The 60647-nt window shown below is 37.3% G+C and overlaps 1 protein-coding gene across 2 annotated transcripts; it reads right to left on the reverse strand.

Moving 5' to 3' along the window:
* Positions 1-3555: 3555 nt before the first annotated feature.
* LOC125240342 (homeobox protein DBX1-like) lies at positions 3556-51404 on the reverse strand. 2 transcript variants are annotated; one of them, XM_048148235.1, is made up of 6 exons: positions 51289-51404; positions 31571-31693; positions 28203-28274; positions 27197-27342; positions 4831-5044; positions 3556-3919 (listed from the first exon to the last, which is right to left on the reverse strand). In XM_048148235.1, the coding sequence occupies exons 1-6, from the start codon at positions 51371-51373 to the stop codon at positions 3807-3809; spliced, it is 753 nt and encodes a 250-aa protein (XP_048004192.1). In that variant the 5' UTR covers positions 51374-51404; the 3' UTR covers positions 3556-3806. The 2 variants fall into 2 exon arrangements, with proteins under 2 accessions (XP_048004192.1, XP_048004193.1); XM_048148236.1 differs by lacking the exon at positions 51289-51404 and adding an exon at positions 35691-35703.
* Between the last annotated feature and the right edge of the window lie 9243 nt (positions 51405-60647).

Below are 60647 nucleotides of genomic sequence, written 5' to 3' on the forward strand. Positions count from 1 at the left end.
TATTATGTAATTGAATTGTTTTAAATGTCATTTAATTGTAATTGTTTCACTTATTATATCAATTGATTATTTTATTTTATTACCATATAAATTATCATAAATTAGTACGTAAGGTTTAACTGTTAGTGCTAATTATTGTAATAAATAAATAAATAAATAATTAAATGTTGTGATCCGGTACGCCCGTCTGTTACAACTTATAGAAAAAACTGAGTAACCACGAGGGGCCAATTCTGATTAACAGATTTGAATTAAAAGTATTTGAAATGGTTTCTATCTTGTGTTGATACTAAATATCAAGATGAGTAGGAAAACAGACAATTACAAATATTTGCTGTGTGAACAAGGCTTGAATAAAAAATTGCCATTTAGGATTGGGACCAGAAATATATGACTACGCGCCATCTTGCGGAATTTCATTAGAACTATTTTCTTCATACTAAACTGAACTGTCACCCCATCCATCAGATTAACAGCGCCCTCCTGACAATAGTCATATATTTCTGGTCAGGCTTTACGGCTCAGCCACGACATTGGTCTAAGCGCGACAGCGGTGAGCGCCGGCCATAGATTGGAGCAAGACGGGTTACCCTCATCTGGCAGAATAATTTTAGTCCGAAACACACTTCGCATAACATGTTTCGCAGAAACACTTTGGATCGAATGGTAATTTTGCAGAAAACTTAGTTGGCATTATTACTACCACGCATAAGATACATTTGGCAGAATATTGTTTTACAGAACATTACTTTGGTCGACTTTGGTTTAGCATAATTGTATGTACCATAATAACCTTATAGCATATTTACATTAGCAGAATTATTACTCGCTATCAGAAAATAAAAACTGCCCCAGAGTCACCGTTAGGTACGACGACGAGCGAAGCGAGGAGGAGGGTTAGGTATCTTGCATCCCCAACACATCCAACTCGCTATCAAATAGCAAATTACAACTTTATGCCGCCTAAATACACAAACACACAAATCTGCAAACGTATTGTTTGACTAGAAGACTATTATGCTCATCAACATTATGACAACAGACGATTCGGTATTACAAAAATCTGCGAAATGATTTGTGCCAAAGCATATTCTGCGTAAGGTGTTTCTGCCAAACTTGACTTCTGCTAAAAACTATTATACGAATCAAATATATGCGTAAAAATTTTCTGCCAGATAATAGTGAACCGAGCGAGACACAGCGATGGGACTTTTCATTCGCACGTATGGCTGCCGCTCACCGCTGTCGCGCTTAGACCAATGTCGTGGCTGAGCCGTTAACTATATTTTTAGTAGGGGGAAATTAGCTAAAATTACCGCATAATTAATGGAAGGTTTTTTTTAATTGAAATATGTACGTTATAGACCGAAGTTATTTTTCATCAACCCTCCCCACTCCTCCCTCCTCTGCGTCACCCCTCTACCCTCCCTTAAAGTGCCGAAAATGCGGTTTTTCTCGATTTCTGACAAAACTGTTGAAGATACAGAAAAAGCGCGTAGGAACGAAGTAATCCTTAATAAATTTACTACAAATCATTCATTAACACTTTGGTTCTAGCACTTATAGTTTACGCGTGATCCGTCACGAAAGTTGGTCCTTTGCTGCAATTTTCTTTAGTGAATGTTAAGTTTTCGCCTAAAATGCATACGAAATCGTCGAAATTTGTTTGATATAACTAAAATATTGTAACTCATGACTAAAATAAAATTAAGGGGGAAAAATCACTACCATGGGTGGAATTTCCAATATGTCTTGGAATTCCAGTAACTATTTAAGACGTAATATTTTCCAGGTAGTAGTCGCTAGGAGTACCATTGATCTATATAGTATATCTATGACTGGGGATGAGCTTTTTGTAGCTGTTGGTAGAGCCCTGGAGTATCAATCCAGTAGCCGTGAGTTCAAGTCCCACCCATGGTAGTGATTTTTCCCCCTGAAATTCATTTTCAGTTTATAATATTTTAGTAATATCAAACAGATTTCGTAAGCAATTTGGGAGAAAACTTAACATTAACTAAAGAAAATTGCAGCAAAGGACCAACTTTCGTGATGGATCACGCGAAACCTATAAGTGCTAGAACCAAAGTGTCAATGAACGATTTGTAGTAAATTTATCAAGGATTACTTTTTTCCTACACGCTTTTTCTGTATCTACAACGGTTTTGTCAGAAATCGCGAAAAACCGCATTTTCGGCTATTTAAGGGGGGGAAGAGGGGTGACGCAGAGGGGGGAGGGATGGGGAGGGTTAATGAAAAATTACTTCGGCCTATAATGTACATATCCCAATCAAAAAAAATCTTCCATTAATTATGCCAACATTTTCATACATAACTTTCCAGAAGCAACGGACTATTTACCATTATTTAAAGTTTGTCAACTTTATAATCTGAGGTGCTCACATTTTACTATTTACCAAGGGCCCTATCTTTGCATTTATTTGTGATTGTACAATGTATTATATTTCGTGCATAATTTAAGTTATTAAATGACAAAGTTCTAAATTACGTCTACAATACTTACATCTGCTTAAAACTATTAAAGTCAATATAATATTACATTAATGTGATTGTTTGAAAGGGCCTGAGCGTGATGGTAACAATATGTACTGTGAAATTTTTTTGTGTAAAAAAATAATCAGTAGGTATTATTATTTCATGACGAAGATAAACCAACCAGGAATTGTTTATTGTTTCTTACTAATGTTTATCACTATACATTGAGCTAAGTAAGTAGATAATTATATGTTCAGTAAGATTTTCTTTGACTTAATTGTAGGCAAATATCAAATCACATCGTAAATTATTTCGAAAAGCTTATGAAATGTAAATCCGCTCTACTATCGGATAGAAAATCCATACTAATATTATAAATGGGAAAGTGTGTGTGTCTGTTTGTTTGTCCGTCCTTCACGGCAAAACGGAGCGAAGAATTGCCGTGATTTTTTAAGTGGAGATAGTTGAAGGGATGGAGAGTGACATAGGCTACTTTTTGTCTCTTTCTAACGCGAGCGAAGCCAGGACAAAAGCTAGTAGATAATAAAACTATAAGCGCTGTAACTATTCGGGAATTTACTTAAAAATATAATTTGAAATGGTATTGTGTTTAATATTGTCTTCGGTTACCGCGATAGTTACTCATGAAATAAAACTATGGAAACGGATTATATCGCGTATCACAAACCTCAGGAATTGTGACATCTTCTTTATAGGCTTGAAATAAGTTTTAATAGAAGACCGTTTCAAGATAACTTAAATAAAGAAGATGGCTTTACCGGCTTGGGATCCAGTAGTAGTACATCTGATAACGGAACAAGCACGACGAAGGCTGTAAAGCATTTGTGTTGTATGGTGTTGGACATTGCAGTTTGTTTGTGTCAATTTTGTGTAGATTTTTAACATAGTAATTGTAATTTCTTTGAAAATTGTATACCTAGCTTATTAACAGTGTGTGAACCTGCCTTAAAAATCTATATTACTTATGGTCATGGTTCATACCTTTTGCACATTGTAATTTTTCATCACTCATCAGTCACATGCTGTAAAGTGTTCGAAACGTCGGGATGAATTGCAAATTCATTATATGCGATAAAATCCGTTTCCATAGTTTTATTTCATTGTATTGTGTTCTTTGACAATTTAATAGCACGATACCATGAATATTTGAATAAGTAGATGTAAGAGAAAAAGATGAGATTTTTTTTAAATGAAATTCAACTATCATTCACATGCAATCAACCGAGATGATCCCTTTAAACAATCACAGTAACGCATCTAGCCTATCCTATATACAGCTACGTGTAAACACGTCATGTCACGTTGATTTCCTCGTCACTGGCGCTGTCACTGTCAAAGTCCTCGCCTTCGTCCATTGGCTGGAAAGGCTCGCGGTAAAACGGGGCGGCCATTTTGTCTTCGTAACCTGCAGAGAAAGATCGTTTTAAAGAACGGAAATATTTCATCTCTAAACTTCACCTTTTCCCATTATGAGTTTTCACATTACCCTATCCGGTATTGGATTTAGGACCGATATCTCATACATTCAAGCCACCATCTTGGATTTTTGCCTTTGAAATCTTGTCCTTTGAAATCGCCATGTGAAATTTCATTAGAACTATTTTTCTTCATACTATACTGAACAGTCACCGTATATGTACATCAGAATAACAGAGCCCTCTTGACAAATCATAATAATAATAAATAATAGTGGCTTAACAGCCACTGGGCAGAAAGCGGTGTACACCTCTCGACACCCTTGAGTTCTCACACCGGTGTTGCCCTTGAGCCATCTTGGATGTCGCTTTTTGTGGGGGCCCATCTTGTGGGGACGAGTCACCGTCTGCCGGAAATAAAATTGGATACCGTTTTATTAGGCAGGCGTCCGGTTTTTTATCCATAGCCCAGTATTTAGTCCATCACTTTCATCAAACTAGACCAGTTCATTTTAGATTCCATTAACTCTCAAATAGTCCTTACACCCTGGCGGGTGTTGCCTCTGCGTGTGTCCCATGATACGGGCAAGGGCAACATCCGCTCGGTGTACCCCTTACATTTCATTAAAGTGTCGAAAGGGCCTCTACGTGTTGGCTTCGGCCCCGCGCACGCCTCCCAAAGGTCCGGAATACCATTGTTCCGAGATGGGAAAGACATACAAATAAATAATAAGACTATATACCTCTAAACATTGGAGACATCTCCTGTTTATCGGTCGATGCAGATTATTCTTCCTCTTTTACTTCAAGTAAGAATAAGAGTGCCTTAAAGATACCATCAATTTGCTACCTTCGTCGTCTTTGAGAACTGTCAAAGCCATAAAAACAAAAGACAAATTACCTCTAAATTCCCCAGAAGTGCTGGCAAACATCTTCTTCTCCTCATCTTCAGGAACCGGAGACATTTTCTGCTTATCCGCCTCAGCATCAGACAAGTCCGGGTGAGGGTTGTTCTTGTTCGGCAGAGTCTGCTCTCGGGATCCACCGGACGCGAGTAACTCCCGTTCTTTCGAGTTGCGCCACTTCATGCGACGATTTTGGAACCAGATTTTGACCTGAGGAAAGAAAAAAAAAATAAAGTTGGTCATGGACATTGAATGGCCTTCAATAATTTTTGTATTATTAGGTATTTGAGATATTTTATAGACAATATTTGTTCGAAGATTATGGATTTACTTAATATTAGAAGAGACTACACGAGAAAAACTAAGAATAAAGTCAAGTTTATTTGTGTGTATAACCTAGAAATAGGCAATAAAATCAAAACACAGAACAGAAGAACGAGGTAAGTTTAAAATACCGTTATCGTTACATAGCTTCTATCTCTATCGTTCTTAAGAATTGGCGCTATAGAGTCCAGACTGAACTTTCGATTGGCGTCTAGCGTTGCATTGTCATTTTGGCTAGGCTGGCAGAAGTAATTGAGTAGGTTCGTGAGCTGCAAAAGGCATGGAGAATTTATCAATACTGAGGAGTGACGTCACGGTCAATTCATTTACTTTATATCTTTCTTTTTGACTTATTAAATAGAAATTATGTTAAAACATAACTACTGTCCATATTTTCTTTTAATTATGTGGTGTTTCGTGCACTGCATAAAATATTTATTTTATTTTAAGTATATGAAACTAGCCTATTTCGTAGCTCACTGTACCTATACCTAAGTATTACTTACTCTTAAATGTTTTTATTTACTAAACTTGTACCTAAATTCTATACGGGACGTTAAGAGATAAAAATCATGAACTATTTTTTTTTTCAAACCAAGACCGTTACTCATCACAACCAATCCATCTTTTCGGAAGTACGTATAACATGTCTTTTTAACGTCTTTATCAAAAACGCTAATGATATCCGGAAATCGATTATAAACGCGATTTCACGATCGTTCCAAATTTAAAACTGACAAATGGCGCAAAATGCGCAAATTTCAAATATCGAACATCTATCAATAACTGATTGGCTACGCCAATCGGCGTGCACTATTCGTCATTCGGAAATCAAATTTGTTTTTTTAACGATTTCGCGCCGTTTTCGATGAAAAAAGTTTGTCTATGGCGAAAGTGACGTGTGATTTAATAGTGTGCAGTGATGAATCATTGCGCGCGGGCGTGAAAGCATCTGCCCATGAATGAACCGCATTTCGACAATATCGCGATGATAGGGAGCGAACGACGATTGTCTATAAAATGATAATTGTCATTATTGAACATTGGAAGTGTGGAACGGTTACAAATAATAGATTTTTTTAATTTTTCTGTTTCCAGTGTGATGATAGAAATATCAAGCATGCTGTAGTTATGCTATAGTCCTTTGAAGTCAGAATAAGCTAACTTTGCAGCGATTATTAATGTCAGTGCATAGCGTCCCAGTATTATTTTAAACGTTAAACTTCTTTTAAATTAGTAGTAGTAGTAGTAGTAAACTCTTTATTGTACAATTAATAACAAAAAACACAGTAATTACAGTAAAGAACAGTACAAAGGCGAACTTATCCCTTTGAGGGATATCTTCCAAAAAATTATGAATTAATTTATGACTTTAAATTATGACGTTTACTTAACCTTTGATTAATACGACTATCTGGAGTAAGTACATTTTGTAAAACAATAAATATCAAAACTACAATACTAATTTAGCACAATACCTCAAATAAATAACATCTAACCCTAACAATATATTTTCCATTAAACTCGTATTTTTTTCTAAAAAACAACGACAATCCCGCCAAAACGTATTTCTTTTTCGGGGCACAGGCGACCACGCCTCTCAGCCATCAATAAACGCGCCGTCAAAAACACAATGCGTGGACACGGTGTTGTTCCAAAAAACTGTTAGAATTTTGCCATAGATTCGAATTTGGAAATGGGAATTCGATTTGCGTTAATGTGATTTTTTTAGCGGATTTTCGATAATGCGCACAGATGTCATTGATGGTGATTCTTGATTAATATATTTAGGTAAGTAGCTGTTTTTGAACGGGATTGTTATATCGATCGCAAGAAACGATTCAAGGATAGCCAAGGATTTTTTAAGAGGCTGTTCTAGTCATCTACAATAACGATGTTATAACAAGGTCATGAGTAAATTTTGAAATACTCTTTTCAGTACAGATGGTGTTTTTTTTACGCACTAGTGCGAGAAGTGGTTCATTATATAACAGGTCGAAACTTCGGAAGCTCATCTGTACTGAAAAACGTCGTACGATACACGTGCGAAAAGGAAATTCGCAACTCGTGTCGATTTAAAACACTCCCTTCGGTCGTGTTTTAATTTATCGCCACTCGTTTCGAACTTCCTTTTTTACGCACTTATATCGTAATGTACTATTTTTAACACTGAACACTTAACTTCACAGAAAACCCTCTAAGCCAGACCAGCCAAAATATATGAAGACTTTTATACAGATTTATAAGTGTTAACCTATTAGTGGAAAGTTCATTTAATTATGATCCACCTAAATGTACGATTTTTATAAATGAAATAAAACTGTTTGTTTTTGTTTTAATAGAAATAAAATATTCGCGGCTAATTTTTTTTTTAATTTGTCGCCTTTTCTACTGGCAGGATCGCTGTGGCAGAGTATACTAACTACTATAAATAGGTGTGTATTTTCATTAATGGAAGGGGTTATAATCAAATAACAACATTTTACACAATCCCAGCGCAATCCATCGAAAGTAGCCAGCGGCGACGAACAATTACTGAGCTGTCAGTAACACGCTTCTGTCAAATTGCAGTCAGTCCGACCCTTCACTGCCGATTTGTGTTCCTCCTTAGCCCCAATGTCCATTTAAAGGGACAGTTTGGAACATTCCGCACTAGTTACAAAATGTACTAAAAGTTTTTGCATTTCGATCAAGTCTCCGATTTTGATAAAAATTGGTAGGCTGATAGATCCATGATGTTGAGCAAGATCTACTAGGTTTCCCAAAATGTCATATGTTTATCATAGAAATATGATCATAAGCCTTTATTTATTTATTTATTTAAATAAATAAATAAATATTGGGGACACCTTACACAGATCAACTTAGCCCCAAACTAAGCAAAGCTTGTACTGTGGGTGCTAAGCGACGATATACATACTTAAATATTGTAGATAAATACATACTTATATATATATACATAGAAAACATCCATGACTCAGGAAAAAATATCAGTGCTCATCACACAAATAAATGCCCTTACCGGCATTCGAACCCAGGACCGCGGCTTAGCAGGCAGGGTCACTACCGACTGAGCCAGACCGGTCGGTAGTGACCGGTCGGTATTTATTTATTTGAAAACATATTTCAATGACATTACAGATAAATCCAATGCGTCATGAAATTTAAATAAAAAAAAACAGTAAATAAGAACATGAAAATAAAACAAACAATAAAAGTTTACAACTAAACAATTGATTTGGGCGATGACGTAACAGCGTGGCTCCGTTGCGTCGTTTGCCCCGGTGTAGGATTCGGCTTTTTTCTCAAGGTGAAGAAAAAGGACGGCATGTTGTCTATGATCATATTTCTATGATAAACATAAATTATAGTGGACTATCGGCCTTAGTATAGTTTCATTCAAGCTGAAATTTTCTACTGTTTTATATCCAATAAAATGTTTGCCTCCTTATGCATCTTACATATTAATGAGCTAAACTTTGGCAATATTTTGCGAGCTCAAGTTCTTTCATCGTTAGAACTTTTAGTTTCGCAGCTTATTTCAATATTCAATGAGTTCGACATTATAATAATTATAACATTTTAAGTTTTAGTTCCGAAATAAAAAATCATTATAAATATCAAACCCTCCAGTTATGTCAATAAATAAATTGATATTTTTGTTAAAACTACGGCGGTGGCACACAAGCATGCGCTCGTCATATCTGTAAGCAGTCTCCGTATCCCATGGACGTCTACAACTCTAGAGATGCGCGTTGCCGATCTTCAAAAAACCTGTCAATTATTTTTCGAAGACCCCTTTTATACTATAGATCGAGATAATTTCTAAACTCTTAAAGTTTTTATTTACATATATGGGAGTCATGTTTTATTTATTTAAACTTTGCACAATATAAAAAACCGGCCAAGTGCGAGTCGGACTCGCGCACCGAGGGTTCCGTACAAACCTGCAAGGTTTACAAAGTTCGTTCATTACGACAATCGAGTCATAATATATATTTTGTAATGTAACTAAAAATTTAAGGTTTTCTGAATTTTTCCTTTATGTGTGCTATAAAACGTTGCTTCATGCCAAATTTCAAGATTCTAGGTCGACTGGAAGTACCCTTTAGGTTTTGATTCCCTTGCGAGTACTTGCGAGTTTCAAAATATGCAGCTTAAATTGCTGTTTCTTTTGATTGCGTTGACATAGAAGTTTGATTTTGTTACAGCTTAAAGGTATTATAGACCTGAGTATTTGGTATGAATTTCAATTTAATACCTCTACGCGTTTATGAGGAAATGGGTAGTAAGGTTAAAATTATTAAAAAAAAATATATTATGTGATGTAACTAAAAATTTATGGTTTTCGTAATTTTTCCTTTATCTATGCTATAAGACGTTGCTTCGTACCAAATTTCAAGATTCTGAGTTCACGGGAAGCACCCTGTAGGTTTTGATTCCCTTGCAAGTGTCGAAAATTTGCGGCATAAACGGCTCTATCTTTTGATTGCGTTGGCTTAGAAGTTTGATTTTTTCACAGCTTCAAGGGACAGTAGACCTGAGTAATTGATATAAATTTCAGCTTCATACCTCCACGCGTTCCTGAGAAAAAGGGTCTTGACAGACGGACGGACGGACAGACGGACAACAAAGTGATCCTATAAGGGTTCCGTTTTTTCCTTTTGAGGTACGGAACCCTAAAAAGTACAAATGGCGGACTTAATGCCAGATGGCATTCTCTACCAGTCATGTTTTGATTACTTAGACACAATTAAAATGACAAATAAACAAGAGTATAATTGTCTTTTAGGCAATAACAATACGTAAGCTAAATGTTAGATAAAAAATGTGTAACTGTGTTTGCAAGTCGTCTCAATGGCAAATATTACCATTTGAATAAAAGTCAACCCTAATCACCGAAGGGTTACGCAAATAAAACTATTTAAATTTAAACGATTGTACACATACAATTACACCACGAATTTGAATGCCAAAATTAAAAAAAATAAACTATTTGTCTATGGAACGCAAACAAAACATGGCCGACTGTCAATCACGATGCAAAAACGCCAAAAAACCGCGGCAAAATAAATAAATTCAACATTCGAAATTGGAACGCCGTGAATGTAAACAGGCCCCGTTTGAATATTCATTCCAAATATGAATATTTCAAATTTCGAACAGACCGTCCGAAAATTAGATTCATTGGTTACGTGGACTGTGACGGAATCTCGTGTTTATTGGCATGAATTTAATGCCTATTTTGCAGTGCGTATTTCGCAGCATAGATTATAGGAAGTGCCCACAGATGGCGTAATTCTATACAGGTAGAGATAACCCGTTATAGATGAAAACTTGCGCTATTGAGGACAAAAGTCTGAAGTAAAGACGGAATTATTTAAATTAATTAAAATTAATCAGGATCATAGTGTTGTGTTCCTGCCGGTGAGTAAGGCTGCCAGAGCTCAACGAGGGTGCGGTGTGCTGATGACGGGAGGACTTACGGAACTAACTTGTTCCGTCTATTGTCCGTCGTCCGTCGGCAACCCGAACCCTCCTTAGAACTTGTACACTCCTTTTTGCTGTGTACTTAACACAGCAAAAGGGAGTGTACAAGTTTCTAATGGGGTGGCAACGCGCATGTGACACTATTTGAGTTGCATGCGTCCATAGGTTACGGTGACCGCTTTACATCAGGCGGGCCGTATGCTTGTTTGCCACCGACGTAGTATTAAAAAAAAAAAGGATTAGGTAAAGTTAAGAATGACTAATATCTACAAAAATAAATAGTGTTATTGTTGGAGTTTCCGTCAAGCTCTAATTTTCGTCCACGTGACGAAATTTGAATTCACTTTCTTTGCCGTACTTTTTCTATGTAGGTAAATGCCGTTAGGGATATAGATATTTTAGGGAATTTTGCACCCTTTCAAAAACGTTAATTTTTAACCCCCGACGACGGGGTGTTATAAGTTTGACGTGTCTCTTTATCTGTCTGTGACGTCGTAGCTTTTAAACGAATGGACCGATTAAGATTTCGTTTTTTTTTGTTTGAAAGCTGACTTAGTTGGGAGTGTTCTTAAGCTATGTTTCATGAAAATCGGTCCAATATGTAGGGTTTTTTTTCAAAATCTTAATTTTTAATTGTTAAATGTGCTTGTATTGCTACGTTTACCATGAATAGATGATTTGTTTTGTATTGTATCAAAGATAGTTGCGGATAGACATTTTTGTACCGTTGATCGTAGACCGAGCGTAGACCCGTCGACTTATAATCAATTACATCTGACCGCGCGACAACGCACGCTGCAGCTGACGCGAGCCCTTTTTGGGGTCCCGAGGGTCCCACACAACTATTAGTGTATGTTTAGTATACTTGAGAGTAGTTATAGTTAATATAGTGTTAATTGCAAGATAAGTGCGTCATTTTGAAAAATCGCGTTAAGTTACACGAACAAAATATCTGAACAGTATGTACTATACACCCTGTTTTTATTGAATTCAATTTAATTTTTTTTTTGCTAATTTTACTAAAAGTGATATACAAGTTAGGTTAAGTTACCTAACGACGTGTCGAATTTAATGGAAAACAAAAAAAACACGTATTAAGCACGTATTATTAGAGTCGTGTTCAAATATTTTTCACCACACCGACTGGTAAATTCTCTCTTTGCTATTCGAAAACAGATAGCAAAATTGCATTTTATCCACAAGAGCGCAAAGTAATGTCATACAAATTTTAACTTGATGTCTTAAGCTGGCTGGTAGATTTTACCTATAAATGATGATTTTGAATCACAAATATTGAAAAAAATTGATGGAATTGAGTTAGTTTGATGTTTTATAGTCAGTATTTTGTTCGTGTTGGTGTGGTGAAAAATTTTGTGTTTCACTCGGTGACAAAGTCTGTTTAACCTTCGTATCTTGAAATCCTCGCAACGCTCAAGATTCCACTTTTTGAAATACCAAAGAATATCCTTTTCCGATAAATACATTACAAAGTCAATATTTTGGTTGTACCCGATATCGGTGAATTCTCGATACGTCCCCTCTCTAAAAGGGGACGTTTGGAATTAGTCATTGATGCAATACAGCTTTTGTCTCAATTTCTATCAAATTATCGCCTTTAGAACATACATACATACATACATTCATACAATCACGCCTGCCTCCCATGAAGGGGTAGTAACTAAAGTTTCAGTGCCACTCTTGGCAAATAAGGGGTAGAAAGAAAACGAAACTGTGACATTGCAGTGACAGGTTGCCAGCCTCTCGCCTACGCCACAATTTAACCCATATCCCACAGTCGCCTTCTACGACACCCACGGGAAGAAAGGGGGTGGTGAAATTCTTAACCCGTCACCGCACGGGTCAGCTTTTAGAAGCGGAATGAAAAAAGGTTTTTTTGCTTGTTTTAACTAAAAGCAAATGTATATTTATCTACTTAATACTTTTAGAATAATGTGACTTTCGTATGGTATTCAAACAATACTTCTAAGATGTGAGTAGGATGTCACTGCAATATGATTCATATAATACCGATCTGACAGAATCACAAGTCAAGAAAAGCTATTTTTATATGATATAAATGATATAATATATCCAATGCATATCGCGTCTAGATCTAATATTTGACGTATAGTACAGTTCGAATTGGACCAGAATTCTTAACAACATAAACGAACCTAAGAAGATCCGTCAATATTTATTTTGTATCAGATATCGATGAAATGTCGTTGTGCCTTTCCATCAGAAAAGGATCTATACGGTTCGTGAACGAAACTGCTATAAATAAATATTATAAGACATTCTTACACGCATTGGCTGAGTCCCACGGTAAGCTCAAGAAGGCTTGTGTTGTGGGTACTCAGACAACGATATATATAATATATAAATACTTATATACATAGGAAACATCCATGACTCAGGAACAAATATCTGTGCTCATCACACAAATAAATGCCCTTACCGGGATTCGAACCCGGGACCGCGGCGTAGCAGGCAGGGTCACTACGCTCTAGACCAGACTGGTCGTCAAACCTCTTTATCGGAATTTCTGTTTTTCTGAATTTCAGATGGAATGGACCCTAGGACCCTACACGGTCAATGGTCCATAATGTTATTACTTTTTCCCCTCACTAGCTCGGAAACACGTGTTTTGTCCTTTAATACCAGCGGGTAAAAACGCATTTTATCCACTAGTGGGTAAAGTAATTTGACCTTGATAAAGTCAAATTAACTGCTTTAAAATTGATAAAAGTAGGTGAATCTAGTAATAAAGATGATTTACCACCTGTGGAACTACTGGAAGCAGTGATAAACACCTTTTTTTTTGCGTTTTAGTTTCCTCGCTACAGTGAAGGGAAAAGTTTTGTGTTCCACTCGGGTGCAAATGTATTTTACTTCTCGTGTGTTAAAAAACTCGCAAGTTCAGGATTCTATTCTCGAACCACTCGCTTCGCTCGTGGTTCAACTATAAAATCCTTTCACTTGCTCGTTTTTCAATTCCACACTCGGCGTTAAAATACAACTTTGCCCCCTTGTATAACAAATAACTATTATTCCTTGTTAATAACTATTTGTGAGTGTACACGGGAAAACGTCCCACTTTGTCGATTGCTATAAAGCCGCTTTGTCAGTTTACATACATACATACAATCACGCCTGTATCCCATGAAGGGGTAGGCAGAGCACATGAAACTACTCAAGTTTCAGTGCCACTCGTGGCAAATAAGGGATTGAAAGAAAACGAAACTGTGACATTGCAGTGACAGGTTGCCAGCCTCTCGCCTACGCCACAATTTAACCCATATCCCACAGTCGCCTTCTACGACACCAACGGGAAGAAAGGGGGTGGTGAAATTCTTAACCCGTCACCACACGGGCACACCTCGGACACTGGCGATCAAATATATGAAAGAGGCGTGTTCCTGACACACATTCTAAGCTGTGTAGGTGAACGCGTACCATGCTTGTATGAGTGAGATATGACAGGTCGACTGTTCGCGTTTTTGACAGGCGGTAACTGTGAGGTAACCGAGAGGGGGTGGGCGGCGCTTCCAGCGGGGAGCGGGAGTGGCCATACTGTACGATAGTACTCTTTATTATACTGTGACACGGGTCAGCCTTTAGAAGCGGAATGAAAAAAGGTTTTTTTGCTTGTTTTAACTAAAAGCAAATGTATATTTATCTACTTAATAGTTTTAGCATAATGTGACTTTCGTATGGTATTCGAACAATACTTCTAAGATGTGAGTAGGATGTCACTGCAATATGATTCATATAATACCGATCTGACAGAATCACAAGTCAAGAAAAGCTATTTTTATATGATATAAATGATATAATATATCCAATGCATATCGCGTCTAGATCTAATATTCGACGTATGGCACAGTTCGAATTGGAACATAATTCTTAGCAACATAAACGAACCTAAGAAGATCCGTCAATATTTATTTTGTATCAGATATCGATGAAATGTTGTTGTGCCTTTCCATCAGAGAAAAGGATCTATACGGTTCGTGAACGAACCTGTTATAAATAAATACATATTATAGGACATTCTTACACAGATTGACTGAGGCCCACGGTAAGCTCAAGAAGGCTTGTATTGTGGGTACTCAGACAACGATATATATAATATACAAATATATAATATAATATGCATAGAAAACATCCATGACTCGGGAACAAATATTTGTGCTCATCACACAAATAAATGCCCTTACCGGGATTCGAACCCGGGACCGCGGCGTAGCAGGCAGGGTCACTACGCTCTAGGCCAGACTGGTCGTCAAACCTCTTTATCGGAATTTCTGTTTTTCTGAATTTCAGATGGAATGGACCCTAGGACCCGGTCAATGGTCCATAATGTTATTACTTTTATTTCTTGTAAATAACTATTTGTGAGTGTACACGGTAAAACGTCCCACTTTGTCGATTGCTATAAAGCCGCTTTGTCAGTTTATTCATATAAATATATAAGTAAATCTCACCTTAATCGTAACCGACGTTTTACTAAACGCACTCACTTGTATCTAGAGAAAGAAGAAAGTTACTGAATTCATAATTTTAGAACAAAACGGGACTTAATCGCTTTACGCGATTAAGTCCCGTTTTGTTCTAAAATTATGAGTGCAAATCGTGTTAGTCTAAATCAATAAGTTACTGAATTGTCTAAATGAGCCTTTATTGCAAATGGATCATGGGGACCCTTCTGTGATTGAACGCCACATGTCCCCTAGCAGGGGAGACGCTTATTAATTACCGATGTGATACGGCTTTTGTCGTCAATCTGTATCAAATTATCGCCTTAGAGGGGATAACGGGATATATTGTTTTAATCAAGGGCAAAAACGGGAAAATATCATACGAAAACTACTAAATAAATATGTGTTTACAACATTGCCCATTCAATATACCTTTGCTTCTCGCGTTACACTTCAAAATAACTCACATTAATCGTACAAATTGCAGATTAAACTAAAACGTATCTGTAACAATTTATTTTTAATATTTAGCAAATTACTAAACTTTGACAAAGGCTAAGTTGTAAAATTTTACGGTAAGGTGAGCTGGATCCAACTTTTACCGCATTTCGCCACTACTTTTAAAAAACTTGTATCTTCGTCTGTCAATGAAAAGAAAATTGTAGTAAGTATGTATGGAATACATATAGACTTACTGCGTTTTAACTTTGAGGAGAAGCATGAGATACGAGATTTTTTTAAAGTAGTGACGATTTATTATGTTATAAGGAGCAAAACCTTTTATGTGATCTTAATAAAAAAAAATAAGTGTCTCTATTTTCAACATCTGTAACAATTTATTTAGAAAAAAAAACAGAAAAATCTTTTTTTTCAGTATATCACTCCGTTTAAGAGTAGAAAATCCTCAAGTCCTTCCGTCCCATAATGAATATTCCTGCACACTTCCCCTTAAGGGTCGCAGCCACAACTCCCCTCACCGATTAGGGCTAATCTGGAGGCATGAAGTAAAAATCACCCTTCAGGGTCCCGAGCAGAGTTAGAGAGGGACAGAATTGCCAAAATAATATTAAAATTATTACAATGGAATACTCTTTGTATTATTTTAGTATTTGTACTATCAGATGCAAAAGTTAATGGCGAATTTATCAATGAATTTATTCATAATTTCTCCATGTACTGTTGCAGCTGATAGTACCTACCCTAATATCAGGACATTGCAAAGAAGATTCTTTAAGAGCACACTAATTTAAGTGATATTTAAATAAGCCTACTTTGCTCCAATGGGTCAGGGTAGTTAGACCACAAGAGTTTCTATACAAGAACAGTATAAAATTAACTCATTTAAGTGAATGTTATGAATTGCTACATTACGGTATTTATTTCAATCAAATTGAAAACGTTATAAATACTACAGTAGGTAAATATTGACAATTTACCTGATTAAAAATTTTTGGTGACTATATTACTGAAGGTGTGAAGTAAAATATTGTAGTCAAATATAAAAAAAAACTATAGATCTATGAAAAATAAGAAATGGGCCCACGTTGGGCGCCACTGTACGATAGACGTTTTAAGTAACTAACATAACCATAATATTTAAATTTTGAAAAATGGCGGAGGACATAGTGGATCGATTTCCAAACATGGCTAATAATGCTCCCGACTAATTCAGCTTTCAAAAACAACTAAATCTAAATTGGTTCATCCGTTTGAAAGCTATGATGCCACAGACAGATACCTACATATACATACACACACAAACAGACAGATAGACTGACACGTAACTTATAACACCCCGTCGTTTTAAAAAGCAGACGTAGTGAAATATAAACTATAGGTTAATAAAACCAGGGATCCATATTATGGCCCCACGTTGGGCGCCAAATATATGTTTATTTTTTTTATTAAAAAAACTATGAAATACAGAGTCACCATATAAATATATATTTAATTTTACTCATTTAACCTCGAAACTTAAACACACGACTCCATATAAAAACACAATATATTACCGGCCTGTCTGCCCGTCGCGAGCGCTCCCTATAATTATTTCACGTCAAATGCAACCGGCAAGACGGTTCCCTCGCACGATTGCGATCGCGTAGCGAATACTGGCGAATTCTACAAACCAGAACGTCAATTTTAATTGAAATGTTTTGTATGTTTTGAAGTGGTTTTGATATCTTGACGATTTTCGACTTTTCTTGATTTTGCACATGGGTTAAATTGTGGCGTAAGCGAGAGGCGGGCCTGTCACTGCAATGTCACAATTTGGATTTCTTTCAACCCCTTTTTGCCAAGAGTGGCACTGAAACTTAGTATTCATGTGGACCCCTTTATGGGATACAGTCGTGATTATATATATGTATGTATGTATGTAGATTTCGCATTCATCTGTGGATTATTTCAGAATAGTGTTTTTTTTATATAAATGGGCTTACTCTTGGCCACAGACTAGCCAAAGGCAAAGACGTGGCCTACGATGGAGTGAGCTCGCCCAGAAGATGCCTGTTCACTCTTGATTTGAAGGTTGCCGGGTTATATGAGCTCGGAAATATAGCCGCCGGCAAGGAATTCCACTCCTTGGCAGTGCGTATAAGAAAAGAAGAAGCAAAGCGCCCGACAGTGACACATCGCCATTCATCTCTGCTCAACAAGGAAATATTGACGCTGAGTAACAATGTTACTTATCAACCCAGAAATAAGCATATAATTGTCAGTGTCAATTGTCAATGTCACTGTGGTGTAATAGTCCACGGGATCTCTGTCACTGTCAGCGTGGTGACACAATATTCTAACAGATGGCGTTAACAGGTTAAAAACTACATCGCGCTTGGGGTACGCTCCAGGGTACAGTTACCATCAGATATATCTAAGCGGCCGGGGCGTGCAAAAATATCTGAACACGCCTTATCGCCTTGACAATAGAGGTGTGTTCAGATATTTGTGAGCACCTTGACCGCTCCGATATTTCTGATGGCGACTGTACATAGCCAAGTGCACAAACGCTTATTAAATACTAATGGGCCTTTTTTTCAAATTTGTCCACCCCAATTTTTTTTAGATTTGGAAATTTTTATGTGTTTTCCACTCAGAATCGCGAGCTCTTTCAATGCTAATAGGAGAAAAAAAGTTTTTTTAAAATTTTATTATAAATGGGCTTACTCTTGACCACAGACTAGCCAAAGGCAAAGACGTGGCCTATGATGGAGTGAGCTCGCCCAGAAGATGCCTGTTCACTCTTGATTTGTTCACTCTTGAGTGGCCCTAAATATCGCTTTTCAAAGGTAAGCTATCTCTATCGTTCTTCCGTACCTATTAGCATGACAGAGCCCGCATTTCGATCGGCGTCTAAGTAGCGTCAACCGATTGTCATTTCGGCTAGAGGACACATACCACCATTTTAAGGATTAAGTACCTAGCATTTATTTATATTACATTTTTTTTATAATGAAATGAAATGAAATGATTGAAATGAAATGAAATGATTTATTTATGCATGTGGAGAATGGGTTACATATTAGGTTATATTTGCTACTCAAGTAGTCTCACCAAACTCTACCTTTACAGGCGTACTATACATTTTAAGACGATACACACAATTCACACTATAATTATAATACCAATTTATATAACAAGTCAAAACTAAAACTAACCTTAATAAATAGAATCTAAACTGAAACTAATGAAGACATGCGTCTTAACAGGTAGCTTGAATTTAAGGAATTTTTACACGACGCGTACCTAAGCGAGTCTTATGTCGCGTAAGCAAGGTGAACGCGCGCCCTCGTTCGATTTACAAATTAAACTGAGATAATCTGTAATGTTGGCCAAACTGTGGGGGAATTTAATATGGCGCCTGAATCCGGATTTTATTTTTAAACGATTGCTTTTGAGTGCTTATTAGGGGATATCATTGGTTAAGGATATTATTTTATTAAATTATGCTTATAAAGCTTAGATTTTTTTTACATTTTCCTTCAAAATTCTTTTTTTTTTCGATAACAAAAAATATAAAAAAAATTGAGTTCTTTCTAACGATACGCCACTTGACCTAGTAACGAAATTTACTATTTGCTCTCCTTTTCATGTTGGCCATTTTCTACAGTTCATTAATAAATAAAAAAATAATGCTTTCAATAACAACTATTCCAAATTTCAAATCGATAGCATAATTGGACGTAGTTACGCAGAAACGTTCCAATCGTTCCAATCCATCTGAAATTGTCATTGAAATGAAAGACTTTTGTTTTTCATACAAGGTCTAAAACTAAATAGAATAGAATAGAAATCAAATCTAAATGAAAATTTCATGTGGAACGGAACGTTTCTGCGTAACTACGTCCAATTAGTTCTCGATATATTTACTCTTAATATGACAGACAGACCAGAGACGGACAGAGTCCCAACATAAGGGTTCCTTTTGTACCTTTTTGGTACGGAACCCTAAAAATGTTCTATTTCTACGCTTTTTCGCCAATCTGTCATCCTCCTGCGTTATCCCGGCATTTGCCACGGCTCATGGGAGCCTGGGGTCCGCTTTGACAACTAATCCCAAGATTTGGCGTAGGCACTAGTTTTACGAAAGCGACTGCTATCTGACCTTCCAACCCGAAGGGTAACTGGGTCTTATTGGGATTAGTCCGGTTTCCTCACGATGTTTCCCTTCACCGTAAAGCGACTGGCAAATATCAAATGACATTTCTCACATAAGTCCCGAAAAACTCATTGGTACGAGCCGGGGATCGAACCCGCGACCTCCGGATTGAAGGTCGCACGCTTACCGCTAGGCCACCAGCGCTTCTTCCACCACAAACCACATATCGAGATTTTACTGGTGAAACCCGATAAGTTGAGCAAACTGGTTTTTGAAATTCCAACTATGTGCAAATTCTACAATGTTCTTATTTAAAAGAATAACCTAACCACAAAATTAAAATTTTGTAAAAACCTCCGACTTCGGCATAGTAGACCGATTTTTATGAAACATGGCTAAGAACACTCCCGACTAACTTAGCTTTCAGACAAAAAAAAACTAAATCTAAATCGGTTCATCCGTCCGGAGCTACATGCCACAGACAGACACACACAGACAGACAGACAAACACGTCAAACTTATAACAGCCCGTCGTTTTGGCGTCGGGAGTTAAAAATGTTCTCAATTTATCGGGTTTCATATATGTGATATGTTCTAATGAACACAAGTTAAATTATAATCTATTGAAAATCAACTTGTGCTGTCTTAAAGTAGTCACACTACTATGTATATAAATTAAAACCGAAATAAATTACACATATGAAAGAAAAAGTGACCAAGTCCTCTGGTGCCTGAGGCTGGAATCGAACCAGCGTACTCTCCAATCGCGGGAGATGCCTCTTTATCCGCTCGGCCACCCAGGTCACAGCTGTCGAGGTCGAAATTATCTCTCATATGAGTAATCTATACAAGGACTCGTAGCGCCCTCTGTTCATCCCTAGGATAGAACGGTATGGTTCTTGCAGAGGACTTGGTCACTTTTTAGGGTTCCGTAGTCAACTAAGGAACCCTTATAGTTTCGACATGTCTGTCTGTCCGTCCGTCCGTCCGTCCGTCCGTCCGTCCGTCCGTCCGCGGATAATCTCAGTAACCGTAAGCACTAGAAAGCTGAAATTTGGTACCAATATGTATATAAATCACGCCAACAAAGTGCAAAAATAAAAAGTGGAAAAAGATGTTTTATTAGGGTACCCCCGCTACATGTAAAGTGGGGGCTGATATTTTTTTTCATTCCAACCCCAACGTGTGATATATTGTTGGATAGGTATTAAAAAATGAATAAGGGTTTACTAAGATCGTTTTTTGATAATATTAATATTTTCGGAAATAATCGCTCCTAAAGGAAAAAAAAGTCCGTCCCCCCCGCTCTAACTTTTGAACCATATGTTTAAAAAATGTGAAAAAAATCACAAAAGTAGAACTTTATAAAGAATTTCTAGGAAAATTGTTTTGAACTTGATAGGTTCAGTACTTTTTGAGAAAAATACGAAAAACTACGGAACCCTACACTGAGCGTGGCCCGACACGCTCTTGGCCGGTTTTTTAATTTCCAAACACAGATAATTGTGACATAACATCCAGGTATTTAGCCAATTAAAAAAAAACTATAAGGGGCTTTATAGACGTGCCGACTGCAACTGGTACGGGCCCTAGACAATATTTGATTTTGGGTGCGTTTGAATTTTTTTTTAACTTTTTGTTTTTTTATAAGCGTATACGGGGCATCAAAGGGGAACGAAAATTCGATTATTTTTGCGCTACGACGCACCGTTTAGGAGACACAGCCATCCAAAGTTACTATTTTCAGTAGACTTTATTTATTTCATACCATGTTTGAGAAAAGCACTATACATACCTCGGCGGGAAATGGGGTTGCCCGCCTCAGACCTATCCGGCCTCTGTAGTAATGTACTATTGTACACTAATAGAACTTCCATTTTAGCTTTGAGCACGTTCATTAAACCCCGAGCGAACTAGGGTTTTATGAGGAGCATTAAACTCGAACACACTGCGCCTTTGCTTTGTCTCTTTGAAGTGCCGATTAATTTGCGAACCAATTAAGATTATTCGAGAACAGAACGACGTATTTATACACCGTGTTTCTGTGGAACTACCATAACTTTTATATTCAGAGTTTAATGCTGATTCTATTGATCTACTCTTCTATATCTATATAAATGTAAGTAGGTATCTGATTAAATTTTGAATGTGTTACTATGTAATCTTCTAATAACCTAACCACAAAATTAAAATTAAAAAAAAAAAACCCCGACCGCGACATAGTGGACTGATTTTCATAAAACATGGCTAAGAACACTCCCGACTAACTCAGTTTTCAAACAAAAACTAAATCGAAAGCGGTTCATCCGTTCGGGAGCTACGATGCCACAGACAGACACACAGATAGACAGACACATACACAGACAGACATGTCAAACCACGTCAAACTTATAACACCCCGTCGTTTTTGCGTCGGGGGTTAAAAATGGATAACACTACGACATTTCCATTTCTTTTATGTCTACTATTTTCACGAGTTTAGTTGATATCTAAAATCCGATTAAATGAATTTGTTGATCACTTACAAATATTTCATATATTGATGATTTTAAGACATGTAACCGGTCGGTCGTGCATGTGTTAGCTACTCCATAAGGAATGCAGTTACTTAGGTATCTGCGGATCCCTTTCTTTGACATAATGATCAAAAGTCATAATGTTGCCAGAAAAATTGCCAGTCATAATTCTGAAACGGTTAACTCCTCATTTTTTCATTAAGGTCATCTACAGATTTGTTAGGTTAGGTTTGCTTTATGACAATCCTGAAAAGTTACGCGTTTCTGGGAAAAATCAAATTATGACTAACGAAAACGTGAACATAATGATACATTATGGCTTAAGAGTTTATGAGAACAATAGAGGCCCAGGTATCTAACCTATGAGGCGTATCTTTTCAAATTCTTAAGTGTCTAAGGTGTGTTCAAAATTTTTATTACCTTGGAGTTATTAATACACCAATAAAACACGCTGTATATCAGTACCTTACGCCATTTTGACTGTGTTTCTCAGAATTCGTCGCTTATGAGCTTAATTAATAGGTTTGTTTGAGGTTCGTTCGTGTGTTCACGGTTATAACAATAATACAAACTTACATTATTATTATTATAAATGTGAAAGTGTGTGTGTCTGTTTGTTTGTCCGTCTTTCACGGCAAAACGGAGCGACGAATTGTCGTGATTTTAAAGGGAAGATGGTTCAAGGGATGGAGAGTGACATAGGCACTTTTTGCCTCTTCCTTGGGTTTGACTCATATGCTCTGAGTTATCGGATTTTGACATAAACACGGCGTATATCACAATTCGTCGCTTATGAGCTAAATTAATAGGTTTATTTTGAGGTTTACTCGCGTGTTCGCGGTTATAACAATACATTATATTAGATTATATTGACAGAGAAGATATATTTGACAATTAAATGATGTTTTTGGTTATAAAATTCTAGGTAAATGGCACAAGAAAATAATTGAATATGAAATAATACCTAATTTGATTAAACAATATTCACTTAATGATAATCTACAAATTTTATCATGATGTTTTCATGAAAAAAAAAATGTTTTTAGCTTAGATAGAAATAAACATTGAAATTTATTTTACATGAAAAACCTAGAATCCGGCTATCAAGTTCTCCATTCTCTTCCGTTACTAAATGTATTTGCCTAGGCATATCACTAGCCATTTGCGGTAGCCAACTATAAAAAAAAAACTTTCATGTCAATAAAACGTATTATGTAAATGTGTAACCGCCCTAACCTCAACTTAATCTAAAACGGACCAAACGAATCCAAACAGGCAACTTAATAACTCGAAAACATTCAATAAACCGAAAACCTGCTTACGATCGCTCCATAACCATCAGAAATCGTAAAAAAAACACGCGGCCATGAAAAAAAACTCAAACGGGCGCGCGCCAATAGAAAAGCGGGAACATTTTATTCGATACAAATCGGCCAATAGAAACGGGGTGTAAGACGTCGTTCTAACGTTATAGCGGTCTCGTTCTAACTTGGGATACTTGTGTATATTGTTCTCTTTCGTAGAGGGTAAAGGCGTATTTTTGTCTTAAGAACGTTTGTATATTTTATTGTTATGTCACCGTTGGCGAGTTTTTTTTTATTATGTTGGGAATGCTTTTGGCGGGTGATTTTCCCGATTTGCCGTCAGATTTTGTTAATGCTCGGTTGGTGGAAAAAGAATGGAGTATTTTATTTGGGATTTCGATACGATGCGATTTTATTTGGCGTTTTGCGATGTTCAATATTGGACGTAATGTAAGATGGGAATATTATGTTAAGGTTATTGATAAGATAAAATTTTATTATTGATACTATAGAGACTTTTAGGATACTATAGAGAGATAAGTTTGTAATTGTACGATTTAAATAAATACTTACCTAATTTCTTAATTTAATTTAAACATTATGTTAAATACATCTTTTTGAGGTGGGCCTATTAATAGGTCAAAGTTTTTTTTAAATAGTTTATATGAGGCATATGAGTAGAGTAGACTATTAAACTTGATGAAAGCTAAGCAATCACTGTCGTCCATGGAAGCCTGAAATAACAAGGGCGTATCTGGCGTTCAAAGAAGGGCTATATGCTATTTCTAGAAGTTTTGAAAGAAGAAGAAATTAAAAACCGTAAAAATACTTATCGTTATGAACATTTACAGTTTTTACATTTTTGGAAAGTTTTTTTCGTGCTAAAAATAATATAGAATTGAATAGCGTGTAAAAACGCAGTCATAAAAATATCCAACGAATTTTAAAACGGAAATGAAAAGTGAAAACCGGTGACGGGCGGAAATAAACAACCCCCAGTCTTTTGTTTTTAATAGATACGTCAAAGGGGGGAAATCTCTGAGGTTATTTGGAGAAAAATCAAATTTTTAAATGATACCTTATTATGGAGTTGTTTTTGATTATATGTAGTTGATTTATTTCATTTAGGATTTAAAAATATATACAGAATGAGTTAGGATGCCTGCGACTTTCGATCTGGAGGTCGCGGGTTCGAACCCTGGCTTGTACCAATGAGTTTTTCGGAACTTATGTGCGAAATGTCATTTGATATTTGCCAGTCGCTTTTCGGTGGAGGAAAACATCGTGAGGAAACCGGACTAATTCCAACAGGGCCCAGTTACCCTTCGGGTTGGAAGGTCAGATGGCAGTCGCTATCGTAAAACTAGTGCCTACGCCAAACCTTGGGATTAGTTGTCAAAGCGGGCCCCAGGCTTCCATGAGCCGTGGCAAATGCCGGGATAACGCAAGGAATGATTTAGGAGAACAGAATCACCAAAGTGCATTAAAAAAGTGCTAAGAAAAAAGTTTTGTTGTAATATTAGCGAGATTAGAGTATTTTTCTTATATATAGTTATTTTTCACATTTCCAAATGTAATGTCGTATCGTTGTGAAACAGCCTAATTCGAACTTGTCAAAAATTAGCTCTTCAAATAAAACAGTCGATATATATCGTAACTAGATCTAATTTTAGACTTATGTGATATTCGAATCGGTCAGAAAGCCATTGTTACGGCGGCAGGTCTACGATTTGTATGTTTTTATTTGTGATTAAAGTAGTTTGTGTGTTTTTTTTGTAATTAACAAAGTAGAATGTTTTAACACACTTTTGAGCCTGTATTTATAGAGGCAAGGGGGGGAGCTGTTTTCCTACAAATCCATACTAATATTATAAATGGAAAAGTGTGTGTCTGTTTGTTTGTCCTTCTTTCTTTTTAGGTGGAGATAGTTGAAAGAATGCAGGGGGACATAGGTCACTTTTTATTTCTTTCTAACCCCCCTCTTCTCTAAAATGGGGGGAGGGAATTTGTATGGAAAATTCCGAATTTTTCGGAGTTAACGCGAGTGAAACTGCGGGTAAAAGCTAGTTGGACAATATTTGACATACATTTCACGACTCTGGACTTTCCGAACAGACTCTAATTTGACGTCAGACATGTTAAATATTGCTTAAATAGTAGGGAAATAGCTCACCCCCCCCCCCCCCCCCCCGACCTTTGATAAGCAGGTTGATGTTTTAGAATACCCTACCCGATAGCATCACGGAAAATGACATTCATTGTATAGAGAAAGTGAGATCACACAGCTAAAAACAAATAAAAACTTTTACGTGTGCTGGTAAAATTCTAAGACGACAAAAATTAGTGAACTTCAAACTTAGGGTGAACAGGCATCTTCTGGGCGAGCTCACTCCATCGTAGGCCATGTCTTTGCCTTTGGCTAGTCTGTGGTCAAGAGTAAGCCTATTTATAATTTAAAAAAAAAACTTGAAGTTAGCTACAAGGATAACTGTGTCTACGGGAAATAATACCAACAAATTTTATTTCACCTCTGCACTGATGCAAATGCACAAAATTCTAACCCGTCTTCGCCTGACTCTATTAAAAAGTTAAAAACAGCACGACACTCGATTGCTTTTAACGCCCCAAAAACGCCTCTGAAAAGGCCCAATAAGCCTTAATCAAACCTGGATCTAAATATCGCTCTCGGTAATTGTTTTAAACCTTTCGCCCCCATGGTGTGTACTTGACAGCCACCTCGAGGGTGCTTTTTTGTAACACCCTCCCCCTTATGGGGGTGAAATAACTGTATTTTTTGAAGGAGCGTTTTCACGGCGGTAAGTTGGTTGGTGTTTGAGTAATTGTTGTGTTTGAGTTTTGTGTTTTAATAGAGGCAAAGCGATTATGAGGGCAAGGTAGTTATTTAATTTAATATATACCTAACTTCGGATCCCTTGTTAATTATAATGATCGAAAGTCATAATTTAACGTTTGCTAGATTATCATTAGTCATAATTCTGAAACGGTTAACTTTTCAGGGTTTTCATTAAGGACATCTATAGTTAGGTTTATAGTTTATAAGTTAGGTTTGTTTTATGGCGATCCTGAAAAGTTACGCGTTTCTGAAAAAAAAAAAACAAATTATGACTAACGAAAATGTGGAAAATCGATACATTATGACTTAAGACTTTATCCTGGGAATCAATAGAGACCCACCTCTTTATTCTTTTGAGCTTTGACAAATAACTGTATTTTTTTAAGAAGCGTTTTGCAGCGTTAAGTTGGATGGTGTTTCTGTGTGTGTTTCAATTTTAAGTACCTATTGTATTATTTTACCATACCCCATATTTAATGACCATTCTAAATTATTTAGATTTTCTTTTCTTTAGTTTCAGTTCATTCATACGAGCACAGATGTAACAATATTGTGGTATGTTGACAGTGACATAAGAAATGCCAAACAGTGGTCTAGTTCATCACAGTGACATTTCTGTGATTTCTATGCCTATTTCTGGTTTGATAAGAAACATTATTTAGCGTTAATATTTCCTTATTGTAGTGTCACTGTCGGGTGACAAATGTCACTTTGGTGAAACATGCCATAGCTCACATCATTTTCAGCCAAGGTGTTCCTAATAGAATCCATTTTTTAAACCTAATATAAAAGTTACCTGGCTATCCTTAAGTCCCAGTTTCTCAGCTAATTTCTTCCTGTCCGGCTTGGAGATGTACTTCTGCACCTGGAACCTCTTCTCCAGCCCTTTGCGTTGCAGATCTGAGAAAACGGCGCGCCTCATCATCCCTCGTCGAGGTTTACCTGGGTGAGAATAATTTCAATTTCAATTTATTTAAACATAAGTTTAAACACACTCGTTTAGCTTTGGCTTCTAATAGACAATGCCTGTCACGTAGGTTACCAAATCATAAAAATGTTTCCACGATGATACGTGAAAAGTTTTAGGTAATTGTATTTCTAAGTTACTTAGCTTTTGAAGTACTTCTCTTGACCATGTGGCGCAATTATTTAACAGTTTAGATCAATATATTGATTTAAACTAACACAATTTTCGCTCCTATTATCAAATTGAAATGGGACTTAATCGCGTAAGACTTACGGTCAATTATAAAAGTAATTGTTTCGCGATTAAGTCCCGTTTCAATTGGAATAATATGAGTTTTGATTAAGTTAAGAAGGCATTAGAACGTTTGATGACATAACTTTTAATATTGAATTACTTATTTCTTTCCTCTTTTTTAACAAGTGTATCTGTCTGAAAACAGATAACTAAGCAAAACCTGCAGAACGCCAAACGTGGCCGAAACTGCAGCATATAAAACATTGTATTCTTATGGCTTTATGCATTAAACTCTTATAAACCTGAATTAGCTAATAAACGTTTGTCATTATCTGTCATGTTGAAGTGAGAAAGGTACAAAACACTTTAACTAACTTTCAGTAACTTTTTTATAAGGGCTTCTTGCACCACCCGTTTTTTTTTTTTTGCTTTGGCTTTTACTCCCTGCCACTTGCACAGGGTGAATTTGCCATCACCACCCGTTTAAACCAAGGTTAGTGGGCTGTCAACTGTCAAATTCCATATAAAATGAAGGCCTAACCTCGGGTTAAGTCTCCATTTTCGGTGTTGCAAGTGACCCTAACGGGGTTAGTATTCTTACCTCTCGAACTATGGGCCCAAGGGAAGGCTCCAGGCAGCGGGAAAACTTGTGTGTGCGCTTGCGACGGTCTCACTGTAACAAATATGGCGTCACTTGCAGTTGTAATTATTCAAATGTACGAGTAGCATTTAGGGCTGGCCAGCTACTTAGGTTTAATAGTTATTTGTTATACAAGAGTGCAAAGTTGTATTTTAACGCCGAGTGTGGAATTGAAATGAAATTGAATTAATTAAACAAGAGTATAACAAAAAACTTTTCCTCTCGCTATAGCGAGGAAACTACAACGGAAAAAATGCGTTTATCACTGCTTCCAGTAGTTCCATACATGGTAAATCATCTTTATTACTAGATTCACCTGCTTTTATCAATTTTATAGCAATTAATTTAACTTTATTCAAGGTCAAGTTACTTTACCCACTAGTGGATAAAATGCGTTTTTACCCACTGGTATTAAAGGACAAAACACGTGTTTCCGAGCTAGTGAGGGGAAATAGTTATTTGTTATACAAGGGGGCAAAGTTGTATTTTAACGCCGAGTGTGGAATTGAAAAACGAGCAAGTGAAAGGATTCTATAGTTGAACCACGAGCGAAGCGAGTGGTTCGAGAATAGAATCCTGAACTTGCGAGTTTTTTAACACACGAGAAGTAAAATACATTTGCACCCGAGTGTAACACAAAACTTTTCCCCTCACTATAGCGAGGAAACTACAACGCAAAAGATGCGTTTATCACCGCTTCCAGTAGTTCCACAGGTGGTAAATCATCTTTATTACTAGATTCACCTACTTTAACCAATTTTAAAGCAGTTAATTTGACTTTATTCAAGGTCAAATTACTTTACCCACTAGTGGATAAAATGCGTTTTTACCCGTTGCCATTAAAGGACAAAACACGTGTTTCCGAGCTAGTGAGGGGAAAAATAAATATCAGGGAGGCAAGCACGTTACCGTTAGGTATTGCTTTGCCCAAATGTATATTACTTAATTAGAAACTAGACATTCACTCAGAATTAAAATTAGACCACATAACAGGCTTTAGCTCTCCATAGTCTCCATACATCATACTTAATTCGGTATTAACTAATAACATAGATTTACATAGATACTTGCGCCTCTCAATTCTAAATTTGGCCAGCCGCATTCTAACAATACATTTAAAATTTGGCAGCGGCTGGCTGCCCAAACCCACCATTTTCGTTAATGCAAGTGGCCCTTAGAAGCATAGTTTGGATTGAGACACCTGCTGTCATCAGTTACCTACTGAATCAAAGGCGTGTGAAACGCGCCTAGTGTGGTTGATCATAGCTAAAAAAATCGAATACCCACACATTTTGCCAAAGTAGCATTTTTTATAGATACGCCACTACAAGTTAACAGACAGATAGCGTTATCCCTCTTTTTGCGATACAATTAAAAAGACCACCGCGTCGCGGTTTAAAAAAGTAATTCTTTCCTATTTGCCATTGTTGGCGTAACAAAAGGGCATTATTTGCCCAATTTGATACATAAACATACGTTTAGTTTATCTATAAAGTAAACATGGGCATCTGGGGGTTATAAGTTGTATTTAAATATATATTTGGAGTTCATTGCGTTTATTTTAATTACAGCATTTTCTAATGCCTACTGTATTCTTCTTGTTTCATTGACCAGTTTTGTAACAATTAGAACACTAGAGTCATTTATTTTTTTATTCGACGACTTTGACGAGTATTATTTAGTTTTAATGTTCGCCACAGGCAGCCTGAAAAATTCATAATCTGAATTTGGATTTGTATTGCATGCAATTTTTTTTTAAGATTATGAATTTTTCAAACTGTCTGTGGCGTCCCTAAATCTTTCTTGCTTCTCTTTCTTTTTTCTTTAGCCTAGTAAGAGATTCACGATGTATGAGATATAAACTACTTTGATCGCGAATGAAACATTATAAAATGTAGAATGAAAAAAAAATCTACTTAATCTTTACATTTATAATTTTAACAACGTATTATAGAGTAATAACTCTTAAAACCTGACAATCTGTGTCTATGAGCTTCATGATCGAACCATAGATTTAGAATTATTAAACTAGATTGTGGAATCGCATTTTTTGCCACACTAAATTGAACCTTATCACTGAGATAGAAAGGTGATCGTATCAGACTAGCGAAAACGGTCCACATGAGAGGGCATTGTTTGGGCTGGTGTCCCTCTCGCACGGGTGGCCAGTGTTAATGAGGTTACCATAGTAGTAGTATTTTTATCTGCATATTATCTGACTTTATAACTTCTTATATTATTTTAGTGTTATATTCAAACTAGGGTTTCGATATATTTCAAAGAATTGGAAAATAATTATAATGTAACTATTTTGATGCCAATAAATCAAAGATTTGTATAATTAAAAAATATGTTCAAATGGGTATTAGTAGATTTGGTAGTAACTTTGAAAATTGACTGGTATCCCCAATGTATGACAGTGATGACGTCACTGAATAATGTTGACATTGTCAGTAAGTGCGAGAGGGACACCAGCCCAAACAATGACCTCTCATGTGGACACACATTTTGACCTAACTACTCATTCTGGTTTAACTGTAATTCTGTGGATCGAACTTTTTTTTTACCATAGACCAACACAATTTGCTTTTTATGATAATCTAATAACATAAACGGAGGCAAAATGGCCAACGGTCCTTTCATAGCCGTTTTTTTGCAAACCGTGTTTATGACCTAGCATTGTGTTGCATTGTATAGCAATAAAAATATTGGCAGATCAATAAAAGTTATTGCCTTTTTTTGTGTTGATCTTGGTGTAAAAAACATGGATTTATTTGTGTTAAAATTGGTTTTTAAAGGTTAGTTCGTTATGACATTTTGAGACATGTTGACAGTTTTGCGTGATATAGGCACTTCCGCTTATCTTTGTCACGATGTTTAGTTTATGAGAAAAAAGATGAGAACTGCATATGATGAGAAAAAAGTGAATTTTAAACTACTTTAAGCTTTAATTGAGCGTGAGAGATGTCTCTATTTTACGAATGGTGGCAGCGCACCAATAGATAATGTAAATGCTAGAACCATTGGTTGCTCGTTGTCCCATATATGGTACACTTACTGGCTAAGTACGGATGGCGGCCTGCTGTTTCATATATGGTACGTACACTCACCAGCTAAGTGGTGGCAGTGCGCAAGTAGATGTAAATGCTGACGCTGGACGGGAATAGCTGAAAACCACTGGTTGCCTGCTGTTCCACATATGGTACACTCACCAGCAAAGTACAGGTGGTGGCAGTGGGCTAGTAGATGTTATTAATGCTGGCGGTGGCGGTGGAGTGGAATTGGAGCAAACCTCTAGTTGCCTGTTGTTCCATAAATGGTACACTCACCAGCTAAATACGGATGGTGGCAGTGTGCCAGTAGATGTTGTAAATGCTGATGCTGCACTGGGATTGGTCGGCTGGCTATGGGTTTCGCGATGGGCCAGGGAGCCATCATTGGTTGCCGGTAATCTGTGGAATAGACAAACTGATTTAGGACTGAAAATTGCCGAACAAATGGTACTACATTATTTTGAATTTTTTTTTACTGGGTAGGTATGTTGTCATTTAAGAGTCCGGCTAAGAGAACACAGCAAATTTTTTAATGAAGTGTTATCATCATCCTCCTAGCGTTATCCTGGCATTTGCCACGTCTGGGGTCCGCTTTGACAACTAATCCCAAGATTTAGCGTAGGCACTAGTTTTACGAAAACGACTGCCATTTGACGACCGGTCCGGACTAGCGCGTAGTGACCCTGCCTGCTACGCCGCGGTCCCGGGTTCGAATCCCGGTAAGGGCATTTATTTGTGTGATGAGCACAGATATTTGTTCCTGATGGATGTTTTCTATGTATATAGAGGTAAGTATTTGTATATTATATATTATATCGTTGTCTGAGTACCTGCACCACAAGCCGTCTTGAGCTTACCGTGGGACTCAGTCGATCTGTGTAAGAATATCCTCACGATGTATTTTTTTTTTAATTTTTAATGAAGTGTTATAATAAGAGAAAATCTGTCACTATAGCTCAAGTCCGTCTAAGATAACTCTGCACAGATTTCACCAGAGCGCATCAAAGTGTGAGAGTGTCAGTAATGTAAAAAAAAAAAGTTTATTTGCCAAAAAGTGTTACAAAAGCTTTTTACCTTCGACCACCACACTAGGCTAGGCCTGTCTCGTGGAGTCAGCACAAACATTACCATTTACATATTACATTTACTTTTCCTACGCTGAAGAACAATTCTAAAGACTATGCCTCCCCACAGACGAGTCTTAATTTTCATAATCTTAAAAAAAATTTGTATGCAAACTGACACGGACAGATCTGTCAGTGTCAGTTTGAACTGTCAATTTGCATACAAGTTTTTTTTAAGATTATGAAAATTAAGACTCGTCTGTGGGGAGGCTATGACTAATGTCAGTATGAAATCCGTGACGTAGTTAAGTGTATAATTCATTTATTTACATGAACAAGTTTACATATAGAAACTAAGACAAAGCATAAAAATTAACAGCTATCTTACTCTTAAATTCAAATAAAATTCCCGTTAGGCATTGTACCAATGTTCGCGGCATTTTTTCCTTGTATTGCTTATAAGTTTATTTTAGAAAATAACGCATCGTCATTCTCCATGCGTTATCCTGGCATTTGCCACGACTCATGGCCCTCATGGGAGCCTGGGTCCGCTTTGACAACTATTCCCAAGATTTATCGTTGTTTCTAGTACGAAAGCGACTGCCATCTGACCAAAATAACGTCTCTCCACGGTTACTACATACTTTAGACTATAGTTTTTTTTTTATTCCCGAGATTAAAATGCTTTAAAAATTAAAAATGAGCCTTGTTTGCGATTATGAAATAATGTAGTGCACAAACATAATAATGTCAGCGACACACGCGACCGCGACCGACGGAATTAGCTCCGAATTATCTGCATTTTCATTGCGAGCTTCATTTTGGAACGTGTGTGTGCGGCTTTATTTTTTGCTCTTGTATTTTTTTTAATATAATAGATACCTGTTATTTAGAACTTAGCTAGCGGTACAAGCCTAGGATCGAACCCACAGTCCCAAAATAATCAAGGTGCAACAATTTAGCAACTTTTATGGATTTAATTTTTTTTATGCGATAAGAGGGAAACGAGTAGACAGGTCGCCTGATGGTAAGCGATCACTGCAGCCCATGGACATCAGAAACACCAGAAGGGTCGGTGCGTTGCCAGCCTTTAAGATAGGTGTACGCTCTTTTCTTAAAAGTTTGAAGGTCGTATCGGTTCGGAAACGGAAACGGTTTAACCCCTGGAACGCCGTTGTCAAAACTTTGTTACTGAATTAATAACCTTCAATCCGTTAATTACAGTTTAAATTGTCTGGGACAGATCTGGAACAAGGCGTTTGAGGGGTTAATCCGTAGTTTAGCTCTGCGCTGCAGGAATTTTCCGGAAATTGCACAGTTGAGGACTGCCAGCCATCTTTGCAAATATTCCTGGATAAAGTGGCGACAACATGGACGCAATAAAGTAACTTCAGGAAAAGCAAAGCTCTCACTAAACAGTGCACTGACTAAACTAATTTGAACTTACAAAACATAATTACATACATACATACAATCACGCCTGTATCCCATGAAGGGGTAGGCAGAGCACATGAAACTACTCAAGTTTCAGTGCCACTCTTGGCAAATAAGGGGTTGACAGAAAACGAAACTGTGACATTACAGTGACAGGTTGCCAGCCTCTCGCCTACTACGCCACAATTTAACCCATATCCCACAGTCGCCTTCTACGACACCCACGGGAAGAAAGGGGGTGGTGAAATTCTTAACCCGTCACCACACGGGAACATAATTATTAAAAGAAAATCTCATTTATCAACTCAATTAAAAATACACCCTATAAAATACCCAAGTTCAATTAACGCGAATCAAAAGAACATAACTCCTAAAAATAACCTCAAATCTAAAAACAATTTCACAACCAATTCCATTCTTACTTCAATACAATAAAGCTCAAACTCATTCAATAATTACGTTCTAATACGAGCTTGTGAAAGTGATTCTCGATGTCGCCACAGATTCGATATTTAATTAAGTCCGTTATAGATTTGGCGCCAATTTTTGCACGCCGCGCGCAAAGGTTATTTATACGGGGGACCGTTTGTTCTTTATGTTGGCACTTGTGGAGTTGTAGATGTTTTTCAATGAAATTAATTTGCAACAATGATGTACAAAAGGTTTCGCATATATGCAAGATTTTTTTGGCAATGTTATAAAACGAGTGGAAAAATGAAGGTGGATGGATACAATGGTAGTGGAAGGCCTAAGAAAAGATGGATGGAATGTGTGAACAATGATATCAGAGTGAAAGGTATTAGTATGGAAATGACGACTGATAGAGAGGAATGGAGGAAGATCATCTGCTACGCCGACCCCCGATAATGGGAAAAGGGCAAAGGAAAGATGAAGATTTGAAATAGTGTCGAGTTTTTCTTACTCCATTTTTAATAACCGTAAACTATAATTCAAAATTGTAGAAATGAAATAGTTGCAACATTGCAGTGTCGTCTCGTTTTCTTTTATATGATTTAAAGAGAAGCCGAAAGATACAACAGCAACGTAGGTACAAGAAGCGTACAAGTGTGTCACGCACATAACAATTGAAATCCTTAATACCAAACACAGATCAGAACACAAACAATTAAATCAATACCGTGCGCCAAACGGCAGGCAAATCGCTTCTTAACCGCCATCGGATCGCGATCGCCTTTCAAAAACATATAGCGGTGATTAATGTGACAAAGGTACGATATATAACGCCAGCGTGCAAGTGACAGCCAAGACGGGTGTTGAGTTAAATTCTAAAACCGTCCGAGGGGGCGCTGCGAGCGATGGAGAAACAGCGTATCTTATTCTGGTATCTTATTTGGATACGCTGTTCTGTAGTAGTGTGCGGCCTGGTGCGAGTAATTAGGAGTGCTGTGGGCCAAAATATGCTGACGTATTCTTAGAAACCTTTTAAAATGTTATTAAATTAAAACTACAGTTAGTTTCAAACAGTAATGTAGACTTAATGTTATAAAGTGAAACAATAAGTCAAATAAAATATTGATTAGGTACACAAATACTGTGCTGGTAAGTACCTACCATTTTTGTTGCCACGAACAGGTGACCTTGGTCGGAATTCAACCTAGATCTGTAGCTTCATAGTTAGGTTTAGAGATGGGCCGAATATGGACTTTGCTGAATACGAATATTCGGCCGAATATTCGGTTCAGCTTTACCGAACCGAACATCCGGCCGAATATTCGGTTACGCCATTATAAAGAGGATGTTAAGATTAAAACTATTAATTGATTGATAATGGTTACATATGTTACTACAACTATTTTTTTATGATTTAGTGGATAACTAAAACTTAGTTAAAATGACTCTGCCGGGGTATCATGCTGCCAATTTTATCACTTATCCACGTGGATAAGACATCTGTCACTCTCACACTGACATACTTGCTAAAGCGTGACGGATGCTTTATCCACGTGGATAAGTGATAAAATTGGAAGCATGATACGCCGGCTGAACTCTTCTCAACTCTTAAACTACGGTTTTTTTACAAAAAAATTATAGCTAGGGTAGATCGCGCGCTGTCTATACAACTTTAACATCCACCCGCCTTCGTCAGTTTTCCGTGATCATGATGCATGCAACTGCGTCGAAATATCGGGAGCTCGACAAAAATCAAAAAGGTAATCACGGTCTATATCCCGGTCAATATAAGTCTAATGAAAATTATAGCTATTTATATTTCGATGTATAGGTAATTATCTCGTTTTAGTAGTTCCTTAAAAAGCTACTAAAATAGGAGCTTATTATCCAATGGAATACGTATGATCTTCATTAGTTATTTACTTTGTTTATTTGGTAAATATTCGGCAAGGCAACCGAATTATTCGGCCGAATACGAACATTGAAAAACTTGCCGAATATGCCGAATACCGAATATTTATCGGCCCATCTCTAGTTAGGATCTCTACTGACTACTTAGAATTGAAATTTGAAAACCTGGGATCCTCTCGTTAACTAGACTCAACATTTGGCATAGGCACTGATTTTTCATTCTCACGAAGACCAAAAATAAATCGTTTTTGCATTGAAGGTCGATAAATGCGACTGTCATTTTTATCACAGTAGGCGTCAACATTCCATTTATTTCTGTCTACTTAAATCCCAGTTCATAAAACATAATAAAATATTGCTAATATTATTTTAATATAATCCCCTACAAAGTGGGGTAAGTAAAAAACACATAAAAAAGGCATTGTGCCGGATAAACGTAACTCCCATTTTTAACATTATCTGTGGCAGGATTATCTATTGTTGTGGCACCATTGTAAAAGAGGCAAGTAAGGATTTCGTGTTTTTGTTTTCTCAAGTGTTCGTTATAATTGTGTGCGAATTTATTAAAAATGCACTTGGGTCTTTTGTGGTATGTGGTACGCATTTTTTGTAGTTGTAAGAGATTCGTCTTACTAATATTTGTACTTATTAAATTATTGTTGTACTGTAGGTAGGTATTTAACTAATAAAATGCGAGTATTTTTTTAACCCCCGACGCAAAACCGACGGGGTGTTATAAGTTTGACGTGTCTGTCTGTCTGTTTGTCTGTCTGTCTGTTTGTGTGTGTCTGTCTGTGGCATCGTAACTTCCGAACGGATGAACCGATTTAGTTTTTAGGGTTTTTTTAGCTGAATTAGTCGGGAGTGTTCTTAGCCATGTTTCACGAAAATCGGTCCACTATGTCGGGGATTGCTCATAATTTTAATTTTTACAAATAATTACTTACTTATTTTATTGAGTTCAATAATCCTAAATCTGCACCGAAATACATCATACATCGGTACCAAATTTCAGCTTTCTAAGCGCATAACTGAGATTATCCGCGGACGGACGGACAGACGGACATGACAACACTAAGGGTTCCTAGTCGACTACGAAACTATAAACACTCTAAGCGACATAAATATATCCTTATAAAAGTAAGCAAAATCAACGAAACCTTTCTTACCATACCTAGTGTACAAATCTTCACTAAAATAAACAATCTAACCACAAAATTAAAATTTGAAAAAAACCCCGACCGCGACATAGTGGACCGATTTTCATGAAACATGGCTAAGAACACTCCCGACTAACTCAGCTTTCAAACAAAAAAAAAACTAAATCTAAATAGGTTCCTCCGTTCGGGAGCTACGATGTCACACACAAACAGACAGACAGACAGATAAGTTAAACTTATAACACCCCGTCGTTTTTGCGTCGAGGTTAACAAATGAACAGTCAAAATCAATTCCATGAAATCAAATCAAAAATCAAAGCAATAAAAATTCAACTTTTCTAATATAAAAATTCACTATTAAGACAATTCCCTCCCGGGGGCGTTACCCTGGAACTTCCCCTTCTCTTCCCCTAATTGTTTTAAGCGTTTTATCCAGGAGCAATTAATATATTCTTAAGATTTGAGAAGTCACGTGGGGTGAGATGGGAATGGGGGCGGTGAGATTCGGTGTTGTACTCATAAGTCTTCGCTTAAATGTTTATTGTTAATAATAAAGGTATGTTATCTTATCTTATTTTAAATCCCCCCTCCCCCCATCCGTGTTGTGACGGGTTAACAATTTCACCACCCCCTTTCTTCCTTGGGTATCGGTTGACTGTGGGATATCCGGGTTAAATGGTAGCGTAGGCGAGAGGCTGGCAACCTGTCACTGCAATGTCAAAATTTGGATTTCTTTCAACCCCTTTTTGCCAAGAGTGGCACTGGAACTTAGTAGTTCATGTGCTCTGCCTACACCTTTATGGGATGCAGGCGTGATTATATGTATGTATGTAAATTTGTATTTTAAATCTGCGGAGGCCCTTACGGATGATCTTCGAGCCAATGGGATTTTTTGTGCAAATAGGTATAGTGGGTCAGAAAATTGTTTTGACAAAAAAACGCTTTAGAATATAATAAATTTTGATTTAGAATATAATACATCTTGATTTAGAATATGACAAATTTGAACCATCAGTATTCGTGTGTAGAATAATTACAGGGCCTTGTCTAAAAGTGTATTTGAGACCCACAGAAAAACGGGATGTATTCTATTATATTGTACATATTTTCTTGGGAATTAATGTCTTTATACTAATTTACCTCAATTTAATTTGAATCAGTAGTACTTATATGAAACTAAGTTTTTTTATTATGTTTTATTTTAAAACAAATGTCAACTCTTTTTCCCGATACCGTCTATTCAAAATTGACTTTTAGATTGTTTGTATTATATTGGAAGTTCCACACAATTAAGGTTTTTTGAGGAGTACTTTAGGAGACTTTCATAGCAAATAAATTGCATTTCCGAAGGTCCTAATATTCAGAAAAACGGGTCACGTTTAAAATCAGCCGACGGAAAATGAACTCGGCCACAGATTTCAAATTTGGAACACTCCCACCCTGTCATTTACAACGCTAACGGACATTTGTCTCAGCCAAACCATTTAACGGTGGATGTCTTGCTAGTCTTATTTTTATGGGAAAACGACGAGGTGTTATAAGTTTGACGTGTCTGTTTGTCTGTTTGTATTTGTGTCTGTCTGTGGCATCGTAGCTCCCGAACGGATGAACCGATTTAGATTTAGTTTTTTTTTTTATTTGAAAGCTGAATTAGTCGGAAGTGTAGTTCTTAGCCATGTTTCATGACTCAAACAATCATCAAAATCGGTAAACTATGTCACGATCGGGGTTTTTTCAAAATTTTAATGTTGTTTTAGTTTTTATATAAATAACTAGCTTTTGCCCGCGGCTTCGCTCGCGTTAGAAAGAGACAAAAAGTAGCCTATATCACTCTTCATCCTTTCAACTATCTCCACTTAAAAAATCACGTCAATTCGTCGCTCCGTTTTGCCGTGAAAGACGAAAAAACTAACAGATACACACTTTCCCTATTTATAATATTTGGAAGTATGGATCGTTTGAAGACTGAAACAAATCCTCGCTAAGCTACTGAAAGACCGCTCGTTTAAATTCAGCGCGCGTTGCGGTCGCTAAACCGTCGGTTGTGTTGGTACACCTGCGGATTAGAGCCATATTAACGCATGCTTATTTAATCTGTTCGTTCGGTTAGGTTGGCAGTAGTTTTACTCCATGTAGTGGTAGTATTAACACATGTCAATTTAATTCGTTCGGTTAGGTTGACAGTAGTTTTACTCGATGCAGTAGTGGTAGTATAATAGTACATTACGATACAAATTTAGTGCGTACCTAAACTATAACTAACTAGCGTAACTCGTGTCGATTTAAAACACTCCCTTCGGTCGTGTTTTAATGTATCGTCACTCGTTTCGAATTTCCTTTTTGCACGTGTAACGTACGACGTTTTTCAGTACCAATAGCCATCCGAAGTTTCGACCTGGCATATAATGAACCACTTCTCGCACTAGTGCGTAAAAAGAACACCATCTGCACTGAAAAGTTATTATAACGCATGTTTAGTTCCTACCTATAGTATATGGAATATGGTTTATCTGTTATTTGGTTAGTTTTAAGCAGTGATTAATCTATAGTTTAATTACCTAGGTACTATAATGTCTGATCAATTTTGTTCACAAATGTTCTACAATGATTATTTCACTAAATGAGCGATATTACGATTTTAGAACTTGATTTTTTCGCAGTTATATGTTCGCAGTCAAAGAGTGAAACATTACCAACGACAATTATAATTATACTAATTCTACAGGACATCAAAGCTCTCCAAACGGGCTCTACGTGTTGGATCTATATCCCCACGCACGTCTTATAAATGACCGGGCTCAAAAGACCCGAGAGTTTTAAATGGAGATACAAATAATAAAAAAAACCGGCCAAGAGCATGTCGGGCCACGCTCAGTGTAGGGTTCCGTAGTTTTCCGTATTTTTCTCAAAAACTACTGAACCTATCAAGTTCAAAATAATTTTCCTAGAAAGTCTTTAGAAAGTTCTACTTTTGTGATTTTTTTCATATTTTTTAAACATATGGTTCAAAAGTTAGAGGGGGGGACGCACTTTTTAGGGTTCCGTAGCCAAAATGGCAAAAACGGAACCCTTATAGTTTCGTCATGTCCGTCTGTCCGTCTGTCCGTCTGTCCGTCTGTCCGTCTGTCACAGCCGATTTACTTGGAAACTATAAGTACTACAGTGATGAAATTTGATGGGAATATGTGTTGTATGAACCGCTACAAAATTATGACACTAAATAGTAAAAAAAAGAATTGGGGTGGGGCCCCCATACATGTAACTGAGGGATGAAAATTTTTTTTTTCGATGTACATACCCGTGTGGGGTATCAATGGAAAGGTCTTTTAAAATGATATAAAGTTTTCTAAAAAACATTTTTCTTAAAGTGAACGGTTTTTGAGATATCAGCTCTCAAAGTCGTAAAAAGTATGTCCCCCCCCCTCTATTTTTATAACTACGGGGTATAAAATTCTAAAAAAAATAGAGGTGATGCATGCTAATTAACTCTTTCAACGATTTTTGGTTTGATCAAAGTATCTCTTATAGTTTTTGAGATAGGTTGATTTAACTGTAATTTTGGCAGGTGTATAAATTGACATAATAAGTTTATTATATTTGCTGCTACGGAACCCTTTGTGCGCGAGCCCGACTCGCACTTGGCCGGTTTTTTTTCCTTTAGGAGCGATTATTTCCGAAAATATTAATATTATCAAAAAACGATATCAATAAACCCTTATTTATTTTTAAATACCTATCCAACAATATATCACACGTTGGGGTTGGAATGAAAAAAAATATCAGCCCCCACTTTACATGTAGGGGAGGTACCCTAATAAAACATTTTTTCCATTTTTTATTTTTGCACTTTCTTGGCGTGATTGATATATATATTGGTACCAAATTTCAGCTTTCTAGTGCTAACGGTTACTGAGATTATCCGCGGATGGACGGACGGACGGACGGACGGACGGACAGACAGACAGACATGGCGAAACTATAAGGGTTCCTAGTTGACTACGGAACCCTAATAATACCAATACGGCTTTTAAATAATCAAGAAAAGATCTTACTCCCACCTCAATGATAGATAGATAGATAAAACATTTATTTGGTAATCGTCGTCAACGTACTTACAACCTCTCTACTGTTGCGGGTATTTATGGGCAATTTGTCTGCTCGTTTGCAACCTATATCATAAAAAAGTACATGTATCAGAGAACTCTCACGTACAAAAAGGTTAAGTTTTTTAATATCATATAAAAAAACTGAAAATCACAGCTCCACGATTGCCTATTCTTGCCACAGATTCAAAACACTTTCTCGGCGCAAAACCTCGCACGGAAAACAAGTCACGTAGGACGTACCAATATACAAAAATGAACGAGAAAATCAAAAATCGTACTGGCACTATAAAATTATGCATATCGGCTCCCGAGCCGTATTAACATGTCATCGACGCCATATTGCGATAATATTCAAATATCGAAGCCGATTCCAACGGTCTTTGGGTTTTCTATTGCCCAAGAAATAACTCCGAAATGCGACCTTCAATCTTATGCAATAAAGAAGAGAACTGTGTCGATTTGGCGTAATATTAGTTCGTGTTACAGTTGTCAAAATGCTTAGATAAAGGAAAATCGACTTAAGTTTTTCGTTATAAGGTCCGTGGAGTATTTGAAGACTGTTTTCTGTAAGTTGGTAGGTTATATTACGATTTTTTTTATCGTAAAGAGTGGAAATGTCGTTCTGGATAAATCTTTTTGTGAAATAAAAAGGAGGTCTGAGGAAAATGGTGGAATGCAGGTGGCGTATTGTTATAGTAGTGATGGGATAAGGGAATATTCGCGAGAATGTGCGTACGTGAGTGGTAATTTTTCCTTATCCATGTTGTGAAATGTAACGAGTTAAAGGAAATGACGACAGGTCTGGCCTATCGCGTAGTGACCCGGCCTGCTAAGCCACGGTCCCGGGTTCGAATCCTGGTAAGGGCATTTATTTGTGTGATGATCACAAACATTTGTTCCTGAGTCATGGATGTTTTCTATGTATATAAGTATATATTTATCTATATAAGTAAGTATATCGTCGCCTAGCACCCACCTCGAATGATATCCTGTAGGTATATATAAATTCCCGAAAGCTATTCACTAAGTAGGTCCAATTGAAAGTACACGTTCTTACTGCTGGTTTAGTCTGGAATCTGGATATGGATTTGTTCAATTCAATTCAATAATTATATTTCGAAAAAATCCATATCGTCAGTGAACATTCCCTTAAATCTATGTTCGTTACATTGCATCCACAAACTAAAAATGGAACTATTTATGGGACATTGACTGAGGAATATTTCCCGGTACATGGGAACATTCCCGATAATGGGAACGGTCACATCACTAGCCGGGGTCGAGTGAGGAGTGGCTTTGAATGAGAGTATAACGCCCATAATCCGAAATGGGTATTCTTAAAACATTACATTATGCGGAGTTTCGATATTCGTGAAATTGTCTGTATGAAAACAGTTGTTAGAAAAATACTTAAGTACTTGAACTTTAGTTATACATGAATGATGTGACATGATAACTACTCTAAAATACTTTTTTGTGAAAAATTGTATTTTTAACTTTGGATTAGCAGAAACGTCTGCAATCGATGCCACTGCCTAAAGTAGAAAATGTCACCCAAGGCAGACATTTCCATTCTTATAGTTGAGATAATAAGACTGTGTGGGCAGTTGTGAAATTGTATGGAAATCCGTGCACTCGATCTAATTTCATAAGATTATGATTTTTTAAGATTATGTTTAAGACTGTCTGTTGCCGGCCTAACAGATTAAGATAAAATATTGTTTAAATTGAAGGCCATTATTCCACGTTGATCAAAATAAGTATATCGCACCTAGCGATATCCACAGAAGAACTTGGAAAGACAATATATTTGGAAGTTAAACGAACTGCTGCTGGCTAGAGGCTTTATGGACTCGCCTACTACAAGTTATTATATATCATTGAAGGAATTTGTGCATCGTAATAATAATGTATTACAACTGTAAATCTAACTTCCTACGCAATATCCACAAACGTTAATTACTGCTAAACTACCCGATCATAACACAAAACAATTTCTTATCTGCGCACAGATAAAAAAAGTTAATATCAGAACTAACCATTAACGCTATTACAGCAGCTCCCTAGCGACATCTTAATTTACTAACAGAAACTCGCAATATGGCGGACTTTTTCAATAAAACTGGCAACATCTGTGCCGACACTTAAGCCAAGGGGCTAGAAAGAGATGGCTTAACACGGGTTCAGTGAAGTTAGAGAGGGATAGAAGAAAAGGGTGTCCGAACGGAATTAATATGTCTTTTCTTAGCAGCGCTTAGTATTTTATTATTGATGTTAGATATATCTTTATTAATAAAGATGTTATTGGAGGAGAATTGCGATTAAGGTTTTATTGGATGGACATATTGTGCTGAAACGCGGTAACTTGGTTTTACAGATATTTTTATATATTAGAAGATTTTATGTTTTATTATGGGAACAAATCACGTTTCAGTACAGGGGGCCGATATTTGAATCTTTTTTTGTATTTTTTTTTTAATTTTAAACACTGTTTATGTCCTATGTCCACCACAGGACAGGCTATGCCAAGTGTAAATAAATGTTACAATGATTTCGTGAAATTCGTTCAATAATACCTCCACTACTAGCGATTTAAACGCTACTAACAGAATCTAAAACGAGTGGTCATTATTATAGCCTGACAAGTTTTTATTTGACCCTCGCCATGTTGCGGATTTTCAGCTGAACTAATTTCTTTTACTGGCAAGGATTAATATTTGACACCCGTCGTCGAAAGTCATTGCATGTCAGTGATGTAAACGAGAAGTAAATATTTTAGATTTTCTAACGGTTTCATCGCAAATATGCCCAAAATAATATTTAAAAAAGTGAAAATAATTATACTTAACGAGATAAATTACTAACAACAAAAAAGGATGAAGGATTTCACAGTATTTCGATAACAATGTTCCGAAATCGGTTGTTGACATGTCCGGTACTGACAATGTATAGTGCAGTTCTCCTGTACTGATTATTTAATTTCGATTTAGCTTAATATATTTTTTGTTCTTATTTAAGGTGTCTGTAGCTCAGCCGTGAAAAAGATTTATAGAAATAAGGAAGCCGTTACATCATTGACTCCAGTATAAAACAAGGTCCCACGCAAAAACAAAATAAACATCGACGACTTGGATAAAGCCACAAGATTCATGGATTTTAGGCTGTACGGAAACAAGTAGCGAGTATTTAAACCATGTTTATTAAACTTTGATTCTCTAAAACCCTGTTTTCATTTTCTACAAATATTTACGCGAAACCAGTACACGCTGTCCCCATTATACATGACGTCCGAACATTATTGCCATATGAAAGCGGTTTGTAGCGACACTCTTTCGGGGTCAAATAAAATCTTGTCAGGCTATACCACCAGTTTTAAAATTACTAGCTGTCCTTTTTCAAAAATAGCATTCCGTCGTTTTCCACAGACTTTCGAACGGCGAATTAGTGCGTTCGAAATTCAAAAATCGATTCCCAGATGGTGCGTTTTTTACGCACTAGTGCGAGGAGTTCATTTCTTGTCAGGTTGAAACTTCGGAGGGCCATCTGTACTTCAAAAACGTCGTTGACTGCGAACATATAACTGCGAAAAAATCAAGTTCTAAAATCGTAATATCGCTCATTTAGTGAAATAATCATTGTAGAACATTTGTGAACAAAATTGATCAGACATTATAGTACTTAGGTAATTAAACTATAGATTTAATCACTGCTTAAAACTAACCAAATAACAGAAACTATATTCCGTATACATAGGTAGGAACTAAGCATGCGTTATAATAACTTTTCAGTGCAGATGGTGTTCTTTTTACGCACTAGTGCGAGAAGTGGTTCATTATAAGCCAGGTCGAAACTTCGGATGGCTATCGGCACTGAAAAACGTCGTACGATACACGTGCGAAAAGGAAATTCGTAACTCGTGTCGATTTAAAACACTCCCATCGGTCGTGTTTTAATTCATCGCCACTCGTTTCGATCTTCCTTTTTTTCGCACTTGTATCATAATGTACTTGTATCATAAACTACATAAAAAATACTGAAACCTCGCTGTTGACTAATATAAAACAATTTTGGAAATACACATCTAATCTCAGACAGTCTAACACTGGTTATCCCGAAATCATGAAACTGGGAGATGTGTGCTCGAATTGTCCAACACAAATCTGCAATATGTTCGCAGATTACTTCAAGTCAGTTTTCGAACCGGCTGCGCCTAACGCATATGACACCATTGCTCTTGCACGGTGTGACGGTGACAACTCTATCCTCACCTTAAATAATATGACGTTTTCAAAGTACGAAGTTCTCACTATTTTAAAGAAAACCGATGAGAATAAGGGGCCAGGTCCGGACGGATTGAGCCCCGTGTTCATTAAACGTGCATGCACAGCTTTGGCACTTCCTTTGCAGATAATATTCAACAAATGTATGCATTTCGGTATATTCCCGGAACGATGGAAAATGGCACATATCACACCTATACACAAATCAGGCGCCAAAGACAATGTGCAAAATTACCGGCCCATTTCTATCCTATCGTGTATTCCAAAAACGTTCGAAAAATTGGTTCACGGCCGTATGTCTAAAATATTAAAAAATCATATCTTGGAGGAGCAACATGGATTTGTCAAAGGGAAATCAACGTCAACTAATCTTACACTGTTTGTTAACTTCTTATTTGAGACTCTTGATAACAATGTTCAAATCGACACAATCTATACAGATTTTCAAAAGGCATTCGATAAAGTTGACCATCTAATACTACTGAAAAAAATATCATACAACGGAATAAAGGGTAATCTCCTCCGGTGGTTCGCATCCTACCTTCAAAACCGTACACAAGCTGTGGTAATCAACGGAATAGCTTCTTCATCTACAGTTGTAACTTCCGGCGTGCCGCAAGGCTCAATTATTGGTCCATTCTTATTTGTCTTGTTTATTAATGACATTTCACTGTGTTTTAAAATTGTAACTTTTTGTTGTATGCTGACGACTTAAAAATATATAAAAAAGTTTACACGAACGAAGACGTTCAACTGATTCAAGACGACTTAAACAGACTTGATGATTACTGCAGAACTAATAAGTTGTCTCTGGCATATAACAAGTGCAAACATGTCATATTTACTCGGAAAAATAATGTCCTAAGAAATTCATACAAACTTAATGAAAATTATCTTGAGACTGTATGTAATATCAGAGATCTAGGTGTTATCCTTGACACAAAGCTGACATTAGATACACATATAGACCATATTCTCAAAAAAGCGTATCGAATGCTGGGCTTTGTTATGCGCGTCACCAAACCCTTCAAACAGATGCTCAGTCTAACTTGTCTTTTTCAAACTTTAGTTCGTTCCCACCTAGAGTACGCGTCCGTCGTATGGAACCCCTTTTATAATGTATATTGCAATAAGCTAGAAATGATTCAAAAAAAGTTCTTGCGACGTCTTAACATTAGACTAAAAAATTCTCGGTACTCTTACAATGAGCTCTTAACCAAATATAACATGTTATCACTACAGGACCGTCGATGCATTGCCGACGCAGTTATGCTGCGTGACATATGCACAGGCGACTTGGACTGTCCAAGTCTTTTGTCTAAAATATACTTTCGAGCTCCTACCAAGCTAACGCGGTCCACTCACCTCTTCGGTCTTCCGAAGACCAAGACCAACGCCGGAAAACGTGCACCTATCTACAGACTGTGCGACTACTACAATAAGTCTCTTCTCGAGATTGACTTATTCTCAAAGTCCCGCGCCCAGTTCAAGACAGCAGTAACAAATTTGTATAAAAGCAGTAATACAAATATCTAGCAAAGCTTTTTTGTTATTCCCTACTAGCTAAATTAGTTTTAATTAAGCACATTTACAGAAGTCTCTCTTGCTTGTAACTTGTGAACCGCATGTTAGTTTTTAAGTTTAAAGTTAAGTGTTATTCTTTCATATGTTCTTCGTGAGATACGTATATGGAAGCATCTGTGTCTATAAGGATTTTTGTTATTTTAAGACTTTTTATGTTCATGCCATGTATGTCTTCTGTGTTATCTCCTTAATAAATAAATAAATAAAATAAATAAATAAATATTTTACGTCATGACAAATGAAAGGTGTTTATTCTCCGCACTAGTTCGTAAAGAAATATATTTCTTGTCAGGTTGAAACTGCAAGGAGATGACTCTTTGGATGTAACTCTTTGGACTGAAAAACGTCGTACGATTAGTGCTATACACGTGCGAAAAGGAAATTCGTAACTCGTGTCCATTTAAAGCGCTCCCCTTGGTCGTATTTTACTTTATCGCCACTAGTTTTGAACTTCAATTTTTCCGCACTTGTATCATAATATACTAAATTACTAATACGCAATCCGGGCTTGTTGTAAATAAATAGAAAGGTTTTATTAAATGTGAGTGTGTTTAGTAAAACGTCCCATTTTTTTGTCGGTTACCATTAAGGCGAGATTTACTTGTATCTTTACATGAATAAACTGGCAAAGCGACTCTATAGCAATCGACAAAGTGGGACGTTTTCCCGTGCACACTCACAGTCCACAGATGTTTATATTTTGCGTAATATAGATAAATATGCATATCTAGCCTACAAACATTATTTATATGTATAAAATATACCAACACACAATCAGAATTTCGAAAGAAGTAACTATTTTGACTAGCCCCTGTTCCTAAATATCTTAAAAATGGTTCTTATTTCCGGCGGAACCGGAAATGCCGACGGCGGTTTTCCTAATTTTTCGTTTTGCCCATCGCACGGCATTATTTTGATGTTGAAAAATTGAATTTCAAATAAAAGATCATACTGTAAACATTTACGGTTTTTAACCCCCGGCGCAAAAACGACGGGGTGTTATAAGTTTTAAGTTTGACGTTTGTCTGTCTGTAAAAGCAACATATTTTTCTCAAACATGCAATGAAATATTGTCTTTACGTTCCTTAAAATGGGCTGGGAAGTATCGCTTTTTGGGCGCAACAACTCGAGAGGACTGTAAAGGGATTTCATATTATTTTTTAGGCCTAGGCCTGCAAAGTAACTTTTTTTTTATAAAATATTGTCCTTTAGAGCATTTCTTTTTTATTTCATTGTATGTTTGAGAAAAGCACTATACATGCCTCGGCGTGAAAACGGATTCCCGGCCTCGTATCCCTATCCGGCCTCGCTCGGGAAATCCTCATTTTCCCGGCCTCTGATGTAATGTACTAATGTTTGTATGTCATTTGATATTAGCCAGTAGCTTTTCGGTGAAGGAAAACATCGTGAGGAAACCGGATTAAATTCAATAAGGTCTAGTTTACCCTTCGGGTTGCAAGGTCAGGGTGGGTAGCCGAATGGCACAAACGCTCACGAAACGAAACGCTAGTAGATATCTATCTCTATCGCTCTTGCATATTGGCGCGACAGAGCCAGACTAATTGGCGTGGCGTTTCGTTTTCGTTTGGCGTCGGAGAAATGCCATTCGGCTACGCACTCTGATGGCAGTCGCTTTCGTAACTAACCTAACCACAAAATTAAAATTTTGAAAATACCCCCGACCGCGACCTAGTGGACCAATTTTCATGAAACATGGCTAAGAACACTCCCGACTAACACAGCTTTCAAATGAAAAAAACTAAATCGAAATCGGTTCATCCGTTCGGGAGCTACGATGCCACAGACAGACACACACACAGACAGACAAACAGACAGACAGACAGACAGACAGACAGACAGACAGACAGACAGACACGTCAAACTTATAACACCCCGTCGTTTTTGCGTCGGGGGTTAAAAACTAGTGCCTAAAATCTTGGGATTAGTTGTCAAAGCGGACCCCAGGCTCCCGTGAGCCGTGGCAAATGCCGGGATAACGCAAGGAGGATGATGATATTATCTTTGACGACCGGTCTGACGCAGTCGGTAGTGACCCTGCCTGCTGCGCCGCGGTCCCGGGTTCGAATCCCGGTAAGGGCATTTATTTGTGTGATGAGCACAGATATTTGTTCCTGAGTCATGGATGTTTTCTATGTATATAAGTATTTATATATTATATATATCTTTGTCTGAGTACCCACAACACAAGCCTTCTTGAGCTTACCGTGGGCCTCAGTCAATCTGTGTAAGAATGTCCTATAATATTTATTTATTTATTTATGTTTGTATAATCATACTAACTTTTGCCCGCGGCTTCGCTCGCGTTAAATCGAAGATAATTGCGGAATGCTCCACACAAACTGCCACCCCCCATTTTAGGGAAGTGGGGGGGTTAAAAAGAGAGAAAAAGTAGCCTATGTCACTCTCCATCCCTTCAACTATCTCCACTTAAAAAATCACGTCAATTCGTCGCTCCGTTTTGCCGTGAAAGACGGACAAACAAACAGACACACACACTTTCCCATTTATAATATTACTAGCTTTTACCCGCGACTTCGCTCGCGTTAGAAAGAGACAAAAGTAGCCTATGTCACTCTTCATCCCTTCAACTATTTCCACTTAAAAAATCACGACAATACGTCTCTCCGTTTTGCCGTGAAGAACGGACAAACAAACAGACACTTTCCCATTTATAATAGCGAGAGGGGGCCCTTTTGCCGTGAAAGACGGACAAACAAACAGACAAACACTTTAAAATAAATAAATAAATATTGGGGACACCTTACACATATCAACTTAGCCCCAAACTAAGCAAAGCTTGTAATATGGATGCTAAGCGACGATATACATACTTAAATAGATAAATACATACTTATATACATAGGAAAACATCCATGACTCAGGAACAAATATCTGTTCTCATCACACAAATAAATGCCCTTACCGGGATTCGAACCCAGGACCGCGGCTTAGCAGGCAGGGTCACTACCGACTGAGCCAGACCGGTCGTCAACTTTCCCGTTTATAATATTAGTATGGATAGGTTTAGCGATAGGGGGAGCCATACATGTGCTACTCAACCCTTTGAGGGGGAGGCTTTTGCAGCCCTTTCGCCATTGATTAAGTCAAATCGATAGGTACAGCCTTGTGAAAAAAGAGTACAGGGTAGAAAATAATCGGGGCGCCACTGTCTATGTAAACCGATTTGCATGTGGCTACTATTTTGACACTTCTGTATGAAAAAAGTAAGTGTTGCTATGATTAAAAAAAATAGTTCGACTTCCACTCTTTTTTGCCAAGCCAATTAGTTACAATCTAATAAGAATCTATCGTAGTGTCACGTATCGATAAATATTCTTCTTCTTCTAAGTATTAATAATATAGGTACACATTTACTGCAATCCAAAGTTTTTTATGAATAATTCATTAATGTAATTAATTCATTTTTAAGCGCTAATATATTCAGAATGACATCAATGTCAAATCAAAACCAATTAACTGTAAATGCAGCCTCCAGTTGAACCAGTGTACATTTTTTCTCTACAGCTATGCCCTTTATCTATTTTAGGTACAGTCAACCAATTGGAACCTAGGCCACTGTAGGACTATGTCATAGTAACGTTATAAACCAGATTGTAAGAAATATCTCACTGTTTGTCATTTTGACATGGTTGTAGAGTGGCCTAGGGTTCCAATTGGTTGACTGTACATAATATGGCAGCGAAACAGACCCCGACTTGGTGCCAATGGGACCATCTCAGGGTAATACCCGTTCGATTAAAAAAAAATTGAAAATCGGTTCACAACTCTCAGGGATATCGAGTAACATAAAAAAAATATTCAGTCGAATTGAGAACCGGAGAATTTTTTTGAAGTCGGTTAAAAATAATGTTCACACCTGAGCTTCTTCGATGATCTCATATGTAATCTAATCTACCTAACTAATTACCATTAATGCATGACGGAACCGCATAGTTTCGACTTTCGATCCTTTAATATCATTAAGTAAAATAATTACGAGTATATTTAAAAATGAAAACTTACCATTAACACTATTTTTCGCCCCGCCCTCATCCCGATCTCCGAGAATCGCACTAACACTAAATTTAAGCATAGGCTTCTTCTCCATCTCCTCACACCTTACTAAATCATCTGTATATGCCTTTTCTTTCCCATCCTCATCGGACGCGTCCTGATAACTCATGTTAAACCTCTTTTCAAGCTCTTCAAGTCTAGTGATACCCGATTTTTTACAAGCGAACGGCGAACAATCGAAACCGTTACAATTTTGACAGCGGCGAGTCAAATTTGGAATGTTAAGAACCTCCTTCTCATCGCTCTTATAGTCGTAATACTGTTCGTTTTTTGAATATTCTTCCTCATCCGTTTTAGAATCGTTATCATTCTCAATTTTAGCCTCATCGTCAGGCTTCTCCAAATCTGGAGAAGTCTCTCTCGACCGCTCGTAGTTTCGGTGCATTACGTAATTTTCTATTTGCTGATTTAGATATTGATTATGGAAATTCACTTTCTGATGATGCAGGATATTGTCCACTAGGAAAGGCGAAGTCATATTAAAAGGCGCATTTGACTTGTAACACAAGTTCTGTATAGTTTTCAACATATTGTGGTCCAGTTTCTGATTCACAAACGGGTTTAATTTTAACGGTCCATTTTTATCATTCGGGTACATTATACGAAGCCTACTATCATGTTTAAAAACAAACTTCAGAAAAAGAAACGAAACGCAACAAAAACAAAACACTTAAAAATTCAAATTTCAAAAATCGAACGTCACGCGTTCGAATTTCAAATACGTTCGACGCGTTCCGAATTCAAGAAGCTACTAACTCGAAAGAGGAGTGGTTATGAAAGGGGCGTTTTTGGGCGCGCTTTTGTATTAGGTGTCCAGTTTAAGAAGACCCCCCTTGCCCCCTCAGAGTAGCAAAAACGCCTTGCGAATGCCATCTGGCGAAGGGTGGCTTGGAGCTCCACAAACGCTGGCTGTTGCAAACTTACAAATTTTCCTCTGTAGTTGTCTTAACTCGTATTTCAAACCTTGTCGGGAAGTGAATAGGGGATGTAATTTTTGTCAGTTTTATATGTTAGTGTTAGAAGGTCTATGTATGTATGGGGATATTCATAAGGAACGGGTAAGTGTGTTGTTATAGATTTCGTTAAGCGTTATTCATGGCAAAAATTGTTTTATATTATTCTTAAATGAGAGGCTGGCGAAAGATTTTCGTTAGGTCAACGACCTTTTTCACCATTTACTAAATTTAATAGATGTGGCCAAGATGGTTAAGGTCTAATAAGTACCATCAACTCTCAACAAAGTAGGTACTCATTACAGTCATTACTTATTGTTCACACAACACAATATATATACGTTTACCCAAGTACTCGTACGAAGACCGGTTGACGACACATGACGTCACACACATACGTCACGGCTCCCCGCGCCGCGTACCTACATTAGACTGCACCTTACAGCCGAAGCGGCTACACATATATCTCTATATATTCATTAAAAATTACCTAACCTACTTGTACCTAGTTATTAAGTTAATAAAAAGAAGATAGTACTATCCTGGAGTTCTTCATTCTTCATAAGAAGATCTTATATTGAGGAGTACACCGAACACTTATAGTAATACAGAGGGAATGATGCAGCGGATGAACAGGCCCGAGAAGGATCAGACACACCGGCATATGGACCCGAACCCATCATACCCCTATCAGTATCATATAGGAAAAACCAATTTATTCAACACCACAAAGAATTATACAACAAATACTGGGTTGAATTAGACACATGTAGACGAACCAAAGAAATTCTTGCTGAACCTAATACGAAGCTCACAAAAATCCTACTCAGAACACCCAGACGACAACTGCGCAAAATAGTAGGATTAATTACAGGACACAATACACTGAACAAACACCTCAATAACATAGGTATAACCGATAGCCCCATGTGCAGGGCGTGCATGGAAGCGGAAGAGACCACCAAACACTTTATTCTGGAGTGTAAACAGGTAGAAGTATATAGGAACAAGCACCTAGGTACGCCGAACACACTAAAAGAGGTATTTAGCAACCCGAAAACACTGCTAGGATTTGTAGAGGATCTGGGGTGGCTAGAATAGTGCTACCTCGTCAAATTCACGCAAAATAGGCACAATAGTTGTCGACTTGCGGAAAATGCCCAACAAAACTAACTAACTAACTATAGTAATACAGTAAATAGTTAAACTACTAGGCCCTGTTTTTAGGGTTCCGTAGTCAACTAGGAACCCTTATAGTTTCGCCATGTCTGTCTGTCCGTCCGTCCGTCCGTACGTCCGTCCGTCCGTCCGCGGATAATCTCAGTAACCGTTAGCACTAGAAAGCTGAAATTTGGTATCAATATGTATTTCAATCACGACGACAAAGTGCAAAAATAAAAAATGGAAAAAAATGTTTTATTAGGGTACCCCCCCTACATGAAAAGTGGGGGCTGATATTTTTTTTTCATTCCAACCCCAACGTGTGGTATATTGTTGGATAGGTATTTAAAAATGAATAAGGGTTTACTAAGATGGTTTTTTGATAATATTAGTATTTTCGGAAATAATCGCTCCTAAAGGAAAAAAAAGTGCGTCCCCCCCCTCTAACTTTTGAACCGTATGTTTAAAAAATATGAAAAAAATCACAAAAGTAGAACTTTATAAAGACTTTCTAGGAAAATTGTTTTGAACTTGATAGGTTCAGTAGTTTTTGAGAAAAATACGGAAAACTACGGAACCCTACACTGAGCGTGGCCCGACACGCTCTTGGCCGGTTTTTAATTGGATTTATTTTATGGTTTCGACACGACCGTACATCCGCATTGGTGATTGATTCATCTTACATACGACTTTCGCTTCCAATCGCTTGCACCAAAGTCGTGTCTAAATGAGATCAAATTGTAAAGTCTGATCAGAAATCAATGGCTATTGTCTAGAGGGCGCTGTTATTCTGTTGTATGCGGTGACAGGTCAGTATAGTATGAAGAAAACTTAACCAAAAAATTAAAATTTTGAAAAATCCCCCGACTGCGACATAGTAGACCGATTTTCATGAAACATGGCTAAGAACACTCCCGACTAACTTAGCTTTCAGACAAAAAAACTAAATCTAAATCGGTTCATCCGTTCGAGAGCTACGATGCCACAGACAGGCAGACACACGGACAGACAGACAGACAGACAGACAAACAGACAGACAGACAGACAGACACGTCAAGCTTATAACACGATGCGAAATTTCATTAGAACTGTTTTAACCCCCGGCGTTTTTGCGTCGGGGGTTAAAAATAGTTCTAATGAAATTTCGCAACATGGCGCAAAGTCATACATTTCTGGTCTGGTCAGGCTTTAACAAGCTGAATCCGGCTGAATAAGAATACCTCTAGTTTATTATTATTAATAAATTATTACAATGGTACATCATTTGTCTTGTGGCCCCACACTAGGCTAAGGTAGCGTTCCCACTTAAGCGTCGCGTGTCTCTGGGCGCGCAACGGACGTCTCCGCTACGCCGCCTGAATGTAATTCAAAAAACGTCTCCTCAGTACATTTTGTATAGGAAGGACGTAAGACGCGCCCCCAGGCGGCGCGGCGCGCGCCACGCCGCCGCCACGCCACCTGGGGCGCGTCTTACGTCCTTCCTATACAAAATGTACTGAGGAGACGTTTTTTGAATTACATTCAGGCGGCGTGGCGCGGACGTCCGTGCCGGACCTCAGGACATGCGTCTCTTAAGTGTGGCCGGTCCCTAAGCCTGTCACGTGGCAGCCATGTTTGCAACTTCGCGCAAGTGTTGATTTGCGTGAACGCTTCGCATTGAAAGATGTGAAAGACTGCTACGGACGCATCGTAGAATCTACGCAAAGCCTACGGCGTAGAGCATCTACGAATCTGCTTTGTTTAAGGATTTCACTAGACAAAATTACTTTTTTTTAAGAGCTTTTATTTTTAACCCCAGACGCAAAAACGACGGGGTATTATAAGTTTGACGTGTGTGTCTGTCTGTCTATGTGTGTGTCTGTCTGTGGCATCATAGCTCCCGAACGGATGAACTAATTTAGATTTAGTGTTTTTTGTCTTGTTTGAAAGCTTTGTTTGAAAGCTGAGTTAGTCGGGAGTGTTCTTAGCCATGTTTCATGAAAATCGGTCCACTTTGTTGGGTTTTTTTTTTTTTTCAAAATTTTAATTTGTGGTTAAGTTATACTTGCAGTGTGTGGCTCTGTGGCTTTTCATTAGAAAAGGATCCTTAAGATGTAGGGAACAAATCAATTATTTTATTAAATATTTTTTGATTTTCTTTTTAGGGTTCCGTAGTCAACTAGGAACCCTTATAGTTTCGCCATGTCTGTCTGTCCGTCCGTCCGTCCGTCCGTCCGTCCGTCCGTCCGTCCGCCCGCGGATAATCTCAGTAACCGTTAGCACTAGAAAGCTGAAATTTGGTACCAATATGTATATCAATCACGCCGACAAAGTGCAAAAATAAAAAATGGAAAAAAATGTTTTATTAGGGTACCCCCCCTACATGTAAAGTGGGGGATGATATTTTTTTCATTCCAACCCCAACGTGTGATATATTGTTGGATAGGTATTTAAAAATGAATAAGGGTTTACTAAGATCGTTTTTTGATAATATTAATATTTTCGGAAATAATCGCTCCTAAAGGAAAAAAAAGTGCGTCCCCCCCCTCTAACTTTTGAACCATATGGTTAAAAAATATGAAAAAAATCACAAAAGTAGAACTTTATAAAGACTTTCTAGGAAAATTGTTTTGAACTTGATAGGTTCAGTAGTTTTTGAGAAAAATACGGAAAACTACGGAACCCTACACTGAGCGTGGCCCGACACGCTCTTGGCCAGTTTTTTTTAAGTAGTAACACTACTATATATAAATTTTAAACTGAAATAGTGTATGGTATCTATTTCAGTTTATAAGGATCCTTAAGATTTCTCGGAAAATATCTATTGGAATTTAAATACAAATGTTACTGATCCACTCAGAAATTAATACAAAATTGTCAGTATCAAAAATGACAATGCTATATGTCAAACAGGCTACAGCTCACAGAGCCACTAATAATAGATGTACTTCTTCGTCGTAATTTCACGCCTGTACTCTCAAAACGAGTAGGCAGAGCACATGAAATTGCTGTTTCAGTGGCACTCTTATTCAGCAACTATGGAGTTGAAAGAAAACGAAATTGTGGAAGTACGGCAGTGACAGGTTGCCAACCCACTCCACAATATAACCCATATCCCACGGTGGACCTCTACAACACCCACGGGAAGAAAGGCGGTGGTAAAACTCTGAACTGTGACTTCATAGTATAAAAGTAATAAATGCAAATTCACAATCATTTAGAATTAAAATACACATGGCATACCTATTATATGTCCGCGGTCACTCGTTAAAAAAACAAACACATCCATAGACTAAAGACTGGCACAAAAGAAAATCGTCCGCCGAGAAAGAAATCGTTCCGATTTTGAAATTAGCCCCTCCCCCTATATTGTTATTGGCTGCGAACCTCCGTTTAAAATGACTTAAGCGCCCAGTAATCACCCAACCCAATTTGAGTTTTATTTCTCTATTATTTAAGTATAGATTCCTGTGTAAATTTTTGTGGAAGTATTTTTCTGCTCGGTGAATAATTTTTGCATATTGATTGACACAGTTACGGATATTTAGGGGACCCGAGAGCTACCAACTTATTTTTGCGTTGATGTAATCGTTATTACGTTTTAAGAGGGTTCTTTTTAGTGTGATTTTTTTTTGGGAGATAAATTGGTATGATTATAACAGTATTATATTTGGCGTTTCATACAAAATGCACATTCATATTGTTTTCTGAAAATAAATGCTTTGTAGCTTAGAAATTATGGAATTTCAAGTATTGCCTAATTGCCTATATCTATTATAGGTAAATTATCAGACGAATCCTGTGATAGTAAGCTGTTGGCTATGGATATTCCGTTACACTGAAGGGGTTATAAGTGCGTTGTCGGCTTTTAAGATGGGACTGCACTCTATTGTTAAAAGTTTTAGGATCGTCAGTCAGTTTAACAAGATATAAAACTAGAAATATTGTGATGTAGAGAGATGGTGGAAAGAAGTAACAGATCTCAATTCGCAATAAAAACATTTTTTTTTAATTATAAATGGGCTTACTCTTGGCCACAGACTAGCCAAAGGCAAAGAGGTGGCCTACGATGGAGTGAGCTCGCCCAGAAGATGCCTGTTCACTCTAGATTTAAATAACCATACAAATGAAATAATTTAATCCAAAACTGATCGATCTATTTGTTTATAGCGCAGCTGTGGTGCAGACACACTGACAGACATGTTTAGGGTTAAAAATAATACATTCCGAACGCACGATATTGTTCCCATATTCATGCAATTACGGCAATTCGCTATGGACAGTTTCGAAGGGGGACCGGTTGCATAAAAATGGGTTTAAATGGGATGATTTTTTGTGCTAAAGACAAAATATATCTATGCATATATCTTTATAATTGTATAGTTATTATTTCATATAAAATCTATAATTTTATGAAAGTACCTCTAGGGGCTATTTAACAACTCTACGTTGGACGCGACACCAGTAACGGAATTGTATAGAAAAAATCAATTGGAAAAGTATCAATTTGTACCTACAGATACAGATGGTGGTTCTCAATTCGTCTGTATTTTTTTTAATGTTTGTTCCACGATATCTCCGTCGTTACTGGACCGACTTTGAAAAATTTTTTTTGATTGAATGTATATGCATACAGATTGGTCCCATTTTTCTCAGAACCCAGTTCTGATGATGGGATCCTGGAGAAATCGAAGGAACTCCTCAAATCTGAAAGGCACACATAATATATGGTGATCTTTGTGTTTTTTGGAACAGGATGCATTTACGTACGGAACAGTGACATTTGGTGCAGTGAAACTGGCTGATGATGGTCAGAACCGAACTCCTCAAATCTGAACGGCACACTTATAGTGGAAAAAGTTAGTTCATTATATAGTTACAACTGTGACTTAGCAAACAAGGGGTTATCAAGAAAACAAAATCGTGGTATTGCAATGAGAGGTTACTAGCGCATCGGTCGTCCTCACCAAGTCACCACACAATTGAGCCCATATCCCACAGTCGACTTCTACGACACCCACAACTCCCACAAGGCGTCTAAATATTCTAAGGTAGGTTAATAGTTAATTTCAACCGTTATGATGTACCAATAACGGCGTATCACGTGTCAAACAGGATATAGTTTTGCCACGTTGACTATTTTACTAATCCTACCAAAACTAAATCAAAAATTATCCGCGATTAAATCCAGAACCGTAACGCATTTGAATACAGTTAAATAAAACCAGATCAAAACATTGCGCAATAAATAAAAAGATAATACAATTATGACAAAATCAAATCGCCGTGTCTAATGACAGTTTTCCATTTTAAGACGTAACATCACCCAAATTCATTCACAAATGTTCAACCCTTGACTGTTCTAAAATAAAGTTGAAAATTGTCTATGGTATGTCTCCCGGCATCAGAGCGTCGCGGATCGAACAAAAGATGGCGCCACGTGCTAGCTGTCAACTGTCACCTACATAAGTCGCGTTCCGAATTTGAGGGGGACGTTATTAATTTATTACGTTTAATGGTTGTGTGTTCACGCTTTTTCTTGATTTAATTATTGCAGATGACTATTCCTAATTGGGGTACTAAATTGGGGAATTAAATAATAATATTACATTAAATTTGTAGGCAGGAAGTGACATCGAATTTGTCCGAAAACCAACTCCAGAAAATTGCACTAAATTGATATTTTCTGGGAAGCTTCTACACTTTTGAATTCAACGCCTGACAAAATCACTGTGCCAGAACCAAGGAGTGCACAAGTTTCTAATGGGTCGGCAACGCCCATGTGTCACCCCTTGAGTTGCAGGCGTCCATATGTTACCAAGCGCGGATCTAGCTTCGTGCCCGGGGGGGGGGTCACGTGGTAAAGGCCCAGGCCCCAGGAGGGGGAAGGGGGGGGGGGTCACGTGGTCTATTTGTATGGCCAACCTAGGCTCCAGGGGAGGTGACCCCCATGACCCACCCCCCCCCCCTGGATCCGCGCATGTATGTTACAGTGACCGCTTCCCATCAGGCGAACCGTATACCTGTTTGCCACCGCCGTGGTATAAAAAAAAGATTTAAAGGCCAGAACATATCAATCAGAGTAGGTATAGCTGTTTCCATAATAATTTACTATTCAGTATGTAGACAAAAACTAGCGTAATGAGGACGCTAACCGACACAATTATCATATAAATTGACAAAAATTGCGAAAAATATGGAACGGAGTATAAACCCTTAGGCCGAAAAAAATATGGCCGTCAGGCCGAACTAGCAACAATATCGATACTAAATTTACATTATCCCAAAGTTTGATCTTTGATCCGTGAGAAAATTAAGAAGGTTTGGCAGCTCTGAGCTCTTGGTCTATTTATTTGAGACACGGCTGTTTTCGATAACTTCACGATTTTAGCGGCATCTATAAACGAGTAGCGAGCTGCTTTACTATTTTACTAGCGCCATCTCTCATCGAGTAGCGTTATTACAATGATTTTAAATACGAAATGGTAACAGATTACATTATCAGATGGCGCTGTATTCGTACTTGATGCGTATATACATATCTCCATAGAGTATATTGAATATGCATATCTCAACCATCGCTATTAAAATATGAACTTACTCGTTCTATGGGGCTGATTTTTGAATGTCGACTATTCGATTTCTTGAATTTCGTTTAATAATATCTCCACTACTAGCGATTTAAATTATACTAATAGCTTGCTAATAGGATCAAAAACGAATAGTCTTTACCACTAGATTTAACATTACTAGCCGTCCTTTTTCAAAAATAGCATTACGCCGTTTTCCACAGACTTCGAACGGTCAAACATCGGTCCCTATCTTCTCAATAGATCATTTATGAATTTGAATAGTCTTAACTCTAGCTCCGGCAGGGCTATCAAAATCACTGCCATATGCTTGAACAGACCGTTTTGTTGAATTTATTTCAATTTTCAGTTTTTTTTTTTATTTGGAGGACTATGGGATATGGGTTAAATTGTGGCGTAGGCTAGCAACCTGTCACTGCAATGTCACAGTTTCGTTTTCATTCAACCCCTTATTTGCCAAGAGTGGCACTGAAGCTTTAGTGGTTTCATGTGTTCTGCCTACCCCTTTGTGGGATGCAGGCGTGGTTGTATGTATGTATTTGGTGGAATTACTCTCAAGGAGTAAGGAGTGGAGGAGTCTCAATCCTCTTTGGTACAGCGGAGTATGCTCAATTTTTTTACAAAA

The sequence above is a fragment of the Leguminivora glycinivorella genome, chromosome 27 (genome assembly GCF_023078275.1).
Source record: "Leguminivora glycinivorella isolate SPB_JAAS2020 chromosome 27, LegGlyc_1.1, whole genome shotgun sequence".
NCBI lineage: Eukaryota > Metazoa > Arthropoda > Insecta > Lepidoptera > Tortricidae > Leguminivora > Leguminivora glycinivorella.

Bases quoted from the DNA above. Each gene is read 5' to 3' on its own strand.
- LOC125240342 (XM_048148235.1), bottom strand. From the start codon at position 51,373: ATGGAGAAGAAGCCTATGCTTAAATTTAGTGTTAGTGCGATTCTCGGA. The intron at 31,694-51,288 runs GTAAGTTTTCAT...TCTATTCCACAG, and splicing joins GGCGAAAAATAGTGTTAATG to ATTACCGGCAACCAATGATG. The intron at 28,275-31,570 runs GTGAGTGTACCA...TATTTGTTACAG, and splicing joins CCACCATCCGTATTTAGCTG to TGAGACCGTCGCAAGCGCAC.